Below are 72,089 nucleotides of genomic sequence, written 5' to 3'. Positions count from 1 at the left end.
TATCTATCTTACAAGCTTCCTCTGTTCCTGACGCAAGAAGTAGGTCGTCTATGTACTGGACCAGAACCGAGTTCTGTGGCAGTACTAGACTTTCAAGGTTTTTCTTCAATAGCTGGTTGAAAATTGATGGGCTTTCTGTATACCCCTGTGGGATACGACACCATGTTAAGACACGATTTTCCAGCTTAAAAGCGAAAAGATACTGGCTCTCCTCATCTAATGGAATTGAAAAGAAAGCCTGACAAAGATCTATCACTGTGAACCACTCAGCTTGGAATGGTATCTGAAACAATATCACTGATGGATTCGGTACCACTGGACAACATGAAACAACTATGTTATTAATCTTTCGAAGATCTTGCACTATTCTAAATTTCCCACTAGGTTTCTGCAAACCCATAATCGGGGAGTTGCATGGACTACCCACGATTTCCTTCAGTATTCCCTGTTGAATCATAGAGTCGATTACGGGTTTTATTCCTGCAATCGTCTCCGGGGTCAATTTGTATTGAGGCGTCCTTGGATATTCAACATTTGGCTTTACCATGATCTTCACTGGTTCTACTCCTTTGATCAATCCTATCTCTTCTCCAGTAAAATCCCATACCTCTGATGACACTGTATCTCGTAAGTCCCAAGGAAGCTCCTCCACAGTCAGGGTAGGATACAGTTCTACGCATATTCTCGAATTTGCAATTTTAAAGGTAGCATCATCGTCTGTAGTCTGTATCTCCACTCCCTGAGGTGTGCAGTATATTGTGCAGTTCAGTTTGCACAATAAGTCTCTTCCTAACAGACACACAGGACTAGAATCACATACCACAAACTGATGTTCATCGGTGTAGTTTCCTATTTTCACTAGCACTGGTTCCGTCAAAGGGTTTGTCATTCTCCTATTTGCAACTCCTACCACTTGAATTGTTTCCCCCGACATTGGTAGATCTGGAACCACTGCCGATCTCAAAGTTGATCGAGTAGCTCCGGTATCTACTAAGAATGTTGTAGGACACCCTGCCACTTCAGCCTCAACAAACGGTCCTCTTTGATCCACCTCTAGAACTGCCCCGAGGGTACAGTCCTCCTCTCTACTTACACGTCGTCCCGTCAATGGATCAACGTAGTAACACTCTTCTTCGTCTATAAAAAGAGGCATTTGTCTATAGATCTTTCCCCCTGTCGCAATCTTTGGTGGCTGCGGGAACTGAGCTTGTGGAGCCGAAGTCCCCCCTTTGGCCACCTTACTCTTTGGCACTGTCACCCTTTGAATTGGCACTGTCACCCTTTGAACTGGAACTTCTTGAACTTCCTCCTCCTCTACTTCTAGTTCTCCGTTTTCAGGGTTATAGGGACACTCGCGTTTCCAATGTCCCACCTGGTGACACTGGTGACACTTTGTCGTTTTTTTCAATGTAGCAATGTCTATTCTAGGTCTCGAGTTTTCCTCGCTGTCCTTATTCTGACTATTTCATTTCCGTCCCATTGTCCCTGTTCCCTGTTGCTGCTGTCCACCCCTTCCAGCCGACTGCATCTGCACCATCATCAGTTTCTCTTTTAGTTTCTTTGCTTTAGAGTCTATTTCATCACTGCAATACCTTGCGTATCTCAAAATTTTATCCAATGGTTTGTTTTGCCAACAAATTAAATGTTGCTGAATCATCAAACAAATATCAGGTCTCAACCCCAAAACGAACTTTGATACAAACTGTCCTATCTCCTTGGGATCCATTACATCTAATCCACTGTATTGTTTGAACGTTTTCAGCAATCGCTCATAAAACTCATGAACTGTCTCCTTGGGTTCCTGTCTTGTTCGGTCTATTTTTACCCAATCTATATCTTGTGGTGGCACCTTATCCTTCAGCCATGTCATCACCCTTTCATATTTTAACATTACCCTTTCTGACGGTCCATTAGTACGAGCATCCCTTTCTGGTTCTGCAGTTGGCCATTCGACACTAACCTTGCATGCTATCCACAAGTCTCCTGGGACCACAATGTCGAATAAGGTGTTCAAATCAATCCACAATACTTTTGAAATCTTGACAAACCTCTCTACCTGCTTGTACCACTCTACGGGATTTTCCCTTAACTTCGGAAATGAGTTGGTAAATGCAGCCAAATCTCCCCTACTCCAGGGCACGTGCACATAACTCCCATTCGCTATTTCTCGCAAAGGGAATGCCTCCATCTGCAGTAGCCTTCCCTCCGGAGACATCACATTCTCGCTCCGCCTAACAGTTCCCTTTTTGGACCACCTCTCTTCCCATTTGTCCAGATCTCTCCATGCTCTTATTCCTGTGATCAGTTCCCTTATGTGTGTTTTTAATCCAGTTGTCCTCCTCTCATCCAAGTCCTGATCTGAATAATGCAACCTATGGTTACCCTGCACTGCCTTTGTTCTGGACAAATCTACCATATACTTGTCTGCCAGTGCAGACAGTTTCTCATGAGTCGCTCTTGCCTTCCGAGTAACATCCTTTGCTATAAACAGCAGCTCATCTTGTTCGTACATGTCAATCTTTCCTAAAAGCAAACCCACCATCTATTATATCGTCCAGGTCAGATTTTAAGCTGGTTACATCAAGTCTTTTGGCTTTTATCACAGCTTTCAGTATGCTATCTCTAGAGAGTCCATTTACATCTCTCCCATCACAGCTCTGAGTCCTACGTCTGGGCTCAGGCGTGTTATGGGGAGTCCTCCCATGCTCCCATCTCTCCAGGTCCCATGCAGTTCCATCCTCTCTGGGTGTATAGTGAAACACTTCTCTATTTCCCATAGTCCCACATTTCCCATTCTGCCTGGTTTCGCTAGGTGCATGGTAAGACATTCCATTATTCCCCATGCCTTCGCAATTTGCCTGTGATCTCTGATCGCTCGACGCATGGCAAGATCCTTCGCGGTTCCCCATGTTCCCACGATTCCAGTGCTGTACGTTATCATCAGGTGCGTGGAGAGTGCACTTAAACCTATCCCTGTACTCTTGTGTCCTTTGGTCTCCCTCACTTTGAATGAGACAAGACGTCTCTCCACATTCCGTACTTCTACCTTTTCGCTCCTGCCCATTTCCACCGTCAATATGGCGTGCAACTCCTCTACTCTCCTGACTTTTACCGTCCCACTCCTGACTGTTTTCGCTAGCCCCGCAGTGAGATAATATCCCGTTGCCTCGACTTCCCCATTCAGCTTCTGCTCTTGACCTGTTGCTCGGTGCTTTTGTGGACCTATCCCATTCCTTCAAGTCAGCCCTCAACTCTTTATAGGATTTCGGCCGTGGTCCCCTCAGGTCCATCGGTCCTCTCTGACCCCCCTGTTCTGTTACGGGACCCACTGCTGAATCCAATGGGGTGCTCCACGTTATCGGTCCTGGCAATTGCCTTCAGGCATTTGTCGTGTTATTCCTTCTTTCCATCTCAACTCTTTCTCTTTCTAGCCGTACCTGTTCTTCCTCTCTCCCTTTCTCTGGGTGATAAACCGACACTATAGGACCTATGGTAACGGGTACTTGAAGAGCATCTGGCAATCCATAAGACTCAACCCTCTCTGTTGCTGGCATCTTCTGCACCACAACCCTTCCGACTACTCTCTGTACAGGACTATGTTGAGATGTCTCCTCACCTTTAGTAGGTACCCAATTCGTTATAGGGAGTGGCCTGTTCCCTTCTATGTCAACCCTATCTTCCCTTGGGAGCTCAGTACCTTCTATCTCCCTATTGTCCGGAGGCGGTCTATCTATCAACAACCTATTTATTAGGCCATTCTCCGACTCGCTCTCGTCATCCTCTTCTATGGGTCTCTTTTCTCCTGTAACCTCTCTCACTGGGTACAACTTATCCACTTCAATCGTCTGTACCCTCCATCTCTTGGCTTCCGCATCCCATTTGGCATCTTGCACTGCCCTTACTGATCGCCTTACCCTTTCCTGGCGTCTGTTCTGATTCCTGTCGTGCGCCGCCCTAATCCACGCATTAAGGGCCTCAAACTGTGTTGGTCTAGGCAAAGGTCTCAATGAGGACATAACTGCTTTCAGCTGATGCAACACTTCTAGTCTAAACGTTCCGTATTTTGGAAAAGTCAGTTCCTCATTCCCTTCTGTAATCTTACTCCAAGTATCAAGCCACAGTATAGTATGCAACCCAACATTCGTTGCCATATAGTGAGCTGGTGTACCCTCTGGCGGTGCCTCTTCCCCGTAATAAGATTCTCTTCTTTTTCTCTTAAAGATCGCTCTCAAACATTTAAAACACTTCATGTACAAAATCTACAAAATTTCTATTTTCTCCGCGTTCGTTTACTTCCTGATGACAATCCACCAATCCCAGCGCGGTTCTCGCTAACCGGCCTATCACAGCGCGGCTTCACACCAACCGGCCTATCACAGCGCGGCTCTCGCTGACGTCACACCAACCGGCCTATCACAGCGCGGCTTCACACCAACCGGCCTATCACAGCGCGGCTCTCCCTGACGTCACTCGTCTCCCCTTCGCAGCAGTTCCCCTCCTTTCTCAGCTCGTCTCCCGGTCATGCATGCGTCCCATTCATACTCTGAAAAATGATTACTTCCGACCAAGCGATCACTTTCCTTGACTGTACGCCCACAGTCTAACTGTAATTGTCACCTTAACTGACGAAATGTCTTTCCGTGTACGTCCAGACAATCGCCTTAACTGATAGGTTTCTTACACACGGTAACTTTCGACCTGCGTCCGTTACCCACACACTCACTCTTGCGTTCCCCCTATCTCGGTCCTGCGGGCGATCAATGGTACCTCATGACCCCCTTTACTCTGGTCGACAACTACTCTGGATGTTCGATACACCCGAACCACTTAAGCTCTTCCCCGAACTTAAGATTTTCCCAGTTTGCCAGGTTGCGCGCGCTCACAACCCTCTCTCAATCACACTACAGGCATTCAGCTCCGCATGACATTACAATACAGATACAACACAAAACACCGCAATCTGTCAACGCATGACCCTTGTTATACTCACTCTCGTCCGGCCCAGCTGCTTTTCTCTCGCACCGTCAGCACCTTCTTCGGCAGGCGATTCTTCCACTGCTCATCTCTCGATCTCTAGGGACCTTGGGGTAATCTTAACCTAGTCTAGATCACCTTCCTCTAGAAGGTAACCATCCGTCTCTGCTACCAACTGTTACGGCGGGATTTCTGAACTATTGCTATAGATCTAGATCCCAACTCAGGTCGACTGAACCGTTGATACCTGTCATAGAGTAAAAGGCAATCCACTACTAGGTCAATCAGTTAAGGACTTACACCACTCTAAAGAACCACTAACTACGAATAAGTTTAAAAGTTTATTACAAAGCCAAAGTTAACTGGAGATACAAACATCTCAAAATAAGGTTCAAAAGATATACGGGTATCAATACAAACATACATTTTCTAAATGCTCTTAGAATATCACCAAAACCAATTCAAAAATCATCAGAGTTGCAAGAATAGACACAAGCTGTAACTTGTGAGTCATTTACAGAAAGGAAGAAAATACAGATTAGACTGTCCCTACATTAGACTAAGTGACATCCCTACTTAGTAAAATCTTAACCTAAAAAGGTGTCAGCCGTGGTGACTTCCAAAGAAGATCACTCACTTCCCTTAGTCTTCGTTGTGAATCAGTGTCTCGCAGTTATCCTATCTGCCTACCCATCCGCTCTCTTAGGTTCCTCAGACCATCTGCTCCTAACTCCACCCAGGGGTGCTGTCCCTAATACAAAAATCACATTTACAATAGAAATGCCCTTTAGAGACGCCCCTCACGTGGTGTCTGTTCTGGCATTTTCCATGCTGATAATCCTCTAGGCCCATCGTTAGCGTTGACCTTGCTTCTCAGGCTCTTCTCCGGCAGGACGGTACCCCCCAGGAAATTCCTGAAGCCTCCTCCAGGCCTGTGCCTGGCTCCCTGAACAAAACTCTATTCATCACTCTCTTGATTGGAACCTCCTCGCACCTGCAAACAGACACTTGTACAGTGGGCCCCAAATTCCGGCCTCCACCGTATCTTCTAAGTCGTAAACCATCGAACAGTCTCTGTAAGTTATGCTTAACATGACCTTCCTCTAACTAACACATGCAGATCAAAAGAAATGAACTTCTTTATTCAGGCCTATTAGAATTACATGAAACGGGCCTGTGCACTCTGTAAACCTCTAATTTCTTAGTCTAAACAGTATTCTAACTTATTACACACAATGGTTATATGAAACACTTCTATAAAATATATTTCAGTTCTATGATCAATAATACTTTGAATTACAACAACATTAAAATCCATATCATGTGAGAGTGTAACAGCACCTTTTCATTCTCTGTGAACTGCAATGTGGCCTACACATTTCTACGTTTATCAGTATTACATTCTCCTCTACAACAGCCACATAACATGGGATTTCAACATCATTCTAACATCTCTACACACTTCTACATTAGCTTTTCACACTGATATATGCATTCTATTTTAATTAAACACTCTTATATATTTTCACTCTATAAATTCGACACTCTTATGTAATCTTTACTAAGCTGATGCAACGTGCTTGTAAATATGGTGCACTACTATTTTTTCTTGATTTGCGCTCTCTCAATCCTGAATTCGTTAAGTCTGTCCCAGTGTTTAGCTTCCAACATGAGGTAGTCAATGATGGAAGAATTGTCAGTCCGATTAAACGTGGATAGCCCTGGACAATCGGGATCCAGCCTCCCATTGCACGCCCGCAGAGATGTTGCAAGGGAGAAAGATTTTATTTGGAGTACCAACTGAGTCCAGGCCCTAACCGGGATGATCTTAGGGGCGGGGATGCGCCAGAGCAAATCGACTTCATCCTCTTCGCACATCTCAGGGCTACCCAGGGGCTCGAACTGGCAATTAAAATCACCACCAACGATTAGTACAATAGTGGGATCAAGTGTCTGGATGAAGAGATCAAGTGCTTTAATTGTGCACGATTCCTGGCCATTCTTAGTTGGCCTAGAGTAGATGTTTATGATGGCTACTCGGGTTTTTTTTTTTAGGTGTTAATAGTACACATTGGACATCCAGGGAATTTGTTTGCATTTGGGTAGCCTGGATACCCAAATGTGTACCTATCCATATTGATAGCCCGCCCGAAGGGCGGCCTCGGCCCCTGAATACTGCCGAGATGTCAAAAGTTGCAAAGCCCGGACTAGCGCTCTCCTCCAGAGCCCAGGTTTCCTGCATCAAGCAGATGTCATGAGCAGACATGAAGGAGGACCACTCCGGCGTGAGCAACTTGTTTTTTATCCCGGCTATATTCCAGGAAAGGATTTTTAAGCATCCTTCCACTATCTTGTCACGGCCTAGTGAATCCCCCACTCCATTTACTAGACAACGATCCAGGCTCCCCTCTTCTCTATTCCCCTCCCTCATCAAGGTATTAAAAATTAGGTTGTCTCAAGTGGTAGCTGGTAAATCATTTTTATTCGCTACTAGACCTCCCATAGGCTTTCCATTACTGATATGTGGTGAGGTATTTTCGTTTGGTGTGAGTCAATCTACCTCCTCCAACACAGTAAACCTGTTCCAGTGAGCTTGCAGTGGGTATGTTGGAGTGTATGGTAATAATCCCTCCCCGGGTGTCTGCCAGTGTTGCATTCTGTTAGAAGGGGAGTAGAGACCCCTGTTGTGGTACACCCTCTTGGGGTGGGTCGATCTTAAGTTGGGGATAGGGTAAAAATAAGACAAGTGTAGCGGGTATATTTGAGAACTGGTCTGCAGGAGGGAGCGTTGCAAATATGGACCACAGCAGAGGTGTCCCTAAAATTTATTGTCACAACATCTCCTGACACTGTTTTTGGGCCCCTCCCAATCCACTCAATTCTTCTAACCGCAAGTATCTCCCCTGCAACATTTAAGGGTAGAGGTCTGTTTGTGTTCAGCCACTGAATACACTTATTTTTTAATTCGGTCCCAGTTTCTCTTTTCCCCTCACCTAGAGCCGTAACTCCTGTGAGGGCGACCACATATGGTAAAGCTTCTGGGGGCAAGTTAATAGTTGGCAACTGACGGGGAGCGGTTTTGAATGGAGCGCTCCTCGTTGTTGGTGAACTGGTTTTACCCGGAATTACCCCCTCTTTGTGCATTAGTCTAGGTTTATCTATGTTGGGAGTAGGATTCCCCACTGGTTGGTGAATTTGAAAATGGGTACTAATAGTTTGGTGGGGGGGGAGCGCAACATGTACTTGCTTAGTAGCAGTTGTTAGAGTTCCTGGACTTTTATTCTGTGATGCAGAGTTTTTTGCTGGAGGTGCACTAGCACTAGGGAGGTTTTTAGGTATACCATCACAAGCAGAAGGTGGTTGATTTCCCAGGGGATTTACAGGCTTTGTAATCCCTACCCCCCTATTATTAAGGATAGAAGCTAATCTGTCCAGTTTTGACACCAGGGGTTTAATGTGGGTGACAATGGTTTGCGCCAAGCATGCCTGTAGGTCAGCGGCCATATTGGTAACCCAGCACGGTATCCCCGAAGTCGGATGTGATGAGTTAACAATTGGGGTCACTAAACTATGGTTGGCCAGCTTCTTTTTGCCCGATTTTTTAGGAAGGCTTGCTTTTTTTTCTGGGGCATGTTTTGCCTACTTTTAGAGTTACAGAGGGAGAGGTACGGGTCAAAACAGTGGGTGAATCTTCAACGTCTATGGGGTTCCCAATAGGGGCCTGCACTTTCTCAACGTCTATAGGGGTTTCTGCAGATGCCTGTGCACAGGGCAACTCGGCATAAGAAGAAGTAAGGTAAGAGTTTAGGAACATAGCATCAGATACAGTAACTGAGCAATCCCCTCCTTGCTCTTGGAAACATACTGTAGGTGTAATAGATAGTCTTCGCTCTGTATTCTGAATTGCAGTAGCCACAACCCCAATAGTTTGTTGTAACATTTTATCGATTGCAGTCAGACTCGGTAGAGGCTGGGGTGTTGCCGGGTGCAATCTCGTGTTTGGGCGTAGTGCAGGAGTTTTTGATTTTTTCCCCAAATTGCTCATTATTTGAGAATAGGTAATGGACAGTAGAATTAATAACAAACAATGAAAGCAATATAAGATTTGATAGGATTCTTACAAAAGGTACCGGTCACGTAAATATGGACACCCTCATAAGTTCAGAGTACACTGTTGTCTGGTGTATAAGTGGCCAGGGGGTTTAGAGTCTCAATAACAGTACCTTTCTCAAAGGATGTCTTAGTCCTCGGTAAATGTAAAGGGGGTGGCCCGTCCCGTCCTCCTCCGTTCCACGACGGTCACAGATGGCCCCGCCCTTGTCCCGGGCTTCTCCCGGCGACTCCCGCGCGTGGTCCCGCGATGCGGAAGGAGCAGCGTCCTCTTGTGCGCCTCCGGGTGCGAAAAGCAGCTGGTGGGCGGCGTCCCGGTCCAGCAAGGGCTGCTGGATGTTAGAGTCCAGCTCTCCCCGCTCAGCAGCCGCGATGACCAAAGCGGCGGCGGGGGAGAGCAGCGGAGTTTGAGGGACCCAGGTGGGTTGCTGTGCAGCGTTGGATCTTGCCCCCGGTATTCACAAAGAGCCCCCGCTCCACCACAGGAGCAGCGTCCTCTTGTGCGCCTCCGGGCGCGAAAAGCAGCTGGTGGGCGGCGTCCCGGTCCAGCAGGGGCTGCTGGATGTTAGAGTCCAGCTCTCCCCGCTCGGCAGCCGCGATGACCAAAGTGGCGGCGGGGGAGAGCAGCGGAGTTTGAGGGACCCAGGTGGGTTGCTGTGCAGCGTTGGATCTTGCCCCCAGTATTCACAAAGAGCCCAAATATCATAAAATCTTTTCATTATTCAATTCAAAAGTGTATTTGTTTAACATGAAGAAGTTTTGTAACCTAGTACATCAGATTATATCACTTAATTAAGAGGTAATTATTAAAAGTGATAATTAATAAACATAAACTTGGAAACATTTATGTCCCCCCTTTCATGACGACAATGCCACTAGTGAACTAAGAGGCAAGTCAGTTGTCATCTGTACCCTACATATTGCCTAGATTCCTATCATACACGGAGCAACATTCTATTTTACTAAATCAAACACAAGCTGTTTTGTACATTGCACACCATAAACTTATGTTTTTGAATGTGCTAACGTATGTTATAATGAAAAAAAGTGAGATCAGTAAAATATAATATTTGTCTGAGATCACACAATTTAATCAAACGGAGAGCTAGGATTAACTTGAGGTTTTCTGGTTTTAGATTATAAAATTTTTAGTCACTAAATGGATATCTTTTTATCTCATTTTCTAACATCAAAGAGTTATGCTTTATGTTTAATTCTTAGCCTGTGAGTTTAGAATGTGTTGGTAGGTACAAGCCACATGAAAGCTAAGCTCATTTTGGACCTGAGGGTCCAAAAGGTCTAGAGCTGAGCCAGACCCAAGTTTTAGATTAGACACATTCTTGGGCTTAAACAAGGTGTCTATATGACCTCTTTCGATCTCAAAGTCTCTGGGGCCAAAGCCATAATTAATTCAACTGGAGAGGGGGACCTCATTTTCTACAACCTCAGGGAGGCCAAAGACCCTAAGGTTGCTTCTTCTATTTTAGTGAGCTTTCTCCTCAGTGAAGACAGCTATTTTTCACTTTTGTGGAGCCTTTTTGAATGGAGGTTGGTATGATGTTCCAGGGAACTGATCCTATTCTCAGTTTTGGTGATTCTCACGATAAGCTCTTTCAGGTCCTTCCTTATCGCCGCCACCTCATTCTGTAGCACTTCCATGATTGTTTTTGTGCTTTGGACGATGTCATGAAGCAAGTTTAGTCTCTTTAGTATAGTGTCCAATATTTTAAAGAAAATGTAATGTTCATTTTTTTAATGATGTGCAAATTAATGTTGTTAAATGTATTTTGCAATAATAACACCTTTTATAAATGTTCATTTATAATTAATCAAAAACAATATTAATTATAATTATAATAAAAGTAATTGTTAGTTTATTGTAGATAATAATATTAATATTTAAATAATAAAATAACATTTTAAAATATATTACACATTTATAAAGATAATATTTATTTAATTTTGTTAATAGATATATACATTTTTAATTTATTTAAAACAATTTTTTACATATCTTTTAATTTTCTGTTGTTGAATATTATAAGGGTATGTTATTTGTTTTTTATATATATAATCAAAAGTTGATTTTTTATGATTGTTAATTTTGATTATGACTTTATTTTATATTTCATGTTTCTAAGGAGCCGATTATGATGGCGTTCAGTTGGACCGCCACCCGCTATTGCAGTGGTCAGGAGACCGCCCAACAGGCAGGCAGCGGTCTGACGGCCACATTCCGATGCAACTGCTGTGCTAGTGGTCAGAAAGTGCCCTTTAGCACAGCAGCTTGTGCTGCGACCAAGGAAAAGATTCAGAAAAGGGGGTGGTGATGAACAGAGTGCCTGAATTAAGCAGACCACTCTTACCCAGTCCAAAGATCAGGGCTTGATCCATCACCGTTTTTTTGCTCACTGCACCATCCTAGCTCAGAACGTGGCTATATGCAAATTAGTCTGTTCCTGTCCCAGTGCATGATGGGAACAGGGCAAACCAAACTACCAAGCCAATTCTTATACTGGGAAGGAAACACGCTTCCGGGGACCGGTTTCTGCCATTTCAGGCGTCGTCGGCCCGGCTTGCTTGAATCCTGATGGTGCAATGAGCAAGGGACTCACATCTGAGTATACCCTTCCACGCTTATGGTGGACAAAATGATTCAGAAAAGGGGGTGGTGATGAACAGAGTGCCTGAATTAAGCAGACCACTCTTACCCAGTCCAAAGATCAGGGCTTGATCCATCACCGTTTTTTAGCTCACTGCACCATCCCAGCTCAGAACTTGGCTATATGCAAATTGGTCTGTCACCACCCCCTTTTCTGAATCGTTTTTGGCCACTATAGGTGTGGCAGGGTATACTCAGACATGAGTCCCTTGCTCACTGCTCCATCAGGATTCTAGCAAGCCGGGCCGACGAGGCTGAAATGCCAGAAACCGGTCCCCGGTAGCTTGTCTCCTTTCTGGTGAAGAATTGGCTTGGTAGTTTGGTCTGCCCTGTTCCCATGATGCACTGGGCCAGGGACAGACTAATTTGCATATAGCCAGGTTCTGAGCTGGGATGGGGCAGTGAGCTAAATAACGGTGATGGATCAAGCCCTGATCTTTGGACTGGGTAAGAGTGGTCTGCTTAATTCAGACACTCTGTTCATCACCACCCCCTTTTCTGAATCGTTTTTGGCCACTATAGGTGTGGCAGGGTATACTCAGACATGAGTCCCTTGCTCACTGCTCCATCAGGATTCAAGCAAGCCGGGCCGACGAGGCTGAAATGCCAGAAACCGGTCCCCGGTAGCTTGTCTCCTTTCTGGTGAAGAATTGGCTTGGTAGTTTGGTGTGCCCTGTTCCCATGATGCACTGGGCCAGGGACAGACTAATTTGCATATAGCCAGGTTCTGAGCTGGGATGGGGCAGTGAGCTAAATAACGGTGATGGATCAAGCCCTGATCTTTGGACTGGGTAAGAGTGGTCTGCTTAATTCAGACACTCTGTTCATCACCACCCCCTTTTCTGAATCGTTTTTGGCCACTATAGGTGTGGCAGGGTATACTCAGACATGAGTCCCTTGCTCACTGCTCCATCAGGATTCAAGCAAGCCGGGCCGACGAGGCTGAAATGCCAGAAACCGGTCCCCGGTAGCTTGTCTCCTTTCTGGTGAAGAATTGGCTTGGTAGTTTGGTCTGCCCTGTTCCCATGATGCACTGGGCCAGGGACAGACTAATTTGCATATAGCCAGGTTCTGAGCTGGGATGGGGCAGTGAGCTAAATAACGGTGATGGATCAAGCCCTGATCTTTGGACTGGGTAAGAGTGGTCTGCTTAATTCAGACACTCTGTTCATCACCACCCCCTTTTCTGAAGCGACCAAGGAAAAGGGCAGCAGCTGAGGTAACGGGTTTTTAGGAACCCGTTGGTGCCAGGGGATAACACCCGAAGACCTCTGAGTTCTCCCTTGTTCCGGACCACAGAAACACGGAGTCTTCTAGTCGCAGTCAAAGATCAAGTTTTATTGGTAGCTACCAAGTAACACGTGTCCCAGAAGTACACCACACGGATAGTAGGTTCTCGGGAGACTGTTCGTTTTTACAGAGCCAGCCTTCTCCTTATATACAAACATAATAGCTTTGAGCAAGAATTCTTGAGTTTATGATATGGCTATACACATATTTCTACAATAATACAAAGAGCAAAGTCATGTAAGCAAGCCCACATTTTAGATGTCCAGTTCGTTGATAGATTACCCAGTTAGGCCCGGAACTCCCATCAGATATCGATGAAACCTCAATAAAGAAGGGCACCTCCTAGTCATAAAACTGGCCATAAACAAGGAACGTGGACAGGTGCATGTTTGCAGAAAGCATGGTCTGTATGTAGTGAATGGTTTGTGGAATGTTATGCATTGATGCTATCATATTCGGCCACTGGGCGAGGAACTGCCCAAACAGGTCTGGCTGAAGGCAGTGGCGTCAGTTGGGACAGGTCAGGGGGAAGTCAGGGAAGGTGGACGTGTCCTTTTGGATCAAGCTCGACCTTTAATTGACTTATCATGAGGGCAAGGCACAAGATGGATGCTGCTTACAAAATGGAGCTTAAAGGGTCGGAACGGAAACTTATGATTTAGGGGTGTTGGCAACCTCCGATCATGACGCAAATGCATAGGGATGATGTCCTAGTCATTATCGGTCCGTCGATACTAAATTCGTCATGGTATGTTGATGTTTTGTGACACGGGTATTGGACCTCGATATCGGGATAACAACGGGGTCCAGATTTTCAGAACCACAGACCCTCCTTTTGCCCTTATGTAAGGCAATAACTCACGTTAATCTGAGTCAAAATCGGTATGGAGAAATTCGTGGAGATGCTGCTGTAGCATCATTCTGTTACTCCGTTCATCCCTTGACACAGGCTTCAGTACACACGAAGTAGCACAGAGGCCACATAGTGCAGGAGCGCACTGTACACATAGGCAGAACATAAACAGAAGTGCTAAGATCATCTAAATGAAGATCAGTGTTTTCCATCCCCAGCCGGTGATCAGTTCCCAGAACCACCCCAGCAAGGACCAATCCCCTTTCTCAACGTGAAGGGAACCAGATATTTCATGTAGTTTAGAGATGGCCTGGTATACTGTCGGCGCATTATCAGGGGTGAATATACAACAACTGGATTGGATGACTCTACACACACCACCACGATCGGCGAGTATGATATCTAGGGCAATTCGGTTCTGAAGGGTCATAAGTCGATCCGACTGAAGCTCGGTTGTCAAATTGCCAAGGGCTCCGGCCGTTGTGATCACGGCGGATTCAACTATCCTCGATAACTGACGAATATTCCTGCTGTTCACCATAGGACCCCAAAATGGCAGAAAACCCTTTGCAAAGTCAGCGAATTCCTGACCCGCGGTGTCGTCTTTACTCACGACACCCCTAGCTGTCCTTGTCCGATGGTAATCTGCTCTGGCCGTGTAGGTGGGAGGCAGCAGAAATGAGATGAAACATGTACCTGAGAAGTCAGGGGGCAACCACGTGTAGGCTTGGTCGTGGCAGACGAAATACGTGCCTTTGGCTGCTAAGAGTATAGGGGAAGTTCGGGAAGCGAACACATATGTTTCTGTGCAAATGCTCTTTCCTAACTGTGCCGTGGGATCCCTACCAATACCCTGTAAACATAAATGACCTCGGTGGGGCACTACCCAAACTGGGCGGGATTTCTTTGCTGCCTGGCTCTTGATCAGATAAACCCCATGTTTGGTCACGTTCCAACGGGTGTAGGGACTGAGTTCATCTTTGGGGATTGTCAGATATGTGTCGATATCCCTACTCATATTTCTTATCCCTGCAATTAGTGCCTTGTTACTGGAATCGCTCTCAGTGGAACGGGTCGGGTATGGTTCTAGGGCGAATAGGAACATGGTCTGGAAAGTCCACAGAGAACCATAATAACTGAATGGCAGAATGAAGTATGGGATCCCCTTATCGGTTGTGTGTGGCATGAGTCCGCATATCCAACAGTTCGAGGTGTTCATTATGGACTGGTGTTGGTGTAGAAGTTGAATGAAAGAGTTATTTACAAATTCGAGTCTTCGGGCAGACTCGTGTTCAGGTAGAGGGTGAAAGTAGTGTGGAGAAATAGTAGGAGGAGGTGGTGGCTGGGTGTCATTCAAAAAGGTAACTTTAAATACGAATAGAGTATAACCAGTCAAAAACACAACTATGCTACATAACATTAAAACACATATTATCAGGAATCTTCTTTTGGACAGTATCGTGCATAACTGTTTTTCAAAGTTCGTGAGTCTGATAGGTCTCTCTACCCTGGGAAACTCCATCCTCTAGTTGCTGCCCGCGGTGGTAGATTGATTCTGCCAGGGAGCGCGCTCTGTTCAGTCCGGGGTAACTCCCGTGGACCAACCAGAACCGTGGACCTAAAACTTCCCCAGTTGCACTCCCCAGACTTCAACCGCGACCCTAGCAGCAGAACCGGATGGCGGTTCGAAAATCAAAAATGAGCAAGTTCCCTGGTTCTTAGGGGAAAAGAAATTTACATTAGTTTGCATTTTTATTAGTCTCTTTGTCTAGACCTTAGGTTGTACCGTCGTTTCCCAGGTACGGTGTGGTCTTCAAACAATGTCTCGGGTTCGGTAGTGTCCAATTGCATAGACGGTGACACAAGTCCTTGTAAAATATGATCACTCTCCTTTTCGGTACTAGTTTCTTTCAAACGTGCATCGCTGAAAGGGATGAAGCGAGGTACGGATTCTGTCTCTGAGTCGGCAAGTCCTTCGTTGACCCACCGGTCGTAGGGAAGGGGCAGAGGGACCCGTTTACAATGGGTCCCATGTACCCAGTTCTTTTTGCCTTCCACCCGAACAGCAGATCTCGTGGAAAGAAGTACCAGGTGCGGTCCGGTCCACCTCGGTTGTTCGTTGTTGGTGCGCTGGAAGTTCCGCATCAGGACCCACGTGCCGGGTTCGATGAGGTGGCCTGGATCGTCAGAGGCTGGCGGAGAGGAACTGCGAACCTGTTGGTGTAAAACACGCAATTTAGTTGTCAATTCGCACAAGTAGTCAAGCAGTACGGGGTGTTCTATTTCACTGAGTTTCTTTGGTCTTGGCACGCCCCAGACGTTGGCTGGGTGGCCAAACACTATCTCGTGGGGGCTAAGTCCTAATCTGGAATGGACAGTCATTCTGGTCGACAGGAGTGCTAGAGGCAGGGCGTCAGGCCATTTAAGACCTGTACTGGCTTGGATCTTGGCTAATTTCAGCTTTAATGTGCCATTGTAGCACTCTACTAATCCAGCTGATTGGGGGTGATTTGCAGCGTGGAATTTTTGGTGTATGCCTAGACACTCACACACTCTCTTCATCACGCATCCTACGAATTCACTTCCATTATCACTCCAGACAATTCTAGGCATACCGAATCTCGGGAAGAACTCTTTGACAAGGGCTTTGGCAGTTGATAAGGCGGTATTGTCCTTAAGGGGGTAAGCTTCCACCCACCTGGAGAAAGCGCAAACAACGACGAGCACATACTTCAGATTGTTGCACCTCTCCATGTGGATGAAATCGAGCTGCAGAACCTCGAACGGGTACGTTGGAGGCGCAAAATGACCAGCTGGAGTTGGGGTTCCCCTACCGGGATTGTACTTTAAACATACCATACAGTTTCTGACCACATTCTCTGCATATTTTGGGATGTTACTATTCTGCCATACTGGGGCCAATAGTTTACATATTCCTCTCGAACTGATGTGTGCAATTCCATGAGCCATCGTTACTACTGCAAGTACGTATGCATTAGGTAATAGCCATCGCTGGTGTTCTGATAGTTCGACCCAACAACCATTCGCATCTAATCTACCTGTACTTTCTCTCCATTCATTCACCTCGTTCTCAGTGGCCTCGGCTTGTATCGATTTCACGCTGTCAATGGTGTCCTCACACATTCCCACATCAGCAATCCATCTAGCGGGACCCACAACATACATTCGACTCATTGTGTTCCTTGCAGTTTCTTTCGCAACCTCGTCTGCAAATGCATTCCCGCGGCCAACATCATCCTGAATCTTTTTGTGTGCACTGCATTTTATGATGGCAACTTGTAGTGGCAAGGTCAGTGACTCAAGGAGCTCATTAACTAGCTGACCATGTTGTATCTTTGCACCATGTGACGTTAAGAACCCGCGTTCACGCCACAATCTCCCAAAACTGTGAGCCACACCAAAGGCGTATTGGCTGTCAGTGTACACATTCACTCACTTTCCTTTCGCCAACACACATGCTCTGGTAAGCGCAATAAGTTCTGCGGCTTGTGCAGAATTGTGGGAAATACGCGCGGTCTCTATAATGGTGTGTAATGTCGTTACGGCATATGCTGTAGTCGTATCACCATTCGGCAACTTGAAGCATGAACCATCAACCCATAAAGTATCATTGCATTCGGGAAGGGGAGTGTCCTGTAAGTCTACTCTCCCTTTTGTCTCTTCTTCTGTCCTAAAGCAGCAGTCATGGTTATGAATTTTGTCTGTGTCTGTTTCTGTCGGGATGGGAAGTAGCGTAGCGGGGTTGAGTGTATCACACCTCTTTATGTGGATGTGACTTGCTAGCAGTGTAAGTTCGTAACTGGATAGTCGAGCGCTACTGAGGTGTTGTGTCTTTGTCCTATTTAGCAAAATGTCTACTGCATGCGGAACCATAACGATCAGAGTATTATTCATGACTAATCCAGCAGACTGTCGAATGCAGACAGCTGCTGCGGCGGTTGCTCTCAGACAACTTGGAAGGGCTTTAGCCACAGGATCTAGAGTTGCCGAAAAATACGCGCATGGGTGCTGTTTGTCCCCAAAGTATTGCGTTAAGACTGATAATGCACAACCTTCCTTTTCGTGGACATATAATGTAAAAGGCTTACTGTAGTTGGGGTTTCCCAACACAGGAGCCGAACATAATGCATCACGCAACTCGTGGAAACTCGTCTGACAATCTTCAGACCAGGGCATAGGATTGGGCGTGTCCTTACAGAGTAGTGTCAGCAAGGGTTTAGCTAGTAATGAGAAATTCGGTATCCATTGTCTACAGTACGATGTAATGCCCAAGAAGGCTCGAACCTCTCTCTGTGTCCTTGGGGCACTTAGTTCTGCGATTGCCTGTATTCTTTCTGGTGTCAGTCTCCTTCCCTCCTTCGACAAGATGTGACCTAAGTAGGTTACTTCTTGTCGGCAAAATTGTAGTTTGGAAAGAGAGATTTTGTGCTTCATGTCACATAAGTGATGCAATAATGACAACGTGGCTTGCTTGCAAATTTCTTCAGTGTCTGCAGCGATCAGCAGATCGTCTACGTACTGAATCAAAGTTGACCCATCTGGCAGCACAATTGTGTCTAGTTGTGTTTTCAGAGCCTGACTGAATATTGATGGGCTTTCGCAGTAGCCTTGAGGAGCGCACTTGAAGCGGAAGCTTCGTCCTCCTAAATTGAAGCCGAAAAGGTTTCTACTCTCCTCAGCAATCGGGATGCTGAAGAAAGCGTTCTTCAGGTCAATCACCGAGAACCAAGCTGCTGAAGCTGGAACCATTGTCAATCTAGCAGTAATGTCGGGGACAACTGGAAACTGTGGGATAACTACCTTATTTACTTCTCTGAGGTCAATCACAAACCTATACACAGGGGGCTGTGAAGGATCAGTACGTTTTAAGACTGGCAAAACTGGACTGTTACAAACGTTACCTGTTGTTTCTTCGATAAAATCTTTATCGATCAGATCATAAACGATCGTTAACAACGCCTTTTCGCATTCGCTAGATATTTTGTATTGGGGAATACGTGGCAACCTAACGTTGGCTTTCAAAGTTATGACATACGGTGCTATCTCCAAACGACCGACATCATTAGAACCATTAGCCCAAAGTATATCAGGAAGTGATAACAATTCAGTTGGAATATTTTCCTTTGACAAATACATTGGAGAAATGACTTTCTTACCTAAAGTAAGTTGTACTCCCAAGGGGGAACAGTATAGAGTCGCATACAACCTCTTTAGTAAATCCAAACCTAACAAATTTTCACCGCAACCTGTTGTCAAAATGAGGGGTGCTTCTAATTTGCATGGGCCAACAGAAAGTGATATAGGACTAGAGATCGGGTTTCTAACAGGGGCGCCAGAGAAACCTACTGAGACATTCATTTCGCCAGACAAAGGTGCGCCAGGAAGTTTCGAGTGCATAATAGAACTTTTTGTAGCACCAGTATCCAGCAGAAATGGCTCTGACACTCCTGATGTAATTACCTCGACATAAGGTCCATTCTGATCTACTGGAACTGAAACAACTCCCTCTCTTTGTCCATGGCTGTCCTAGCAATCGTTACCCTCATTTTCGTGTTCGGTGTAATAGTCGTCAGCATAGTACTGAGCTGACTTAGACGATGCATTATTCTGTTGGTCAAAGCTATTCATGGAATTCTGAGACGGAAAAGAAGCTGTGTTCTGGGAGAAATTTCCACGGCCCCTACCTCTAGGGGCATGTTGAACACCTCTTCCCCTTACACCTGAAACACCGTTCAAGCGTCGCGCAAGAGCCGGACAATTACTTTTGAAGTGACCCTCTTCCTTGCAATACGCACATTGATTCGGGCCATACGGAACACGCTGATGGGGAAACTCGTTTCCTTGCGCGTTTCTCGAATACTGCTGTTGTTGCTGATAATTGGGCTGAGTAGCCATACGAGGCGGATAGGCCTGCTGGAGAAGAACTTTAGTTTTTAAATCTTTCGTCTTTTTGTCTGCCTTATCTAGCTCGTCTTTGCGCCTATTTTCATAGTACTGGGCTGTTGCTAAAATCTGCGCTGACGTGGAGACAGCCCAAGCACTTTCTGAATCTTTTAGTTTAGTACACAGTTCAGGAAGCAAATTATGTACAAATTTGTCTACGAATAATCTTTGGCCACCCTCGGTAGCCATATCCTGACCACTATGGTCGGTGAAAGTTTCCTCAAATCTCGTGAAAAAGTCAGACACATTCTCATCTTTCTTTTGCTTGCACGCAGAGAGTTTGTCCCAGTTTACGCGTACTTCAGGCATTATTGTCTTCATGTACGCTATAATTCTACCGGGAAGTTCAGCTATTAACGGCTCAGGTTTAAAACCACCGACTTGTCTAGCATCTGTAGTTGTAATGTTCGCCCACGAGTCACCTATTTCTTGGTCATGATCCGTATGGCGGATTTTAGTCCATAAAGGATGGGGAACAACGTTCCCAAACAACATGTCTATATCCGCTAAATTCATTATACATGAGCTTGCAGTTTGCGACAACTCCTTATAATACCCAGTCGGGTTTTTACGGGGATCGGGTAGTGTCTGCTTGAGTGCTAAAACTTCGGATCTTTTCCAGGGGACATGTACCCATACACGCTGGAAATGAGGCGGAATTGGCGGTACTGCATTTGCATCGCCTTCCCTCCAAACCGGAGGAACCTCTCTCATGGGGTACTGTCTCGCTCTTTTCCTACTAGATGTACCACATTCAGATGATGACCCAGAATTCCCACCCGTACTTCGATATGATAATAATATCTCAACTGCTTTTTCGACATCGGGACCTATGATCATACCCTCCCCAAATTTAAATCGTACACTACACAATTCTCGAGTGTTGCTTTCTTGACCATTATCTTCCAAATCCTCACACAGAAAAACACACATCTGTTCAAAGACGTATCTTTGCGTTGGTTCATCCCATTGACGGAAGACGTTCATGACAGACTCTACATCATATTTCGCTGTATCCATAGCCCAATTCCGTGCTAACTTATTCAATGATTCCCTCTCCTGATAATCAGGCATTTGGCTTCGTAATTGTCTTTGTCCCGTATTAGGGGTCGTTTCGTTGGGCGCCAACTGAGGTAACGGGTTTTTAGGAACCCGTTGGTGCCAGGGGATAACACCCGAAGACCTCTGAGTTCTCCCTTGTTCCGGACCACAGAAACACGGAGTCTTCTAGTCGCAGTCAAAGATCAAGTTTTATTGGTAGCTGCCAAGTAACACGTGTCCCAGAAGTACACCACACGGATAGTAGGTTCTCGGGAGACTGTTCGTTTTTACAGAGCCAGCCTTCTCCTTATATACAAACATAATAGCTTCGAGCAAGAATTCTTGAGTTTATGATATGGCTATACACATATTTCTACAATAATACAAAGAGCAAAGTTATGTTAGCAAGCCCACATTTTAGATGTCCAGTTCGTTGATAGATTACCCAGTTAGGCCCGGAACTCCCATCAGATATCGATGAAACCTCAATAAAGAAGGGCACCTCCTAGTCATAAAACTGGCCATAAACAAGGAACGTGGACAGGTGCATGTTTGCAGAAAGCATGGTCTGTATGTAGTGAATGGTTTGTGGAATGTTATGCATTGATGCTATCGTATTCGGCCACTGGGCGAGGAGCTTCCCAAACAGGTCTGGCTGAAGGCAGTGGCGTCAGTTGGGACAGGTCAGGGGGAAGTCAGGGAAGGTGGACGTGTCCTTTTGGATCAAGCTCGACCTTTAATTGACTTATCATGAGGGCAAGGCACAAGATGGATGCTGCTTACAAAATGGAGCTTAAAGGGTCGGAACGGAAACTTATGATTTAGGGGTGTTGGCAACCTCCGATCATGACGCAAATGCATAGGGATGATGTCCTAGTCATTATCGGTCCGTCGATACTAAATTCGTCATGGTATGTTGATGTTTTGTGACACGGGTATTGGACCTCGATATCGGGATAACAACGGGGTCCAGATTTTCAGAACCACACAGCTGCTGTGATTAGGAGCACCTCCTGCACATCCGTGGACCGTGTGTCATGCACCCTTTACAGTGGCCAACGATGGATGGGGCCCTGTGAGGGTCCCCAAATTCTATATCCGACAGTCTTTGTTATGATGGTCTTCTAAACAAGAAAAGGCTGTTGGAAAGGGTATCGTAATCCCGACAACAGTGCCTACCTCGGCATTCAGGACTACAATTCCGAACACCACCCCTTTGGGATTGCTGATCCTGGCAGAGGTGGCAGTCTTCGACTTGACTGCTGTGTCTCTGACCGCTGGGATTTTAATCCGGCTGTCGGACTGAAGGGTTGTTTGCGGTTGGACCGCCACCAACGGCCTGTCGGTGGCGGTCCAACTGCCACCGTAATAAGGCAATATGTGGAGCAATGATAGTAAATACATTTACTTATAATTTAATGTTTAATAAGAATATATAGGTTTGTAAACTAAGTTTGTGCTTTTTATGACTGAATTGTAGTTTATTTTATATATTTAAAATGGGGTGTTATTATGGAAAAATTATTGTGTATATAAAACTATTATTATGGAACATCCTACATAAAATGTTTTAGATTGTCGTGGAAATAGTAAATTGCACTTCTTAAGTGTGAACATCTTTCACAAATTGGTATAGGTTGGGAATAACACCTTCCTCAAATTGTTACACATTAGAGTGGGAATAGTAAATGTTACCCCTTTAGTATCCAACACCTTCCTCAAATTGGTATAGATTGAAGTGGGATTAGTAAAAGTTACCCCTTTAGTTTCCAACATCTTCCTCAAATTGGTAAAGATTGGAGTGGGAATAGTAAATGTCACCTCTTGAGTTAGGGGTGGGTGGAACCTGTAGAGTTTCACTCTGTGGAATTCCACTGGAGATTCAATGTAGTTCCACAAGTGGGCAGAATTCGCAATGTGATTGTTCTTACCGTACATTAATTTGTAGGCACTACTTTATGCTATGAGAAAGTCATGTAAAAAGTTAACACCCCATCAATGATTCTGCTCCTTCTCTCAGAATGTTCGCTCCCTCACGTTCAACTCTTTTCGGTCACCTGTGCTGTAACAGTAGTCTCAGAGGCGGAGCTGAAGGCAAAACACAAGAACTTGCAGCACGCACACACCTTCAGCCTGCGAGTAGAGTGCTGTCAGCAAGAGCCAGTAGTGATAAAACTAAGGTTAGAAGGGACGCCTCCAAGGTCTGGGTCAGCCGCTGTGGGCTGCAAGGCTTAAGATACAGACAGTTCAGTTTTCACACACCAGATGCAAGGCTACTCCTATTCAGCAGGGCACAGGTACACAGCCACTGCAAGGGAACAAGACAAAACCAGACACATATGATGGTGTATGGGCCTGCATAACACACAGCCGTTTTCTCTCAAAGCCCTGGCATGGCTTAGTGCATCATATCAGTCTCTGGTGCGGTTTAATAGCACCTCCGCAGTCTCGACAGGATGTGAGTCTGCAGAAAATTTCTACCAAGAAAATTACATATTTGCAAATAGGTATGTGACCCAGGTTTCAGGTAGAGATGTGTGCACACAGAGCATACCAATAGTAGGTACTATGTGCCTGTCTTAGTGTTTTGAATTTCTCCTGAGACAACTTAAGTGCCCATAAAGCATACCATAACCGCATGTAAGGCAGGTAAGGCAGGTGTGTGTGCAAACAGCATTTTCTTTGGTAATATGGAGTGAAGTTTTGTGCACAATAGACATATCCTGGATGTTTATTAGACATACATGTGTATACAGGGTACCCTGGTACCATGAAGAGAATGTGTGTGTTCACTGGACATACTATTATCACACAATGGCTTGTACTAGAAGCATGCCCTGAAAATACCTTGTAGAAAAAGCAGAATATACTATGTGCAGTGTGGAGAAGAAGTGTACACACAGGCCTCTGAGGTAGCATGCAGAGGCTGTGTGTTTCCGATCAGAGCATATCATGGGGTATCATGTATTGTTAATAGGCACTTGAATATGCAAATGTGTGCGCGTACACAGAGGACATCATGGTGGCATCTAGAAAAGATGTGTGTGTGTGCACAGAGAATACTTAGGGGCCGATTCCGATCTCAGTTGGAAAGCACTCCGACCGGTCCGGATCCGGGGTGTTTTCCGACCGATCCAGACTGCTGCAGTCCGACGAGCGAGTACAATGCGGCTGTATGTCAGACTCCCATAGAAGTCAATGGTAGCCAATCGTACGATGCATGGGCTCCCATTGACTGAATGGGTATGTTGCGGACAAGTGCGCCCCCTACAGTGGGTACGCGTTGGTGCCATCCGCACAGTACCTGCCTGTGTTGGGGAGGCCCATGGCTCTTCCCCTGTGTCCGATTCGTAAGGCTGCGGCCCCCCAAAGCCCATCTCCGTGAGCTATTGCGAGCCGGAAGCTCCGACTCGATCCCGCTGTCCGAATCGAGCATCGTACTGGCTCAGTCAGAATACGCCTCCATTGCGCGCCACGGTTAGCTTACGACCGAGACGTATGGAGCGGTTCAGACCCGGAAATGATTAGGATGGAGATTTCATGCTTGTTCGCATCGTACTTCAACGTCCAGACCTGTGTACGAACCGGACGGAAATTCAGCCTCCGAATCCGATCCACTAATGCTGAACCCGATTCAGTGCCCTTCCGACCAAGATCGGAATCGACCCCTATGCAGAGAACATGTGTGTGCCCAGGCATCTTACCCAAATACCATGGATTGAGGAGTTAGATGTACAATGAACACATGCTGGCACTAGGATTGCAAAAGCGAAGCGTATTTGTCTGCACATTTACAGCCTTTCCACTGGTACCATGAAAACAGGATGTCCTCATCTCCGTAGCATACCCTGGTACCATGTAGACTGCAGTATTCACAAGAAGCATACTCCAGTTTAGAGATAATTGAGAGTGTCCGTGAGTAGCTGTGAATATTATAGAATCTAATACTTTGTGAACACAAAGGCGACTGGATGTACCTCTCTTATTGTCAGCAAGGCTGATTTGAGAAGCCCACCTGAGCATGACGTGACAATGAACTCTGCAGTGCCAAAGCTGCTGCGCCTGCCACGACTGCACTCAGACCTTCTGTTCCCCCAAGTCGAGAGCAGCAGTTCTTGATGTGCCTCATGTTCTTCTCCTAGTACACGCTACAGCCAATAGGGGGGATGGTGTTCACTCGCTCATCTTGACTCTTCCCCATGTTAGAGATATCTGCCTACAGAGGCTGTTTCCAGATGGGGAGAGCCTTGATTCTATTACTGGAAATGCTGTTCTGGCATTATTGATGATAAGTCTCAGTGTGTCTGCAACATGTTTCCTGTATATAACATTTCACACAAACTCTACAACATGTTGCAGGTTTTGGAAATGTCCTACTCAAACATAGATATGGGGGCACCGGTAAACTGCTAGGCAGCAGTTAGCATAGTTTTTGCCAAACTCCGCAATGTGGGCACAAAGTGGGAAACTCTGAGAACTCCACCTGTGGAGCACAGTTTACCACCCACACCTACCTTTACTGTCCATTACCATGCTCAATTTGGTATAGATTGGAACGGTAACAGTAAAATGTCACCCATTTAGTGTCCAATACATTTTTAAAAAACATTTTATGTTGGAATGTGAAATACTTTTTTTCAATTATTTCTGTATGTAGTAGAAATAGTTTATGTTATTTAATTAGTATTGTCAGTGTTTAGAAATATAAAATAATTGTTAGTTGTTATTAATTACATGTATTTATATAATAAAGACAAGTAAGACTTTTTCAAAAGTTATTTATGTTTTCAAAGTTTATTTTAATGATATCATTACATTTTCAAACGTATATTTTAAATTAAAAATAAACATATATAGATTAATAGGTAAACATTCTGAATACACTTTTATTATTACATACAAAATATAAATCATATTTAAATTGCATTGCATAATCTACATTTTCAGTTTTTGTACCAGTGTGTGACTTTTTATAAACATTTAATATATTATTTTATATATATATTCAACATCATTTTAACTTACAATTTTTAGTTTAAATTAAAGCATTGTATATACTTTATACTATTTTTTAATTTGTACTTTCTACGTTTTTTCTTACATTTTTATGACAATATTTGACATTTTTGCAGTATTTTTTTGTTATTACCCATTTATTTTTACGGGAAGATAATCTTTTTTTCAGTTTCATTTAGTGTCCATTTCTTATTTTACCGCTAGCTTCTATTTTGTTTTCTATTTTTAGCCTACTTTCCGGTATAACGGTTGCTGTAAAATGGTGCTGTTCATCAGGACAAATAAATCCTATTTGAAATTTTTTTTTTAAAGGATTTCGAGAAGGTATCAGGGAGGCTTAAAGGTTACTTGTAATGTTGTTTGCGTTTTTTTTGCACAGTTAGGGGCTTGTTAAGATATTGGTAGGAGTTAGCTCCGACCGTCACCGTTTAAGACTCTGGACCGACCGATTGCCGATCGGTTGTTCTGACCGCCTGATTACGATGAAACCGAACACTGTTCGGTCGGATACTCCCATTCCTCTATGAGAGCTAATATTATGGCTGTAAGCCGTACGTAATACAGGCTCTAATGAAGAAATGGGTGTATGTGTAAAACACTGCACCATGTGGCAGACACCACATGGTGCCTGCCACACATTGCATGAATTTACATGGTCCTCTGGACCATCAACCGTAATCCCCAGAGTCAAGTGGGTCCTGCTAGGGCCCCCCATAGTCGCTTTCCAACAGCCTTCTGTGTCGGACAGTCCAGCATGAAAAGGCTGTGGGAAACCAACATCGTAATACAGAAATGCCATACATAGGGGACTACGGTGCAGTTCCGACTGGCAAGAAGACTCTGAGAGATGGTCGGAACTGAGTTGAAATGAACAGCCAGATTAAGTTTTTAACCGCCAACATTGTAATCAGGCGGTCAGACCATAAACTGACTGCGTCCGTCGGAAAGCCTCTGATCACGGTCGGAAACCTTCTGACTAACGGTCGGAGGCTTTCTGACCAACATTGTAATCGGCCCTTTAGTTGTATTTCTGGTAATGTTTTTTACTAGTGTGTAATTTGGGGTTTTTGTACACTGTTTTACAAATGTTTCATTTTGTAATGTTATATGATGGTATGTTCTGTTTTTTTATGATGATTCAATGCAATGTATACATATGTTTGGGGATGTTACGTGTCTGGCAGAAGAGCTATGGTCAACAAGTATGTCCTATGGCCATAAGAAGTTACTGTTTTGTTTTTAAGGAAATCTCTTTTGGTTTATATTAAAGTAATATTTTTAGTTTTGATTTCCTTTTTTTCAGGTTTCCATGAGCGATTCTTTTAAAACATTTTTAAGATTTTGGGGATTTTTTAATGGTTCCTGCATACTTTGGATTGCTTTGTGGGATATCCAATGGATTTGTTTAATTTTTGCATGTTTTTTGGAAAATATTTTTCCCATTGTCAGTGAATTATAACTTTTTATCTATGTGGATACAGAAGAAGATCTGCAGCTACTGAACAGTAAAGTGCACTTATTTTATTATTTTTGGGGAGGGAAATGTTATATTTTATCGTTTGTGTAAATATTATGCGATTATTATTTGAAAATGTATCGTTAATGTGTTGTATGTATTTTACATGATAGATTTAGTTTGTTCTTTGAGCTTATTGGTTGGTTAGGTTTATATATTTCATGTAAATAATGTATATATTATTTTATTATCTCAGTCTTTTTAATATTGAAGCTTTTTTAATATTTTGACTGATGTAATAAAATATTATATTTATTATTTATATTAGGAATTATTTGTTATCTTTGGTTTAGATTTAATGGAAGATTTTTGGGACTTTTGAGGTTGCTATTTATTTGATAATATGCTTTTGGCTATTATTTCTAAGTAATGCTTCTTTGTTATTTGAGAAGAGTTTGACTTTCAACTGTAGAATTTCTTGCATTCTTTTAGTTTGTTGGCTAAGTTTAGGTGTGTAGGTGGGTTCTGCCTAGTGTGGATTAAAAGGCTTTGTACCATCCTTCAACTGTATTGTTTGTTTTGGCATCCTTTGCTAAGGTGCTGTCATAGACATTCCCCCATGGTATTTGGAATGTAGGTTGATGTCTGTGTCTGGAACTATGCAGTCTGTCAGCCCAAGTGCCTTCGAAATAATCCACTAGTGGGCTTTGTTTTGCAGGTAGAAAGGGCTTTCTATTAATACATTGTAGTGGTTACCTACCACTTTTACAGGGACATAGGCTAGCACTATATTTTTTTCATTTTAGGGGTAAACTGGCTGTTTGTACCATATTCTACACCGTGGGTCTGATTATGAGTATGGCAGGCCTGGTACCGCCGTACCTGCATTAGCAGTCCGACCACCACTACTGCGGCGGTCCCACTTCCCGATCACAAGGTTTATGGTGGGACCCCTGCAATACCGCCTCCAGACCGTCGCCTCCGCCAAGAGCTAAGCTCCTGCTGTGGTATGTATAATGGCGGGCAATGGAGGCAGTGCTGGCATCAGCACTGCCATGCCCATTTTGACCTGCCTTTCCGCCAAACTTTTTGTGGTGGGGACACTGCCATGAAGAGATCGTCAAAAAGGCAGGTTTTGGGGTGCAAACATGTCTCCAGGGCAAATTTGCCCTGGAGACATGTTGCTGCTGCATGCTATCTGTGCCCCCATGCCTTGTGCATGGTGTCACACACTGTTTCTCCTGCAGACTGTTGTGCAGGAAATAGTATACCCAACCACTAGGAGGCTACGCAGCATGGCCAGCATGGGCTATGGCTCTTTCCTAGAGCTGCAGTATGCTGCCACCATGACTGGGCCGCTGCCAGCCCCGCCACCCACTGGTAATGCAGTGGTCGGGATGCAACTGGCTTGGCGGCGCTCTCCTGACCCCTGCCGCTGTGAGCTGGCAGTGTCTCCACCGAAGTCATAATGAGGTCCTTAGTGCAGATTGTGGGAGGTGTCAGCATATGCTTTGATTGAAATGATAGTAACAGCCTTTTATGGGTGTGTGGGGGTAAATTATTTACATTGTCTGACTCATTGATTGTTCAAAGTCTATGATTACTTTTTGTGTGTAGTTGTTATTCATCACATTCTTAATGTGGTTTAAGAGTTTGTAGTTAGTGCTGCTTTTTTTATTTGATAGTAGGGCATACATTAAAGTGACATTTTTGTTTTGATATCCACCATGTATGGTGTTTATCTGAGTGAATGCTTTGGGACACATTTTGAAAGTCCCATCAATTATCCATGGTTGACAATGGCTCAGTTTTAGTAGGTTATTTGCACTAGAGAATATTAGGATTCATTTCTCATTGTTTAAATTGCCGTATAAAAGGAAAGGTTCCTCATTATGTGTTATTGTTAAAAATTCAGGTATTTCTATGACTTGGTATCTTCTAGGAGCAGGAGGAGTGTCACTGGTAGCTTTTTTCGGTTCTTGCAATTTAATGTTATTTAATGTTATAAAGTGGGTATAGGTGTTAGTTGTGCTGTGATGTGCTTGGGGACTTTAGGCAATATATTGATTTCTGTCACATTTGCGATGTGGTTGCTTTCTCTTACATGAATAATAACATCATCTTTTGTAGTGGCCCTCCCATAGCATGCATTAGAATAATATTTAGTACATTCCCAATTAAAAAAAATTCTCAATGCATTTTCTTGATTGTAGGTGTAATTTTGATTTGGTAATTGCTTTCCCTTCTGGGACATTCTGTAATGTGCTTGTTGAATTATTGTATTTGAAGGTAGTTTAACAATATAAATAAATATAATTTGTTAAGTTTATACTTTTGTTATTACATATTAAATTATGCAATTACTTCTATTTTTATTCTTACGTGTATGTTCTTTTTAGAAGATTATTTGCAGCTTCTCAGTTGGGAATGTAATGTGGAGCAGATGTTTTCTTTTCTGTCATTAGGAAAAGAAAAATGTTAGTTTCATTTTAAATGTTTATTTGTTGGTAGTTTATAGAGGTTGAGGTCATTAGGTTTATTTTTACTCGCTATTGGGACGAGTTTCTAATTTTTTAATACATTTTGTCAGCTTATTTTGTTATATCTTTTTGCTGGTTTGTGATAGGTTTTTTTTTCTGCCATATTATCACTTTTTGGAGTCGTACAGTTTTCTTTTATGAATAGCATGTAAAGAGGGAGACATTTCACAAGGTTTTCTTAATTAGTTGCTATTTTACATTTATACATTTATTTATTAGTTAGTTTAAGTTTAAATATAAGTTTTACTTACCTGGTTAGGTAGTTGTCGAGTTGTATATATTTTTTCTTCAAGGGTCTGATGAAAGAATAAATGAGAGTTTCCTTGTCTAGCAGTGTTTGTCGTTTTAGAAGTATTTAGTGGGTACAATTAGTGTGCCTCTTGCATTGATGATTTAATTGTTTGTCTGATTTAATGGTTAATGTTGCTTTTAGTTCGATTATTTTGGTTAGTTTAGTTTTAGCTTGAACTATTTATTATTGGGTATATACTATAGATAACACTAATTTAGGTTTTATTTATATATGTTGCTATAAAGTTTGGTAGTTTTTAATCTAATTTAATTTGTATATAAATGTTTGTTGTTAATGGCAATTTTGTTTGGGGCATATTGTTATGAACCTAGTTATTTATTTTTGGGGGAAGAAAGATTTGGTGATGTTTTATACTTATTTTTATTTTTAACATCTTTATAAAATATGTTTTATTCATTTTAAATATTCATCTCATGTAAAAAGTGTTTAAGTATTTATTAAAGATATTGTAATAATTTTGGCAATATGTTTGCATTTAACAGTGGGCATATTTTTGTTTCTGATATTTGTGCTTTTCATATAAGTAAAAATTGATATTTTTAACAATATATGAGTACTCGATATTTGTGGTTTTATTAGTTAAATAGAGGAAGTCCATTTTTTTTGTTTACGATATTTATTTTTCAATATTTTTGTGTTTGGATACTGCATGCATCGATATTAAATCAGTGAGCCGAAGGAATTTCTCCTGCACAGTAGGAAGCCTTCTACTTACTCCCTGGGGCGGGCCAATCAGTTGCACAGACCACTCCCCACACCTTAATGGCTGTTGTGTTGACGTGAATTCAGTCTCTGCAGCCGTGTAGCTGAGAAGTCATGCCAGAAGGGACAAAAAGTGATTATCCAGCATCGGGCCGATGGGCAACTGCTTTCTGATTGTTAAACTTCACCCAGAGAGGAATTGTCAATGAGGTCAGATGGATCTATGCAAGTGGTGCTGCCATGATGGAAGAAGTGGTTACCGCGAAAGTGACGGTCACTGGAAAGAAGGACCATTGAAGGACAGTCAAGGACTGCTCAGCCCTCATCTATATTGAGAACACGATACCCAACCATAAAGGATGGCAGGGACCGATTTGGAGAAGCTCCTAGGAGAGGATTAATTACGAACTCACTGGAGCTCAGAAAAGAGCCACCATTCTGCTCGGGCTCCAAGCCACCATACCCGTAAAGTAGGATGTTTTTAATGTGATTAATCATGACAGGAGGCAGGTATTTCCTAATAATTATTCTACTTCTTTCATAGAAAAAGGTAATAGATTTTTTTAAGAGAGAGTGAATAGGCTGTAAAGTTCAGCACACATGCAATGAATAACAAGCTAGGAGAAATAAAGGCATGTCTCCTTGTTAAGGTTTATAATTATATTTTCTGATCTAAAGCCATGTCTACCACTGTAAGTTAATAGGGCGTTAGTAAACAAAATGGCTGTTAGTGTGGAAACACCCGTCTATCACCCATTGGATGCCCTCTTGACGCGATATCTATTGAAAGATGGCGTCGGTGTGACCGGTGCAGTAAGCGGAGCTCCGCTAGCCTGGCCCCAGTACGCACTAAGAAAATGCAGTTTTGAGAGCTGAGTGCCTCTGATTTCCTGCTGATATCGCTGCTGTATTGCACTATGTGACCAAAGAAAACCAAGAAACTAATGCGGTGATCTGATCTCTGATCTCCGAGATTACCATTACCGAGAGGCTCCACGAGACCGAGACCGAGACTGAGACCAAGGATAGAGCTTTCGCAAAAAGTTTCCCTGTGAATACTGGCGAAAATGATGGCGAATGTAGGCAAGGATGCCCATGCTCACCAATCTTATTCGCCCTATACATAAATCCCCTTCTCTTAAAACTCCTGGAAAATCAAATAATTACACCTGTTATAACTGGTCAATATGAAACCAAGGTTTTGGCATATGCCGACGACATTGCCATAGTCACACTTGATCCCATAGAATCAATGACAGAAATAGAAAACTTAACAACTACATATGGACATTACTCGGGATATTCCTTAAATAAAGGGAAGACAATCTTGCTCTGTACAGATAATACGGTGTGTTCAGACTATAGGAGAGCTAATATAGCTACATACCTGGGCGTTAGCATGTGTCCCGATGTTAAACTTATTCCAAAAATTAACTACGAGCCATTATTGAACCATATCAAGAAAGATCTGGATCGTGTAAACAACTTACAACTTTCAATCATTGGCAGGAGTAATTTCTTAAAAATGAATGTCCTCCCAAGAGCACTATACATCTTTCTAGCTATTCCACTGATTCTTGAAGAGAATATTTAAAAAACTCTTGAATCTCTCATGTCAAAGTTCATGTGGCAGCAGGGCAAAATTAGGAGGTCCCTTAAATTTCTTTCACTCCCTCAAAATAGGGGAGGATTAGCGATCCCAAATATGCTATTCTAATTTTGGGCCTCATTTCTTCAACAAATGAGTCCGTTCCTATACTCTATCCCCCCTTCAGATGACAGCGAAGCCATACTGATTCCGTCAATCTACGAGCTAGCACTAGGGCAGAGAGCTAAGGGTCTTTTTTTGAGGCAAGTGGAAACAAACTACTAGAAAAAGACTAAATTTAAAACTAGCTCCAATGCCTGGCGAATATGGACTAAAATGAAAAAATATATGCAGATACCAATAATAAATAGATATACCCCTCTTTGGCACTCTAATCTATTTTTGGGTCTTGGGTTTGATGTCATATCAAAAAAATGGGAATCGATAGGAATTAATACTATTGGGGACTTTTTGGTGAAAAACTACGAAACTACCTTTATAGATCTACAGACAAAATATCAATTGTCTAACGCCAACTACATTAAATTTGTCCAAGTATATACCATACTTAAATCTAAAGCACCCTGTCTCTGCACGGGAACAATTAATATCGTCGAGGTTATAGCCAGAAAAACAACCAGAATCGGCTCAATCTATGACTGTCCTATGGCAAAACTCCAAGACGATTTAGAAAAAACGGAAGTTACCTGGGCAGACAAACTCGCAAATCCTGATATTGATATCGATAGAACCCTAGAACTAAATGATTGTCTTCTCTTGTCATCTAGCCTTAAAGCTCAGATGTATAAAACTATCTTCAATCTCTATTACACTCCAGCAAAGCTATTTGCCTGGGGTCAGAGAGAGAACGATCACTGTCCTAGATGCTCACTCGGCCCAGCAACACTAATCCACACGTTTAGCGAATGTAGAGAACTAACTCTTGTTAAAAGAATGATATCTGATTTCTGGGATGAGGTGTTTGGTTACAAAGTTCCCGATTCTCCTACATTATATGTGCTCGGATACGATAATTCACTTAATTTAAAACCAAACGAGGAAGCACTCTTATTTATCGGTACCGCGGTCTTTAGAATTATATTGGCTTCAAGGTGGAAAGACAATGAGCCTCCAACCTTTCAAATGTGGCTCGCACGTCTACTTGCGATCTTTAATCTCGAGAATGCTATTTATGCCACTAGAGGACCCAAAAGCCGCTAAGCGTGGAGAGGCGATATGACTACCCCTAATAAGGTGGAAGAATGGGGTTTAAGCATAAATATATTCAAATTGCTTACTGTTATGGTGTTTCTTTCAATGTATACTTTGTGTATTTATTTTGTTTTCTTTTTTTATCTTCTCTTTTTTCTTTTTTCTTTTATCATTGATTATCTGACAATCTGAATATGTGCTCTGTATTAAGACTGCATTTCTGTTCTTTTTTCTTTTTTTCTGGCTCTGAAAATAAAAATATATAAAAAAAAAAAGGATGCCCTCTTGACGCAAAGTAATGCAAACCGCACAAAGTTCTTTGTACATTACTTTAGGGCTACTTTCCAATCAAAAAAAAGTTTTGTGCTAGAAAGTAAATATTTTGGCAACACTCTATACTTAATTGTGTCATCTTTTGTGTCTTTGGACCAACTCAAAGTGTTGCTAAATCTGGATCTATATGTTGTTAGGTACATACAGTGCTATCATGTTGAGTTATATTAAAATACTAAGCAAAATGCGGCACTGAATGCCTGCCAATACCAAATATCTTTTTTTTTATTTAAATAATTTAAATATATTTTTATTGGGATTGTGGTACAATAGAAGGACATAAAAGAAATTCATACAATATTACAAAGAATGATCACAGCTCACATCATAAAGTTAATATAATTAAACATGATCTGCAGTAAAACCTGAGCAGGGGGGGAATACCAAATATCTCTGATTTTTTTTTTCTTTAGCCTGTACAATCAACATGTAATATTTGCAAGAACATTCAATATGGGTAGGATCAATGCTTACTTTGAAACACCCACACAGGAAGTAGTGTCACATCTTCCCTGATTTTCCTTGTTGAGGTTTTTAGTTTTGTATTTTAGGAGGTTCCTCCACCAACCATTTTGACTCTGATCTGCACAAGTCTGTCTTTTCTTTTAATGATTCAATATTCCACCCTGATAGTTTAATTTCCTTTATAGTGCTGGAGGCAAGCGAGAATACCCTCCAACACAAGATCTGCTGGGACCCAGTTCTGTTTGACTTTTCCCCCCCTTGTTGGTGCTTGGAATCATAAGTGCCTTAGTGCTCTAGCCTCCTTTGCTTCCTGGCCAATCCCCATGCCAGGATGGAGGCCTTCGTAAAGGATGCTGCTGCATGTCACTTGCCATTTCCAATTTGAATGCCCACACAGGGACTGATGTTGTTGCTTGCCTGATTTTCTCATTGAAGATTTGGTTCCTTGTATGCCAGGAGGTGCCTGGCACCCACCAGGCACTTTGACTCTGACCTGCATAAGTCTTTCTTTTCTTTATATGATTTAATATTTCATCTTGTTATTTAAATGATTGTAATTTCGTTGTAGTGCTGGAGGGAAGGGAGCTTACCCTTCAACACAGGATCTGCTGGGGTCCAGTTCTGTTTTAATTTGTCCCCTACTTCTTAGTGTTTGCCATCCTGGCCACACCCACAGCTAGAATGGAGGTTTTCATAAAGGACGCTGCTGTGCATATGCGCAACAGACACATGCAGTGGCACACCAAAGGCATGCCAAAAGCTAGCCTGTCTATTCCCGTCCATGCCTGGACCGTGCCCAGCGCCAAACACCCAGGCCAGCTGGCTTCAGATTATCATGCTTTTCATAACAATATCTCCTCTCATTGCACCCTTTGGGTAAGTGCTTGCCGTTGGCAGACTTACTTTTCAGTGAACAGTCTTTCTGCCGATCCTGGTTACAAGTACTTATTTGCTATCATTTAGTTGCTAATGGTTTCTTAGGCATTCCTAAGTAGAAAGCCTCTAAGAAGGATATACCTTTCACTTTTTATCTTCTACAATGGCAGGTCCCTTCCTAAACACAAGATCTATGATCTCATTGTTGAGTTAAATCCGGACTGGCTCTTTCGTACTGGGACCTGGCTCAAGAGCTCTTCTAGCCCTGACATTGCAGAAGCGGTTCCTAATTACTTTTCAATTATTTATTTAATTTGTCAGGAGAGAAATGGAGATGGTTTGGCCATTATTTTTTTTAAAGATTTATTCTTCCTATATTCTTCCTATTTTTGATATATCTAATACTGAGTCTTTGTAACCTTAGCTTGTTAATGCCGCAATTTTCACGATTCTTGGTGACATCAATTACTGTGTCAATCATACATCTGATGGCTCTGCTAATCAATTTGTGGATAAACTGTCTACACTTAACCGAAGATGTCACGTGCCACAGGCACATCACAGGCCATATTTTAGACATTATTTTCTCCAATGAAGGCAATCTTAGTGATCCATGCTAACACCTTGAGCTAGGACTGATCACATGGCAGTCCCTTTTAATATAATAATAATAATATTTAATAAGAAACTTATAGGCTACACATTACGTCTGCTGTCATCAACTTGATGCAACAGAATTAACTTTAATATTTGAGACCAATTTACCACAGCTAACCAAAACAGTTGAGATCGCTGCAACATTATATCAGGATTGGCTGGCATCGGTGCTCATTTCGAAAATAAGAATGGTCCTTCCAAATCTAAATACACCCCCTTGCTTATTACCAGCCTGCCATCCCTGAAAACAAAATGCTGTCTAGTTGAAAGAAAATGGCATTCTACCTTTAGCGAGGCAGATAAAAATTACTATCGGACTGCAATCATAGCTTATCACAAAGAAAGGAGGCAAGCAAAATGGAACCTTAACACTACTAAAACTGAATCAACAAAATACTAATTTTATGAGATCTTCTCTATGGTCAAATCAATGACTTATCCTTTGAGCCGTGAGATCAAACATTCTCATGATATATGTTACCCTCTGGCCGCTTAAAAAAAATAAGATTCTCGCAATACAGGATCTCTTTTCTCCTACTCAGAAAGTTAGCCCAAATTCAAACACTAGGAGATTTAATGACACCCCGGGCCTCACTAAATGTTTGCCTTTCTCAGAACTAGAAATGCATAATCTTATGAACGGTGCACAGACATAATATCGACTCCAAAATATCGTTTGGACATAATATCGACTCCAAAATATCGTTTGGAGAAAATATCGACAGGACAGAATATAGACAGCCATAATATCGTTTTTAAGGTAAGTGAAGTAATATCGTTTTTAAGGTAAGTGAAGTAATATCGTTTTTATTTTTAGGGTTCAGGGTCAGTTTTGGGTTTTTGGGTAAAGGGGTATTTTTAGGGTTCAGGGTCAGTTTTCAGTTTTTGGGCAAAGGGGTATTTTTAGGGTTCAGGGTCAGTTTTCAGTTTTTGGGAAAAGGGGTATTTTTAGGGTTCAGGGTCAGTTTTCAGTTTTTGGGTATTATTTTATTATATTTTATTACTATATATATATATGTTTAATAAATATGAAATAAAAAAATATTTATTTAACTTTCATTAATTATTTAATTATTATAAGTTAATTTAAGTAATGTTAAGTATATTTTAGTAATTAATTATTAATATTAATTTAATTTAACACTGTTTTTAGTAAATACGATATTTTTTACAACTATATTTTTGTAAACGATATTTTTAACTCGATATTTTTGTACTTACCTGTTTGTAGATAGAAACTCGATATTTTGACTGTCGATATTTTCTCAACGATATTTTTGATGGTCGATATTCTGTCCGTCGATATTCTTTCAGTGATCCCTTATGAACAATTGTAAGTAAGGCTCAACTTAAGATCCATGCCCTCCCTCCCTCTATCCATAATCTAGGGAGTAGCATGATTGCCCCTATTTTGTGTCAGATGCTCTCAGCCTCCTTATCAGACAACTGGAAATTAGCTGTTGTTGCACCAATCCTTAAGAAGTGTAAGGCTGATCTGAATATGCCAGAGAACTACCAACCTCTTTTGCTGCTATGAGCATCAGTTATGATGCTGAAAACACCCATCACTCATAAACTCTCTCAATATCTCAAAGCCAATAATCCCATGGATTCAACTCAATTTGGTTTCCGTGCTGTTCATAGCACTGAATCCATCCTACTTTTAGTTTCTAAACGTCTTAAGCATATAATGGATGATGGTGCCATGACTGCTCTCATCCTACTAGACCTGTCAGCAGCATTTGATACTACATCTCATACAATCTTAATAGAGAGGTGTTAGACCTGGCATCATTGGCATGAGTCTCTCCTCCATTTTTTCTGTTTGCCTCCTCTGGTTACAATGTTTTTGCTGGAATATTGCTTTGGGCACTGTGCCACTGCTGATCAGTGACACAGTGCAAGTGCTCCCTATGTGAAATTGATGTATTGATTGGATTCCATGTTTGGCTTATTTGGTTTACTGTCAGTCCCTAGTAGAGTGCACCAGGAGTGCCAGGGCTTGTAAATACAAATGCTGCTAGTGAGCTCAGACGTGAGTCCCATGCTCTCCACACCACTGGCGTCAAGCTATCCAGGCTGATGAAGGCTGATAGCCAGAAACCGGTCCTTGGATGCTTGATTCCGGTCCAGGAAAGATATGGCTTGGCAGTTCGGGCAGGACTGTTCCCATGAGGCACAGGGTCAAGGCTGATTTGCATATGGCCATGTCTGACCTGGGGTGGTGTGGAGTGCAAAAAAACGATGGATTTAGGCCCAGATCTCTGTACTGGGGTGAATGTATGACATTGTTCTGCATTCTGTCCATCAATTGTTGTTTTTGCATCTGTCACCCCGAGTGGGATGGGTATGCTCAGACGTGAGTCCCATGCTCTCCACACCACTGGAGTCAAGCTATCCGGGCTGATGAAGGCTGATAGCCAGAAACCGGTCCTTGGATGCTTGATTCCGGTCCAGGAAAGACATGGCTTGGCAGTTCGGGCTGGACTGTTCCCATGAGGCACAGGGTCAAGGCTGATTTGCATATGGCCATGTCTGACCTGGGGTGGTGTGGAGTGCAAAAAAACGATGGATTTAGGCCCAGATCTCTGTACTGGGGTGAATGTATGACATTGTTCTGCATTATGTCCATCAATTGTTGTTTTTGCGCTGGTGGGCTTGCAGCACGTGTTGTCCCACCCACAGAAGCAGCCTAGTAAAATGTGTCTAAAGGTCTGCCATTGCTAGACCTACGTGCAGTCTGGTACTGTCTGTGGAAAAGTAAATTTTGCCATGTTCTGTGTCCCTACGTGTCCTCCATCTTATGTTATGTGTGCATGATTAAATATGCATATGTATCCCCCATGTTTGATTAAAGACGCAATTACAGTTGTGTCCATCCCTAGTATGCCAGTTTCCAGTTCTCGTGATTACTACGAATAATCAGGCCTATGTAAAGCTACGTTGCCACGTTTCTCAGTGTGCACGTTATTTCATTGTAAAGTCCCCATTTCTAGGCCTCAAAAGGGCCTGGACACCCGATTCAGCTTCTGTCTCCTGAGCCCTCGCTGAGGAGCGATACAGCCCCCACCTGTGTTCCTGACCCTTCACTTACTTCCTGCCTTGCAGTGCCCGGTTCAGCCTGGCTCTGCCTCTGAGTCTGCCAAGAGTATGTTATGATTCCAGTTATCAGTTCAGTCCTCCTTCTCTGCATTCCTAAGCCAAGTCAAGTCAAGTCAAAAAGCTTTATTTCGATAAAATGTCATTATCATAAAAGCAGTTTAAAAGTAATGATAAAATTAATGATACATATCCAGTTGATAACAAGAAATACAGCATTTACTAGAATAAATATTATTTAAGAAAAAATTAAACAGAGTATTTAAGCTTCCTGGCTCGAATAGCCCAAGCCCAAAATAGAAATTTTGCTAGGGCACAAGCATAGGGTACATAACTGTCCGAAACAAGTATCCTGGTTGCCTCAGCATGGCTCCTAGTTCCAAGTTGCCGACACAAATTCTTCAGCCACACCCTTCTTGGATTGGCATATTCCTTGCAGACAAATAAAAAATGAGCCAATGTCTCTGGGTGGGCTGAACAAGATGGACACAGGTCAGTTTTGTCTGTACAGGATTTCCATGTTTTGGTAAAAGTGTTCAGTGGAAGAGTACCCGTTCTGAATTTAAAATACAAAGACCGGGCAAAGGGCTTCCCGATTGTGTCTAAATAGGGTTCTCGCCTGGGACAGTCTTTAAACATCAAAAAATCCTCTGTGAGTCTGCCAATGGATGGACTAGAGTGCCTTTGGGAGCAAGCCCAATCCCGAAAAAGGTTTTTAAGAACTTGTTTTGGAGGAGAGGTTCTGCTGGACCAAGAGTCTGATAGGCCCAAACTTGACAATAGATTTTTCATATCAGTTAACCATTTGACTCTGGCCCAGTGTGGTGACTCCATTATTTCCTCCAAACTTCTCGCATAGGCACTAAGTTCCTCTACCCGCCAAATGCGGGCCCATAATAGGAGAGGGCGAAATTTCGCAATTTCGCCGATCTGAGTACAGCCGAGGTCCATAAATAAGGGCAAAAGGGGGGTACTTTGAGGTAGCGACATAATTTGCCTACAGAATTTATTCTCAGATTTTTGCAGTGCTTGAGAAGATGCGAAGCCCCAAAGTTCAGCTCCATAAAGCGCAGAGCTGACACCTTTGGCGGCATAGATCTCTAGGACTGTTCCTATTGGTTTGAACGAACTGGAACGTTGCTCCCTTAATAGGGCACCTGTGATCCTTTTATGATTCAGCAGCATCTTATCTAGATGGGGAGTCCAATCCATTTTGTCAGAAATGCGTATCCCTAAATAATCAAATTCTTTCACCCTTTCCAGGGATTCGGTGTTTAAAATAGGGGGGCGCACTTTCTGTTTAGGGGGATTAAGGACGAGGTATTTTGTTTTATTGGTATTTATAACCAAGCCTCGGTCGGTACAAAAGGATTGGAAGTTATCCAAGAGTTTCTGTAGTCCCATAGGGGTTTTGGAGATTAGGAGCGTGTCGTCCGCGAAGAGGAGGGTCGGTATACGTACCCCCCCCAGGGATGGTTCGTCAGATGGAAATTTGAGTAAGTGCTCCACCACCCCATTAATATACAGGGAGAAAAGGGTGGGAGCCAGAACACATCCCTGGCGGACCCCTCTCTCGACCGGGATACAACCTGTTTTCTCCCCTCCAGAACCCCACCTGATTTGGGCAAAGCTGTCTTGATGGAGCCTAACTAACAGGGACAATAAGTACTGTGGGAGCCCCATGTTGGCCAGAACCCTCCATAACGAGTCCCTGGGAACGAGGTCAAAGGCAGTCTTTAAATCGATGAATGCGAGATAAAGACTGCCCTTGCCTATCACTACCACCTTCCAGTGGATCATCATAAGCCTAAAGGCCTGCTCTATCGTTCCAGTGCCTACTCTAAAGCCGGCCTGAAAATCGGTAAGTATTTTGTTTTCATCCACCCAGTTGAGTATCCTGAGTAGAATGACTTTACCGACAACTTTTTGGCTTACATCCAGTAAGCTAATCGGCCTATAATTGGACGGATCATCCCTAGGGCCTTTCTTGTGGATGGGAACCACCTCTGCCCCCTTCCAAGAGACAGGAATGGGGGCACCCCTACAGATGGCAAGGAGAAGGGAGTGGATTAATTTGCCCCAATTAGCACCATCAGCTTTTAGCAGATCCCCAGGGATGCCATCTGGTCCTGCAGCTTTTTGTGGGATGATGGAGTTAATAGCATACTCTACTTCCTTCAGTGTAAAATCGGGATCGCCAGGGAAAAGGGAGTAGTCATCATGAAGAGAGGAATGGACAGACCCTCTTCCATTCATATCGTCATGACAGGAATACAGTTTGGAAAAATGAACCTCCCATACATGACCCGGAATATTGCAGGTTACGAGATCAATATCCGGTCTGTTTCGCGCCCGTATGGTGTCCCAGAAGGATTTAGAGTCTTTTTTCGTGCTGGCTTCCTTAAGGGTTAGCCAATAGTTATCCTCCCACTCCCTTTTTGCTACCAGTAAAGCCTTTTTATGGTCTCTTCTGGCAATTTGGATTAGAGGGAGAGACTTCCCTTTAACTGCCTCTATTAGGCGTGATTTGGCCTTCCTGCAATTTGCCGAGTACCAATCATGTGAGCCTTTTGGTTTGGGTTTCTGTTTCCCTACTGGCAATTGTACCCAAAAGAGGTCCCCAATAGTTTTTATAGCAGCTTCAAAAACAGCGGTGACCTTGTCTGCTGCTATGGTCAGATTAATAGAGCCAATTTCAGCTTGCATGCCCTTAACCACTTCGTCTATTGTGGATAGTTTATCGGTATTGCACATAAACTTACTCCACTTTAGACGCCTGCCACAAGTAGCGACAGTAATCCCCTGTGGGCGGCCAAGAGAGACTGGCAGTGCTTCAATGTTCCGAAGATTTTTTAGGGATAAGGAGAGTGGGTTATGGTCGCTCTCTACGGTATTGGTAATAACCATATCGTTAACAAAACTCCAGAGGGCCCTATCCAGCAGGATATAGTCAATCCGAGTGCATTGGCCAACCCTGTTGAAAGTGGGCGCACCCTGGAGATCAGATCGAGTGCGACCATTAACAGCTCTTAATCCAAACTCCAAAGTAAATGCATTGAGATGGATTGCACTGCGAGTCCAGCGCTTAATGGGTGGGATAGAGAGAATAGGGATACCCCATCTGCTGTCCTCTTCTCCTAAATCTGGAATTCCTTCTAAGGGGAGTGGTTCATATGTACAGTTAAAATCCCCTGCTATTAGGATATGTCCACAACCACTCTGCTCTCCCAGCTGAACCTCGAGCTCCTTCATTGTGGGTGAGATACACCCATTTTTTGTTCCCCTAATATAAACATTGTAGAGGTCAACGGCTATACTTCCCCGTAGGCCCAATAGGGAGACACCGAGAATATCCGGAGATCCTGCCTTCTTAGTGGTTATTCTGCAATTAAGCAGGATACTTATCCAGATAATAAGCCCCCCCGATGGCCGTCCCTTCCCCGCCCTGGTTTTTACTGCTGGTTCAAAGAAAGTGACAAACCCCACCCTATGCAGTGGCTCGGTAGCCCATGTCTCTTGAAAAATGCAGATATTGTGGGCATCAACCAGGGCATTCCACTCCGGGAGGCCCAGCTTCCTTGAAATCCCAGCAAGGTTCCAGCTAAGGATTTTTAACTCGCCATGCGCTGGGTTCCCGGCAGGAACCGCAATACTTTGAGGGTTAGATAAATCTACACTGTCCCTAACTGATATAGGTGATGACACCTCTAAGTTTATAGGGAGAAATGTACCCAACGATGCATCCTTTTTTCCCTCATTTACATCATTTACATGAGGGAGGTTAGTGACTAAACCTCCCTCAGAAGGGAGTCAATCAACCTCATCCAATACACAGTACCTATTGGGATGGGCAAACTGTGTATAGGAGGGGTTAAAGGACGGGGATGGAGACTACTGATGGCTACTGAACTGCATCAATAGTTTCCGTCATTGTCTAGCCTTTACGTCTCCATGTAAGAGAAATACTGTATTAATGGTCATTTAATATTCCTCATCACGTACTACATGTAGAATAATGCATGCTCCAGTCTTAGAGTCTGTTAGCCTTTACCCCGATAACTTTTGGATTCTATCAACATGTTCTCTAAACATCAGATACTAGATACTGTTTAGGTACATGTCGCCCTGACTCTCCAGACTTCAGTCTCTACTCCTAGCACAGAGTTCATAGCCCCCAGCTTCTCCTAGTAACACGTCATTGTCAGTTTACGCGCACCATTTAGGTTAGAGGTCCCGGCTCCTTAGGTAGCCCCCTCCATGTTTCCGCCCCATTTATGACATATTCTGTTATGTTTGCATCACATGTCTATGTATACGCCCCTGTTACACCCATTTTCACCCTTATCTTTCGCGACTGCTATTGACCACACCCACTGCCCGCCTACTGTAATTCATTGTAATGTAACTGTTTTAGTATATATATTTGTGCACTGTTATTAAAGGTTATGCCGATTCTGATCCTGCCCCCGGCAGCGCTGCCATCCTATTCCTGTGCAGGTTGTCCTGTTCCTGTCCTTTATGCTGTAATAAACCTGCAAACTCCTACTACCTCGAATCTTGACTCTTATTTATTGAGCTATCTGTTATTGCTATGCCTAGACAAAAATAGATCCGGTATTATTTATTTATATACCACATAATGGCGCCCGAACAGGGACTTGCCCTTTCCCCACGCGCCGGTGAAGCCACGCGTGCCCCCTGACCCTCTGCAGCCGTGACGGAACCATACCGTGCACGTGCAGATATTTCTGCTTCAAGTATCCCTCAGGCCCACGGAGGAGACGGAGGTGGCGGTCCAGCATCCAGACGAGGCGGTGGAGGAACGCGGCGAGTCCCGACCAGAGCCCAAGCCGAGAGTCCAAGGTCCGAGGTATCCGGAGGTCCACCCGTAACAGAAGTCCGAAGTCCGTCCGTCCGGCGTCGAAGCAGTCCAGTCCAGTCCGAGGCCTTCCGTTCTTGCTGCCCGGTGAGTACCGTTGCTGGGGTAGTATCTAGACAGGGTCAATCTAATTGACTCTGGTCCGTGGGGTTTGGTGGTACACATATCCCAAACGAAGTATCCACTTCGGTGGATACGGGTCCTGACGTGTCTCTGTATGAGACCGGTAAGTTTCGTACTGTTTTAGCAGTGCATCTAGTTCCTGTTCTAGTCAGTTCTGTTCTCGAGAAAATTCATGTATTCTGTTTTCCGTATTCCAGGTGGTATTCTATTCGAACTGTTATTCATAATGTTCTTCATGTATTTTAATGTCGTGGTATGAGTGCGAAGTGATTCTCGTGTTTATTGTGTATTGTATTGTGTCCAGATTACAGTTCAGTCATGCCCTTATTCTCGAAATTACGTCAGTTAAAAACTAGAAAAGGTCTGCTAGAAGCAGCAGTTCCTGTCCCGCCTAGGGACAGTCCAGGTCATTTTATGTATCAGAAGCATGGCATAAGTGCCATATTATATCTAGATTTATGGGTAGAGTATACCAAAGAGTTAGAGGAAAAGTATAGATGGCCCGTATCAGGTACGTGGGATGCCGAGTGCATCATGAGAGTAGAAGAAGCATTATGGAAAAAGAAAGCCAGACAGTCACAGAAAGATGCCATCGAGTTATGGCGCAAAGAATCTCATAAAAGAACCGAAAAAGAAATCAGAAAGTCAGAACTAAGTAGAGAATCCTTAGAACGAGCCCAAGAAAGGGAACTAATCGAGATAGGTGAACGAGTTAAAACAGAACAGTCAGACAGACAGAGGAATGCCCTTATTAAGGGTATGTACCCTCTTCTTGCCGAGGGCTTGCCAAAAGCGACCCCGGAGGCATCCAGTAATTTTCCGCCACCACTAGTTCCGACCAAGCTACGTCACAAACCGACAGCAGCTGATATTTTCATCTCGTCCTATTTGGACGACACAGTCCCGAGTTATGCGAATCCTGTTCCGCCAGTCCCTGTAAATAATGTAAATCTAGCTCCTCCAGACACCGGGGCACCTCTTGCAGTACCTGCTACGGTACCCCCGGTCCAGCCTACATTACAATTTCCCGCCGCGCTAGTACGAAGAGTATCAGTCGACGATTCCAGTTTAGGGGCCGCAGGAGGAGGTCCTCCTGGTACCCCGCCGCCACACCAACGTAGAACGTTGGCCGAGTTACATGAATGTGCGTTACAGCGTACGCCCAAATTTAAGTCCGTTGCAGAAATCCGACGAGCTCTTACTGAATGCCGCTATGATCCAGTTGCAGGTGATGATAGTACAGTAATATATTCCATCCGTGTAAGACGGGTGACCGGGTATTTAGACACCCTACCAGATATGAAAGGAGATCTAGACAGAATATATCGTTTCATCCGTACAGGGGATGATCCAGAAAGTATTGGCGAAGCCATGTCTCAAAGGAAAGCTGAGATCCAGCTCATGATATTAAAGTTTCTGATTAATTGTCTAATAAGAGAACAAGATTACCCGACTAAAGATCCGGCCGAAATGAAAATCCTGACAAGGTGGAGTGATAATATAGCCGAGGGTAAACATAAGACTATCAGTAGTATAGAGAGTATGTACAAGAAAATTCGTAAGGAAATACTAAAGTTACACGAACAACGTAAAGCAGCACAAGTAAGCGAGAAAGAAAATGACTCTACTGAAGAGGTAGAGGACGAGAATCCCACTAGAATAGCGTATGTAGGAAAATCTAGATTTCCAGATCGCCATTTACGCCTAGAACACAAGTTAGTTTCTCATCATCCAGCACCAGAACAAGGTTCTCTGGAACAAGTATTTCAAGCTACCGATCACATTCTGAAATCACGAATCGGTTATAGCGAGTTAAGTACTATGCATGAACAAGAACTAGTCCGATCAGCAGTCCGATGGATTACTGATTCTACCACTTTTCCAGACGAAATAGTGGCACAAATGTTTCTGAAAATGCCCCCAGCCGAGCAACGACTGGCGGGTATGTATATGATCCAGCACCTCATCACATTGTATGAGGATCAACATTCTGATCCAGGTCCGTTACACGATGTCTTGAACGAGTTACTACAGTATAAATGGAAAGGTTTAGGTACCGATTTAATTAGTGTCATTCTAGAACAGCGGCACAAATATAGAACGTTCTTGAACCCGCATTTTGTTCATGTCTCACCCCCAGAAGGTAAACCCTTTCACATAGATAGACAGAATCCGTTACGAGAAGTACATCCAGTTAAGGCAGAGGGTGGTGAAATGCAACGAGTATTTGTTTACACCCCGATCTCAAAGATGGAACTCTTAGAGATGAAAAAGTTAATTCCCTGTCATGATAAAGATCCAGCAGGGTTCCACCGGGAATTAAAAGACATGCTCCGTATGGGAGAATATACGTATCCAGATATCATTAAAATGTTAAAAGTCTTGTTGCCCGCAGGGGTATATGAGAAACTCAAGGAAAAAGAATGGGAGGTGGGAGAGAAAAAGATCGATTGGGCAGTTCTCGAAGCTGAAGATAAGATACGAGTACCAGGTACCGGTCTAGGAGAGAAATGTAAAGAATTACCAGAACTGTTAATACAAGTTTTGCCAAGATTATTAGCCACTAAAAAGGAAGACTGGGATGCAATCTCAGCCTGTAAACAGAAACAAGACGAAGACACTAGTGATTTTTATTCTAGATTCGAGAAATGTTTTAGTATAAACAGTGGCCTCAAGACAAGTAGCGAGTCATACCCTCATCTTTTTGTTACTAAATTAGTCGAGAATTCAAGTCCACAAGTTAAGAATCGAGTTTTGAAAGTCGAAAGTACCTGGCAAGCTAATACCCCGTCCCAGATGTTACAGATGCTCCAATACCACCAGAATAGAATCAGAGAAGAGCAAGAACACGAGAGAAAACGTATGAAAGACACGAAAATGAAAGTGCTAGTTGCACAATCTGTTCCACAAGACAGTCAGAAGAGGGGTCCGAATCAAGCCAGTCATCCTGCAGCTCCCGTTAAAGGGAACTGCAATTATTGTAAACAGCCAGGTCATTTTATAAACGAGTGTGCAGTTCTGAAACACAACATAGCTACTGGTAAGACTAAAGAAAGACCACGTCCGCCTAGACAAGAACAAATTGCACAGACTTCTCAGCCACAGAATGCACAACAGACAGCTACAGCACCGCAGCCTATTGCTGCGACACAACATGTTACACAGCAGATGTACCAGTATGCACAGTCTGATTATCCAGAATATCAACCGTATTCATGAAACAGCCTAGAGAGGGAGGTAGGCTTGCCTCTCATCGAGATACCTGTAGATCAAGAGGGTCCCTATGTTCATAGTCAAGTATTAGGGAAAGACAGAAAGTTTTTGATTGATACAGGGGCAAGTAGGACCACCATTAGTCACGCCGAAGTTCCAGGGGCTCCGCTCTCAGGCTCTAGAAATGTTTCCCTTGGATTTTCAGGAAAGCCTATTGTAAACGAGATATCTAAGCCAGTTACTCTAGAAGTAGGTCCATTGTCCCGCACTACTGATCTGTTACTTACGAAGTCATGTCCAGAAAATTTGTTAGGCATTAAGACACTGAAAGAATTAGGTGCAGTCATATGCTGTTCCCCCGAGGGAATACGATTGTTCCTACGTGACTTCAAGGGTCACTATGTATTACGAGATTTTGATCCGAGATTGTCTAATGTTCCGCAGCATCTATGGGCGCAAGGTCCAACTGATGTTGGCTTTATGCAAATCACACCCCATCGTGTGACTCTCAAGCCAGGTGTAGTGTTACCACGAATCAGACAGTACAGACTGCCACCTGAGGCTGTAGCAGCCTTATCCAAAATTATTGACGAGCTCATGGCTCAAGGAGTAGTTGTAGAAACTGACTCCAATGTATGCAATTCTCCGATCATTCCCGTCATGAAACGTACTGATCCGAATGCACCTCCAGTATATCGATTAGTGATTGACCTTCGAGAGCTTAATAAATGTATTATTCCCCAGTACCCGGTTGTCCCAGATATTTCTTCCCTATTGACAGCCATTGATTCCGAAGCTTCATTCTTTACTGTCATAGACCTCAAGAATGCGTTTTTCAGTGTCCCCATTCATCCAGACAGCCAGTTTCTTTTCGGATTTTGTTTAAATGGAAGGAGCTATATGTTCACACGCGCTCCTCAAGGTTTCACAGAGAGTCCTAGTATTTACAGTCAAGCACTCAAGAGACAACTAGACAACATTCACATGCCAACTGACACTGCCCTGCTCCAGTATGTCGATGATCTACTGATCACAGCCCGTTCTGAATGTGCTTGCGAGCGAGCATCCCTTACAGTCTTGTATTTCCTTGCCGAGATGGGGCACAAGGTGTCCCCTTCGAAGCTTCAATTCTGTGTCCAGCAAGTGATCTATTTAGGCCACTTACTGTCCAAGAGGGGTAGGCAGTTGACACCAGACCGTATCCAGTTAATAGCGAGTCTTCCTCAGCCCAAGACCCAGAAGGAGGTACGTGCTTTTATCGGCCTTACTTCTTATTGCAGACAATGGATTCCTCAGTATGCATTTCTAGCTAAACCACTGATACAGTTAACGACACAGGAGGCAGCCGTATCGACTGTCCTCCCTTGGACATCTGAACATACACTTAGTTTCAATGAGTTAAAGAAAGCTTTATGCCAAGCTCCAGTTCTAGCAACACCGAACTACAGTAAGCCTTTTACACTTTTTGTCACTGAACGCGAAGGTACAGCATTATCTGTTCTTACACAAGATCAAGCGGGACAATACAAGCCCTGTGCTTATTTTTCGAGCACATTAGATCCTGTAGCCCAGGCTCTGCCTGCGTGCCTCAAGTCAGTTGCAGCCACAGCACTAGCTATCAGACAAAGTGATTCCATAGTATTAGGACACTCCCTGACAGTACAAGTTCCACACTCCGTGGAAGTTCTTTTAAACCGAACGCAAACTCAGCACTTGACAATTGCACGTTTAACAGGTTATGAATTGACACTGTTCCAGCCACACATAGAGATCAGACGCTGCAATGTTCTAAATCCCGCCACACTGTTACCGTCAGTTACTTCGAATTCTGCCACACACGACTGTGTGGAAGTAGTCAACATTATGACTAAGCCAAGACAAGATCTGACAGATATTCCATTACCAGATCCCGACCTGACACTTTATGTGGATGGTTCATGCATGAGAACTAGTACAGGAGAACTAGTCGCCGCGTATGCAGTGACTACTGACACCGAAGTTATAGAAACACACCGCATTGACACTCTGTCCGCTCAAGCAGCAGAGCTAGTTGCTCTGACACAAGCCTGCATACACGCTAAGAACCTGAAGGTTAATGTTTACACAGATTCACGTTACGCATTTGGAGTCGTACACGACTTTGGAGTGCTCTGGCAGGAGAGAGGTTTCATGACTTCTCATGGAACCAAGATTCAGCATGGTCTCCTCATTCAGGCTCTGTTAGATGCTATACATTTACCGACATCCATTGCTATCATGAAATGTACAGCACATACGAAAGTTACTGACATTATTTCTCAAGGTAATGATCTAGCAGATCGCACAGCCAAGCTTACAGCACAGACTCCAGACATTCCAGTTAATCCGACACAGACACATACTCCAGATCCGACTACATGTATGACAGTTAAAGACCCTACTCAAGATGTCATAGATATCCAGTTACATGCTACTCCCGATGAAGTCAAGAAATGGTCCGAACAAGGAGGGGTCCAGACAGATCAGGGATGGGTAACGAAGGGTAAAGCCACATGGTTTCTCCCCGATTCTATGGTTCAAGTCATTATCAATACCGCACATAGTCCAGCACATTTAGGAGAAAAAGCTATGTTAGATAGTATCCAGAACATTTGGTTCAACAGGCATTTACGAGCTGCAGCCAAGCAGAAGGTCCGTACTTGTATGATATGTTGCCAGTTTAATCCAGGTAAAAGTGTTCCGGTGGAACAAGGTGGATTCCAGCCCCCTGACCACCCTTTTGAAGTCCTCCAGATGGATTATATTCAGATGGAGCGATGTCGAGGTTTCAAGTATGTCCTTGTAGTTGTATGCGCTTTGTCCAGGTGGACAGAAGCATATCCAGTCCCAGATTACACAGCCACGACTACTGCCAAGCAGTTGGTTCGTGAGTTCTTCCCCCGCTACGGACTCCCTAGAGTCGTATATTCTGATAACGGCCAGCCATTCTCATCTGAGCTCATGAAACATATTTCCCTTTTGTTAGGGTACCAGTGGAAGTTCCATTGTGTACGCCATCCAGAAGCAGCCGGTCTCGTAGAGAGACATAATCAGACCCTGAAAATCCAAATTGCAAAAGTATGTAAAGAGAAGGGTGTGGACTGGCTAGTAGCTCTGCCAGTTGCCTTATTTTATATGCGCATGGTCGCACATTCCAGATCAGGTCTGTCCCCTTATGAGGTCGTATTCGGCCGCCCCCCTAACATGTGGGGTACACCTAGACCTCGAAGTATTACCGATGTTTCAAGTAATATGCTGACAGATTACCTAGCTTCCTTGATGTCTGCCCTCAACTCTTGTCGTTCACAGGTTGCCGCCGCATTTCCAGACAATACCGAGGTGGCACCGCATGAAATCGTTCCCGGATCCATGGTCCTAGTGCGAAATTTCGATCGTTCAAGTCCGCTGGAGCCCCGCTGGAAGGAGCCCCGACAGGTCCTCCTGGCCACCCGTACTGCCGTCAAGCTGGAAGGCAGGAAGGGCTGGGTCCATTTGTCACATGTGAAAAGATTTTTTGGATTGAAACCTGTTTCAAAGAACATTTCCGAGGATCTTAAAGACTGCCAAAGTACTATTCTTAAGGACTGTCCCGCAAAAGACATTGCTACGAACCCTTCCCTGTTAGAGAAAACTCCGCAACAGGAGTATAAGCTTAAACTAAGGTCTAGTAAAATAAGTCAGCCAGTTTGATTGTCTAAGTCCTCCCCTAGGTGAAACGGTTAGACCGGTTTCTGACATGTATAAAATAGACCCCCATAGTGAGAGAGTTAGTCAAAACTCAATCCGATGTATCGTTTTCCTAAGTTTCATATTGTTTCTCAGCATTATGATTTCCTGCACCAGTTATGCATTTTACCTGTATTTTCCAGTTTCTCATGTAAATAAGTCCACTAATGCTACAGTAGAGCACACGTTTAGTGATCTGCCTCCTCATGAACTCTCTTACCGCCTCGCTATGCGTAACAATTCTTTTATCCGCATGTTACATTATTCACACCAGACCAGCAATGCCACTAATTGTTGGGTGTGTGGTCGACTCCCCCCTTTCCAGACACCGAAGGGAGTTCTGCCACTTTTTCCTTATCCATTTTCACATAATGGTTCGTGTGGAGCATGGTCCATGTTAACGTCATCCTCAACAGATTTGTCCTTTCTGAACAGCACATGTTTCCCAGACAAGCAAGGTCTTCCCCACAGAACAGGGTTAGATCTAGAAAATGAAGTTTATAATCTAGGTAATTATTCTTCGAATTTCATGGTCCTGAATGTTCAGTCTGATTCTACTCCAGACTTACCTGCTATGTCAGTACTACCAGTCAAAGGTGAATTATGTGTCCGAAATAATGGTTCCGTACATGTAGGCCATAGTGATTGTACTACTATTGTCAAGTATAGTGACAGTGGGAAATCTATTTTCAAAGCTTCACGTCATTCTTATTTTGTTTGTGGTCAGACCGCATATGTTCGTCTGCCCCTTGATTGGGATGGTACATGTTACATTGCCTTCCTACTGCCACCAGTTTTCCTAGCCCCACCTGACTATCATAGGAATTCCCACCTAGTACATACTAGACACAAGAGAAATCTCCCGATTGTCGATTATACCGAAACTGCTCTAGAACAATACATAGATATCAATAAAGGTGTCTTCCCCTACTTAGGTACTGTTGTGAATAGTAAACTGATACGTAGATTAACCAGAACACTTGAAGCAGTAGTGATTGAGACTACTTCTGCTCTAGGTAACTTAACCGAAGAACAATCCTTTATGAGAATTGTTGTGCTCCAGAATCGTCTCGTCCTTGACGTCATACTGGCCGATAGGGGCGGGGCTTGTAGAGTCATCGGATCTAGTTGCTGCATTTTCATTCCAAATAACGCGCCGTCTGTTTATTCAGCTATAACCAGACTCCATAAAATTGCCCATATGTTACACCAAGATCCAGGCACCTGGACATGGTCCGGTTGGTTCTGGAATATAATTTCCGCCTGGGGATGGAAAGTATTGTCATTTCTGGGTATTGCAGTAGCGATCATATTCAGTTGCTGCCTCTGTTTACAATGTGGCCCTGCGATTTGCGACATTTGTGCTACATCATGTGTTCCTAGTCCCAAGTCCCGTCCTAAATCCAGTTCCAAGAAAATTCGAGACGAGCAAATGATACTGTATGAAATGATAGATGGTATCATGAATATTGATGTTTCCTGATGGAAACGTAGTGACAAGGAGGGAATGTGGAAAAGTAAATTTTGCCATGTTCTGTGTCCCTACGTGTCCTCCATCTTATGTTATGTGTGCATGATTAAATATGCATATGTATCCCCCATGTTTGATTAAAGACGCAATTACAGTTGTGTCCATCCCTAGTATGCCAGTTTCCAGTTCTCGTGATTACTACGAATAATCAGGCCTATGTAAAGCTACGTTGCCACGTTTCTCAGTGTGCACGTTATTTCATTGTAAAGTCCCCATTTCTAGGCCTCAAAAGGGCCTGGACACCCGATTCAGCTTCTGTCTCCTGAGCCCTCGCTGAGGAGCGATACAGCCCCCACCTGTGTTCCTGACCCTTCACTTACTTCCTGCCTTGCAGTGCCCGGTTCAGCCTGGCTCTGCCTCTGAGTCTGCCAAGAGTATGTTATGATTCCAGTTATCAGTTCAGTCCTCCTTCTCTGCATTCCTAAGCTACTGAACTGCATCAATAGTTTCCGTCATTGTCTAGCCTTTACGTCTCCATGTAAGAGAAATACTGTATTAATGGTCATTTAATATTCCTCATCACGTACTACATGTAGAATAATGCATGCTCCAGTCTTAGAGTCTGTTAGCCTTTACCCCGATAACTTTTGGATTCTATCAACTTGTTCTCTAAACATCAGATACTAGATACTGTTTAGGTACATGTCGCCCTGACTCTCCAGACTTCAGTCTCTACTCCTAGCACAGAGTTCATAGCCCCCAGCTTCTCCTAGTAACACGTCATTGTCAGTTTACGCGCACCATTTAGGTTAGAGGTCCCGGCTCCTTAGGTAGCCCCCTCCATGTTTCCGCCCCATTTATGACATATTCTGTTATGTTTGCATCACATGTCTATGTATACGCCCCTGTTACACCCATTTTCACCCTTATCTTTCGCGACTGCTATTGACCACACCCACTGCCCGCCTACTGTAATTCATTGTAATGTAACTGTTTTAGTATATATATTTGTGCACTGTTATTAAAGGTTATGCCGATTCTGATCCTGCCCCCGGCAGCGCTGCCATCCTATTCCTGTGCAGGTTGTCCTGTTCCTGTCCTTTATGCTGTAATAAACCTGCAAACTCCTACTACCTCGAATCTTGACTCTTATTTATTGAGCTATCTGTTATTGCTATGCCTAGACAAAAATAGATCCGGTATTATTTATTTATATACCACATGTCACACGGGCTGCGCAAGTACACCTACTTGCCGGTCCCTAAACCTTCCCTTAACTTCATGTTAGTCACCCCTATGGTAGGCCCAAGGGCAGGGTGCATCGTAAGCATACGGTAGGACAAGCCTGATGAGGTTGGCATGTCCTAATAGTGAATTACAGCCATATTCGTTTTTCACTATTGTAATGTAACCTGCGCTCCATAAGTTAGAATGGGCGGCCAGGATTATTAAACGCTATAATCCTAGCGGGCTCGAGGAGCATGGTGCAATGTCGACTGTCTACTGGTCTCTGCTGGTTGGTGTGCGTGTGACAGGAGCTGGGTGGCTCCAGAGGTCTGAATGAGTCAGTGTGGGGTGAGTGGGGCATTTGCATTGAGAGTAGGGGAAGAGTAGCTCCTGATAGCCTGCCCTGCCTGACACAATGCTGGCTCCACCTCCTGCCAGGCGACTGATGGCTCTGTGCCTGCCAGGGACGATCCTGGCCCCACCTCCTACCGGGCGACTGATGGCCCTGCCCCTGCCAGTGACAATGCTGGCTCCACTTCCTGCTGGGCGGCTGAAGACTCTGCCCTGCACAGTGAATAGGCCAGGTGCCTCGGCCTGGCAACACCCACAACAAACCCAGGATGGGGGGAAATTCCCCTGCATGGACAAAGGGATCAAAGCAGAAAAGGGGTATAAGAGAAGGACCCCTGAACTGAGAATTTAAATCACTTCTGACAAGGAAACCTGAACCAAGGACAAGATGCCTGCTGATCCAAGGACTTGCCTACCCCTTCTGCCAGTGTGCTGTTTGTTGGGGAATCCTGCAGTTACTTCTTTATTTTTGCCAAGGAACCAGGAGAGAGGAACTGAGTGTGTACTCTCAAGCTTTGCCAAGGAAATCTCCAAGGGTTGGAAGAGTGCCAGCCTCCTGTTGAAGTCACAGGGTTAAAGGACTTCATCATTTGCTAAAAGTGCTTGTTGCTGGAACCTGGAAGTCCAGCACCTCTGAAGAATCCAGTAATCTCGACGCCGACGGACGCCGCCGAATCCAGCTCAACATCGTGAGTGCAGCTCCCGGGTCCCGCACCTTCGACGCCGGCCGCCGGGCCCGATCGACGCTAGTAGCGACGTCGCTACCGACGCCTCGACACCGAGCCCTCTCGACGCCGTGAGCGCTGCTCACTCTTGCAACATCATCATCGACATCGACGACGACACCGTATCCTGCTTCGCCTCGTGAGCGTTGCTCCTGCCTGACATCTGTTGATGCCACTGCAGATCGCCCCGACTCCGAGGCCCGATCGACGCCGAAGACGCGACGCCGGACATCTCGACGCCGCTGATCATCGGGTGCTTCACTTTTCCAAGGTACTGTGTTGTGGGGGTCTGTTTCGACTCCGGGCTCGAAGTAGCGCTCCTCGCGGTCGACGCCAAACCTTTGGATTAACTTTGCCTCGATGTCGTGTGACTCCTGTGGGGGTTACATTGTTGCCAAGAACTGTGATTCAAAGAAGAAGAGTTGCTTTTGTTACTAAAGACTTTGTGCTAAGAAGAAACTACACTTGAACTATAATTTTTCCTTCCAAGTGTATTTATTAAGATTGTGGTATATTTTTGTCGTTATTTGGTCTTGTGCTAAGCCTTATATAAACTTCCTTATTTTTATAATACTACTGTGTCGTGTCCATTTGTAGTGTATTCACTTTATTACTGTATGTGGTCATAAATGCTTAACGCACAGCCTCTGAGATAAGCCTGTCTGCTCTGCCAAGCTACCAAGGGGGTGAGCAGGGGTTATCTAAGTATGTGACCCCTTGCCCTGACTAGAAAAGGTGTGTCCCTGTTTGTCAGAAGTGTATACCTCTGCCAACTAGAGACAGGCGCTTCTAACATTGGACGCATCGGTGAGGATTTGAACCTTGCATTTATAACCCATATGCAGTGATTAGTGTGCGCTACATAGTGAATGCAGACCATACCGCAGCCACAATCTTTTTTGGTTGGATATTCTGTTTTTGTTCTCCGCTTTCGTGGAGCTTGATTTTTGAAACTGCCAGTTTTGACCATGAGTGATGCCGGAGTCACTACCAATGTTGTTGTGGAGGAATTTGATAGAAGCAAGATCAAAGATTACAAGAGGAAGCAATTAGACAATTTTTGCAAGCAACTGAAAGTTCCTACCACAGGCTGCAAAAACAAAGAGGAAGTTCTCAAAGCATTGGAGGCCTGGTTAGAGGCCAGAGATCCCTCTGTTCCGGTGGTGGTACCGCCAGGCGAAGGGGAAGAGGAGGTGCCCGTGAATGGGCCTGGGTCCTCGCACAGCAGCAGTGTTTCCTCCAAGGGTCTTTCTCCTGAAGAATTGGAAGACAGGGCAAAGGAACGAGAGCACCAGCTAATATAATATCCACATTTGTAAAGCGCACAATCACCCGTTAGGGTCTCTAGGCGCTGGGGGCCGTCGGGAAGATTAAGCAAGCTATTGCCCAGAGTCACATGGTGCTGGGCTAATCTGCCGCCGGTGCCGGGGATCGCACCGTGATCCCCAGATTCCGGAGTCAGTCGCCCTGGCCGCGGCGCCACACCTCTTCCCTAGAAGCTAGAAATGGCAAAACTTAAGTTAGGAGGGCAGTTGTAGTTAGAGAATGCAAGAAGGATTGGGGAGCGGGGTTGTGGGGTCGCTTTGTGAATGAGGGGAGAGATACCCCGTTAGAGATGCCTGTTGAGGATAGGATGTCTTATGCTCATATGAAAGATGCTTTAATGTTAAGGTATGGCCTAACCCCAGAAAAGTACAGACAAGCCTTTAGAGAATGTAAGAAATTGCCTGGTACTCCGTGGGTTGAATATTTGTCATTTTTTTGCAGAGCCATGGATGGTTGGGTAAAGGGCAGCAAAATTGGTAATTGCCTGGGGTCGCGATGGGAAACGCTGTCCCCAGCGAGACTGACCGCTGGAGGAGGCGCCGCTGAAATCCGGCTATACGTGGCAGGGGAGGCCGCGGCTTCACTGAGGACCCTGGGCCGCATTAGGCGCGAAACGCCAAAATAACTGCTCGGTGCGTGCCGAGAACCCGCGTCCCCTTGCTGTTTGATAGGGGAACACCGGCAAGAGATCCCGCACCAGCTACCACCCCTCTCCTTGAGGTACGGGCTTGTGCTACGGAGCAGCGGGGTGGATCGGAGCGGCGCTAACTGTTAGATGAGCTGTGTTGCCCTCGGAGAAGGCCTGCTAACACCATATCCGACGTGGAGGACATCTGTGGTTTTTTCTTTTCCTTCAGTGGCGGTGAGTGGCTCCCTGCTCCCGGGCGTCCCCTCGGAGCATGGTGTGATCTAGCCCTGGCTTCCCCAGCGCGCCATAGATGCAGTGGGATGATGTGCGTGGCAGGCGACTGCAAGTGACAACGGCTGAGTTCCTGGACTTGTGCTAAGGCCCAGGCCCCAACCTGTATTTACCAGTGCAGCGGGATTGCGCATAGTGCAGGGCAGAGCGTATCAGTGCCCTGGAAGTGTGGAATAACGGAGTGCATTGAGCAGATAGCGGAGGACACCCCCTGGACTCTCAGGCCTTCTATCGTCTATAATAACGGCTGTGGACGGGGAAGACTGTGCGAGAGTGGACTGTCTGCCGCCGCAGCATATACTCGGAGGGCTGTGTGTACGGTTGACTGACCTACTCTCTGCTGCATTCTAGCTCCTTAATTTTTGAGAGTCGTGAGGAACATTGCTGGAGTGTTTTTGGCGACATCGCCTTGAAGTGGTACTTGCCAGAACTGCATGGCGGCTAGAATGGGGAAACCAGACGCGAAGCAGCCAAAGCTCACGTTTGAAACTGCCAGGAAATCGAATCGTGCTGGGCCGGATCAACAGCAGCAGGCGGGCACTAGTGGAGACAATGAAAGCCAACGTGATGGCTCCTCGGACCTCAAAGAAGTTCTCCGGGAAATGCGACAGGGGTTCGCCACGATAGCTGACAAAGTGGACAGGATGTCGTCATGCATGGATGCGGTAGTCCACAAATTGGAGGTACATGAGGGGCGACTGAAAGAGGCGGAGCAGCGGAGCAGCGGATCTGGGACACGGAGGATACTGCGACAGGCCATTCGTCTCAACTATCCAGGATGGACAATCTGCTGCGTGTTATTGCGTCCATGAATGAGGATTTGGAAGCGAGGAGAAGACGCAATAACATACGCATAGTGGAAATTCCGGAGACAACAAATGTGGGCAGGATGGAGGAATACGTAGAAAAGATGTTATTGGCAGCAATTGGTAAGGAGGTCTTCTCTCCGCAATTCATAGTGGAAAGAGCGCACCGAACATTGGCCCCTAAGCCGAAGCCGGGTGCTCCCCCTAGACCGATCGTCGCCCGACTGTTGAACTATAGGGATAGGGATGCAGCTCTACGTGCGGCCCGCAATACCAAGACGCTCTCGTATGATGGTAATTCCTTCACCGTTTATCCCGATTTCACGCAGATGGTACAGAAGGAACGCAGAAAGTTTCTATCTGTGAAGGCCAAACTGCGTGACATGCAACTAGACTATGCCCTGCTCTACCCGGCTAAGCTGCGCATCACGTACCAAGGGCGGCAGAAATTCTTTACTACTCCTCAGCAAGTTGAGGATTTCATCAAGCAGTATAAGCGGGCTGGCAGGCATGCAGACAGAGAGGAGGGTGAACCGGAGCCGATGCACAACGAGGAGGAGGACGCTGAATAGTGAGTGGGTGAACGACACATGAATGATGTAACAGAGGCCCTGGAGGACTGGGGGGGATTAATGCCTGTGTGTGATAGTATTTCCTATCCATCTGGGGAACGGTGCTAAAGACTGTATTTTCCCTTATTTTTTATTTTTTTGTCTCATGTCCCCCATTGCTAGAGGTATTAGCAGACATGTCTTCCTATGGGGTCCTGATAAAATGTGGTTTCTTACGGTTTTGATGTTGTTGGCCTGCTGCTGCCGTGATTTGAAGGTGTGGCACCAAAATTGCCTAAGGTTATACCGCCGGGCACCCCCTCTGGGCCATCAGTCACGCTATGAGTCACATCGTGGTTATGACGGACATGAGGGGGAGTCGTGTGGCCACCTAGTTATGAACCCTAACGGGAAATACCCAAGAAGTTTGTTGATGTTGTGGGTATGTACTGGCCCTAGTGTTCGGGGCAATTGTGGGTGGGACGGGGAGGACACAAGGCTGGCAGATTGGGGTTTGCTTCAGTGGGAGGAGGGACGGCTGGAAAAACAGAGGGAAGGGGATGGGAATGCGTGTTACTTGAAGGGGGGAGGGATCGGGACAGTTGAGACGTTTATGTTTATTGACCGGAATGATGGGGAGAATCCTTCGGGGTACAGATATGCAAGTTGTTGGACATGAGATGATATGGGTGCTATGGCTATTTGTGTTTAGACTACATGACCTTGTGATGCAATACGTGCTCTGCAGTGGCGGGTTGCTCGGGGAGGGTAATAAAGTTGGGACATGGCAGGTGAAGGTCGATTAGATAAATTACAGGTCCTTTCCTGGAATGTGCGGGGATTGAATGATGCACGCAAAGGCTGGAGGGTGGTCGCATACCTGGAACAGCATCATATCCACATTGCGTTGTTGCAAGAAACTCACTTGAGCCCACGCGCCACTTATTCCTTTGCTAGTAAATGGGCTAAAGTTCGTAGTTTCTCCTCATATTCAGCATATGCTATGGGCACTGCGATATTGGTTAAGAAGAATGTACCATTTGTACACATTGGTGAACGCACGGATAAGGAAGGGAGGTTCAATGTGATGTGGGGTAGACTTGGTACTGATGCGATCACCATAGTGAACTGTTACGGACCTAACGTAGATGCCTGAGTTTTTTCCACACTTATGGGGTATCATACTAAATACTGGCTCTAAGCATATAATCTGGGGAGGAGACTTTAATGTTACGCTGACACCCGGGTTGGATAGGTCAGATGGAAGCCCCCAATATAATAGACGAGCGAGAGATGCCTTAGTCGGGAATATTGAAGAAGGGGGACTTATTGATAGTTGGCGGTTTAAGCATGCTGGAGTCAAGGAAGGCACACACTTCACCACACATGCCAGCACGTGGGCGAGATTGGACTACTGCCTTATGTCTCGGGGGCTTATGGTTAATTTGGGTAGAGTGGCTCACTTACCGAGGACTTACTCAGACCATTGCCCGGTACTGGTACAAATAGCATTACCGGGATTGGCTGGGACAGCACCGGCATGGCGAATGCAGCCCACTGCACTTCTGGATGAGCTGTTTAAAAAGGAGCTGGGAGAGGAAATTGCGGAGTTTTTTCCCCGTAATCAGGGGTCAGTTGATAGTGTTGAAAGTATCTGGGAGGCGTTTAAGGTGACAATCAGGGGGTGCTACATGGCTAAGAGCTTTGGAGTGCTTAGAGATATTAGAAGGACACTTGGTACACTGGAAACAGAATTGAGGTTGTTGGAGGTACGATTGCCTGGGGAACCAATGGGCCCCCTACATAAATTATTCAGGGATAAGCTCACGCAATATGAAGAAGAAGCGGACAGGGAGGCGAAATTTAGGGGCAAATATTGGCAGGCGCGACGATATTGTGAGGGAGAAAGGCCAGGCCGTGCTTTGGCAGAAGTCACCAGAAAGCCACGGGGTAGTGCGCATATACTGGAACTGCACACACCAGAGGGTGATGTGTGCCGAGACTCGAAGGACATTCTAGGCCTCTTTTCGGCCAATTATGGGAGATTATACACTACATGCCAAGAAGGGGACTTACCCTATGAGAGCTTTCTAGAATATATATCTTTGTGTTGGCTGAGTGACACACATAGACAGTTCCTCGGGGCACCTCTTGAGCTTGATGAAATCCGGGATGCGATTATGTCCCTTAGTAATGGCAAGGCACCCGGCTCGGATGGTCTCCCAGCGGAGTATTATAAATGTTATATTAACATAATGGCCCCGGTCCTGAAAGAGGTCTTCGAGGACGCTTTGGAAGTAGGAAAATTGCCGAGGTCCATGAGGGAAGCGACGATCGCATCTCTCTTAAAGCCAAATAAAGACCCTACTGATTGCGACTCGTACAGGCCGCTGTCTTTAATCAATTGTGACGCCAAAATATTGGCGAAAGTGCTGGCAACTCGACTCTCCCTGCTTATGACCAAGATTGTTCTGCCAGATCAGGCTGGATTTGTCCCGGGGCGATCCACATCTAGTAATTTACGTACTCTCTTCTCTCTGATCCAGACGATAGCACCGGCCATTCCTGTGGCTGCGATATTTCTCGATGCGACTAAAGTATTCGATTCCGTTGAATGGGGCTACTTGTTTGCCATTCTTAACAGGATGGGATTCCCCCCTATATTTATAGCATGGATCAAATTGCTTTATACAGAACCTGTAGCAAATGTGCTCATCAATGGGGAGCTCTCTGAATCGTTCTCCCTCACCAGAGGAACTAGGCAGGGATGCCCATTATCCCCACTATTGTTCGCGATTGCAATTGAGCCCCTGGCCTGCCGTATACAACAACTCCATAAACAAAGTGCATTCAAATGTTTGCAATGCCAAATAGATGTGTCACTCTATGCTGACGATTTAACGCTCTATGTGGTAGACCCACAAGCTAACGTCAATTCACTGCTCAGGGGGTTTGTGGTCTTCGGTCGCTTCTCCGGTATACAGATTAATTGGAAAAAGTCACAATTTTTCCCCCTGACTCCGGCTGTGGCCAGGTTTGCACTGGATTATCCACTGGAGTGGTGTGACTCGGATCTCCGATATTTAGGGATACAGATATCAACTGTGAAAGATGAGACGCTTCGGCTCAATAACGGTTCAGCAATCACCAAGCTGACGGAGGATGTTACGCGTTGGATATCTTTGCCACTCACCATGGCTGGCAGGGCATCCCTCATCAAGATGGTGATATTACCTCGTTTTTTATATTTGTTTCAGAACATTCCATATTATCCGGGTGCTTTTTTTTTTAAAACACTGCGGTCGGAATTACTGAGACTGTTTTGGGCAGGTAAGCAACCTAGATTGGCATGGTCAGTCATAACACAACCTTATCTCAGAGGTGGATTTGACGTCCCTGATTTTATGGTGTACTACCTAAGCGCTCAGGCCCAATTTGCCTATAATTGGTTTACACCCACGCCATTCATGCCGCAGCTGGCTGTGGAGGAATGGATTGCCCGTCCACTCCCGCTAAAAGGCATTATTCATGGTCCTGTGACTGTGGGGGAGACACCGACTACCACGATGACTTGTACGATTGATGCATGGAGACGGGTAGTGCGTCACTTACCTGTCACTTTTCTTTACGCTCCAGCGATGCCACTGGTGTATCATCCAAAATTTATCCCTGTTGCAGGAGCGGGGTTTCCAAACGATGTGTACCAAATTGAAAATCGTCACTTGGGGTGATCTATTTGAGCAAGGGCAATTTAAAACGCGCGACCAGGTCTTTCAGGGCTACCAACCCACACCGTTAGACATTTTTTATTATATTAGGCTGCGGCAGGGGCTACGGACTGTACTGCCACAATTCCCAGAGGAGCCGGACACAGTTCTCTCCCTGCAGTTACTACTTACATCAACGGATGGTAAGCATTTGGTGTCTTACTTGTACCGCAGCATCAGAGGGCAAAGTGAACAGAGGGAGTGTCAGGCCCTTCGACATTGGAGCACGGACATAGTCATAGACATTGATGAGGCCCAATGGTCATATTGCTGTGAACTTACGTCGAGAGTCTCAGCCAGTTGCAGACTGCGAATCATTCATTATAAATTTTTACAGAGAATGTATTATACTCCGGAAAAAAAGATGAGATTTAACCTAATAGACAATGACCGATGTGAGAGATGCAGGGAAGAGGGTGCAGGTTTTCTGTACCTGGCATGGGCTTGTCCAAGGGTGTTTGATTACTGGACACAGGTTCATGCAGCATTGCAGAAGATGGTGGCCTCTCGGTTTGATAAAGACCCTCTCATAATGCTTTTGGGGTATACACTACACATACCCAAGACACACAGGAAATTTGTAGACATTGCATTGCTGCTGGCGAAACGTAGGATGGCATGTAGATGGGGACGTGGCCGTGCCCCGAAAATTAAGGAATGGCTCACAGATCTATTATATTGTCAGGAGCAGAATATGATATATGCTGATACACAACCACTACACAGTAGAGCCAGGGACATATGGGGCCCGCTACGGGACTATTTATTGGCCACTGTCGATTCCTCCGATGATGGGTTGCGGGATGCTGGGGATATGACATTGGAAATGATTGTAGGAGGAGTATGAGTCACTATACTGCTGGGTACCTCCTGCAGCGTGCCTATATCATTGATTGGAAGACCAGGGGTGGGACTTTTATGATGAGTGCTGGTGTAATACTGATTACAGGATGTTCTACCGATGCTGCACTTAGCATGGTCTGCTCTGATCTGCTTGTATTGTGTAGGGATTGTCTACGAAGCTACAGCTGACTATAGACCCATTGGAGGGGTCCCGATGTGTCCTGTGGATGCTGGCACAGACCGTCTACATTTGAGACCAATACTGCCTCTGTGTTTCTCCACTCTCCCCGAGCCCTGCGGCCCTATCAATATTTCTTTCCCATAGTAGGATGGAGTTTACTGCAACCCAATACTCCTTATAACCGTATTTCTTTACAGAGGACCAAAATGCAAGAGACGAAACAAGGCACATACACCCAGAACTCAAGTTCATTGTTTCCATAGTTTACATAGATGAGTGACACATGGACCTTGCACTATGAAAGACTGTACTGCAGTGATGAGATATGCTATCTAAAGAGCTCTGCCGCCGAGCCTCCGGGATGTCGGCATTTTGGCTCTGTATTTATCAGTGAATGGTTGATGTGCTTTAATGTCTGCGGCCGGCCTGTTGGGTTGTAGGCGGATTGCTGTGTACGGTTGTAATAATGCAATAAAGGTCTTTAAAAAAAAAAGTATGGCCCAGGACCCAGCTGTGAAGAGAAGAGGCAGGAGGCGCGGGAAACCGGCCCCCATAGTTCCCGTGATTCCAGGAGGAGGCAGACCTTGAGGGGGATGCCCTGGAACCCACAGGGGAACAAGTTGCTTAACTGGGAGACCTGCCCGAGCTGACCCACTGGCAGCAGGATGGTGGTCCCTCCAGGGAAGAATTTTGTGCAGAACAGAAAGCATGCCCTTCTCTTGTGGGTATGAGGCAGCAGGCATCAGCCCAGACAACAGGTGATCCGTCAGGGTCACATTTGGTCTACTGGGAGAACGACCTCCTGTATAGCGAGCCTAAGGCTGCTGAGCCTGGGTCAGCCCGTGTGCTGGTGGTACCCCAGCGCTTCAGAGCCTTCCTACTGGGGTTGGCTCATGATGTTCCGTTAGCTGGACATCTGGGGCAGGACAAGACCTATGACAGGCTTGTCACCCATTTTTATTGGCCTCAGATGAGAAGGGATACAGATATCCATTGCAAAACCTGTCAAACTTGCCAGGCAAGTGGGAAAAGCGGGCGGAAGCAGAAGGCTCCCCTCCAACCTTTTCCCGTAGTCAGTACCCCCTTTGACCGGGTGGGGATTGACATTGTTGGGCCCCTGGACCCCAAGACAGCCATGGGCAACAGGTTTATCCTGGTCTTGGTGGACCATGCCACACGGTACCCGGAAGCCATCCCTCTCAGAACAGTGACGCCCCCGTGGTGAGACGGGCACTGATGGGTGTTTTCCCCCGAATGGGGTTCCCCAGAGAGGTGGTGTCAGACCGGGGAACCAACTTCATTTCCAATTATATGAAGTCTCTGTGGAAAGAGTGTGGGGTAACCTACAAGTTCACCACTCCTTACCACCCTCAAGGTAATGGGTTGGTTGAGAGATTCAACCGTACCCTTAAAGGCATGATTATGGGTCTTGAAGAACCAATGAGGTGTAAATGGGACGTCCTCTTGCCATGCCTGCTGTTTGCTTACAGTGGGGTGCCAGGGTTCAGCCCCTTTGAGCTTTTGTATGGACACCCAGTAAGAGGACCTTTGAGTCTGGTCAAAGAAGGCTGGGAGCAATCTCCCAGGAAACCTCCCCAGGATGTATACAGTTACATGCTGGCCTTTAGGAACCAGACTAGGCGCTTCAGAGATCTTGCTCAGGCAAATCTGGAGGCCAGCCAGGAAGAGATGAAGCGGTGGTACGACCGGAATGCCCCTCTGGTGGAGTTTCAGCCTCGTCAGAAAGTTTGGGTCATGTCCCCTGTGGAACCTTGTGTGCTCAAGGACAGGTGGACTGGACCGTTTGAGGTTGTGGAGAAAAAGAGCGATGTCACCTATATGGTGGACTTGAAGTCTCCCAGGAACCCCTTGCGGGTCCTGCATGTCAACCGTTTAAAGCCCCACTTAGAAAGGTCCGAAGTGGGCATGCTCCTAGCTACAGATGCTGGAATGGAGGAGGAGAGTGAGCCTCTTCCTGACCTTCTGTATGCAAAAGAGCAAGATGGGTCAGTGGATGGTGTTGTCCTCTCTGACACACTGACTCCCGAGCAGCAGCAAGATTGTCGCCAACTGACGGGACAATTCCCTGATCTGTTCTCCTTCATTCCTGGTGTCACTCAGTGGTGTGTCCATGATGTGGACACCGGGGACAGCACTCCTGTGAAGCACAAGGCCTACAGAGTGACTGACAAGGTCAGAGCATACATCAAGGAGGAGGTCTCCAAAATGTTTGCCTTAGGGGTGGTTGAGTCCTCTAGCAGTCCTTGGCCCAGCCCAGTGGTCTTGGTCCCGAAGGCTGCAGCGCCTGGTGCTTCACCAGAACTTCGGTTCTGTGTGGATTACCGAGGACTCAATTCAGTCACCAAGACTGACGCGCACACCATCCCCAGAGCTGATGAGCTCATAGATCGGTTAGGGGATGCCCGGTACCTTAGTACGTTTGATCTAACGTCTGGGTACTGGCAGATCGCCTTATCTGATGGGGCAAAGGAGAGGTCAGCATTCTCCATACCAGATGGGCACTACCAGTTCCAGGTTATGCCCTTTGGGATGAAGAATGCCCCTGCCACCTTCCAGAGGTTGGTCAACCAGGTATTGGCTGGACTGGAGGATTTCAGTGCCGCCTACCTGGACGACATAGCAGTGTTCAGCGCCAGCTGGGAGGAACACTTGCGCCACCTCCAGGAAGTGTTGTTGGCCCTGCGCAGAGCAGGCCTCACAATCAAAGCCAGTAAGTGCCAGATTGGGCAGGGTTCAGTGGTGTACTTGGGGCACCAAGTAGGGAGCGGCAAGGTGGCCCCCCTGCAACCCAAGATTGATACCATCCTGGCTTGGGCACCACCCAAAACTCAGACTCAGGTGAGAGCCTTCTTGGGTCTCACGGGTTACTACAGGAGGTTTGTCAAGGATTATGGCAACATTGTGCACCCCTTGACTTCGCTGACTTCCAGGAAGCAGCCAAGACTTGTGATCTGGACTGACGCCTGTCAGACGGCCTTTGACACCCTGAAAACTGCAATGTGCACAGCACCCATACTCCAGGCACCCGACTTTTCTAAAGAATTTGTTGTCCAGACGGACGCTTCAGAGCATGGCGTGGGGGCTGTTCTAGCTCAGGTGAATGAAGAGGGCCGAGACTTACCTGTAGCCTTCATCAGTAGGAGGTTACTTCCCAGGGAACAGAGGTGGAGTGCGATAGAGCGAGAAGCATTTGCTGTGGTCTGGGTACTGAAGAAGCTAAGTCCCTACCTGTTTGGGACTCACTTCCGGGTTCAGACAGACCACAGGCCCCTCAGATGGTTGATGCAGATGAGGGGTGAGAATCCAAAGCTGTTGAGGTGGTCCATTTCCCTACAGGGGATGGACTTCACGGTGGAACACTGCCCTGGTACAGATCACGCCAATGCTGATGGTCTGTCCAGATTCTTCCGCCTTAGTGATGAGGACTCCCTAGGGTAAGGGTAGTTCTCCCCACATTTCAGCTGGAGGGGACACGTGTTAGACCTGGCATCATTGGCATGAGTCTCTCCTTCATTTTTTCTGTGTGCCTCCTCTGGTTACGATGTTTTTGCTGGAATATTGCTTTGGGCACTGTGCCACTGCTGATCAGTGCCACAGTGCAAGTGTTCCCTATGTGAAATTGATGTATTGATTGGATTCCATGTTTGGTTTATTTGGTTTACTGTCAGTCCCTAGTAGAGTGCACCAGGAGTGCCAGGGCTTGTAATTACAGAAGCAGCCTAGTAAAATGTGTCTAAAGTTCTGCCATTGCTAGACCTACGTGCAGTCTGGTACTGTCACACGGGCTGAGCAAGTACACCTACTTGCCGGTCCCTAAACCTTCCCTTAACTTCATGTTAGTCACCCCTATGGTAGGCCCAAGGGCAGGGTGCATTGTAAGCATAAGGTAGGACAAGCCTGATGAGGTTGGCATGTCCTAATATTGAATTACACCCATATTCGTTTTTCACTATTGTAAGGTAACCTGCTCTCCATAAGTTAGAATGGGCGGCCAGGATTATTAAACGCTATAATACTAGCGGGCTCGGGGAGCATGGTGCAATGTAGAGTTTGGTATCCCTGAACTCAGGGTTTAATAAGGCATCCGTTTGGGTGGATGGTTTTTGGACTCTGTGTTTGAAAGTAGCACTTTTAGAAAGTGGCTATTTTCTTGTCTGACTGTCTACTGGTCTCTGCTGGTTTGGTGTGCGTGTGACAGGAGCTGGGTGGCTCCAGAGGTCTGAATGAGTCAGAGTGGGGTGAGTGGGGCATTTGCATTGAGAGTAGGGGAAGAGTAGCTCCTGATAGCCTGCCCTGCCTGACACAATGCTGGCTCCACCTCCTGCCAGGCGACTGATGGCTCTGTGCCTGCCAGGGACGATCCTGGCCCCACCTCCTACTGGGCGACTGATGGCCCTGTCCCTGCCAGTGACAATGCTGGCTCCACTTCCTGCTGGGCGGCTGAAGACTCTGCCCTGCACAGTGAATAGGCCAGGTGCCTCGGCCTGGCAACACCCACAACAAACCCAGGATGGGGGGAAATTCCCCTGCATGGACAAAGGGATCAAAGCAGAAAAGGGGTATAAGAGAAGGACCCCTGAACTGAGAATTTAGATCACTTCTGACAAGGAAACCTGAACCAAGGACAAGAAGCCTGCTGATCCAAGGACTTGCCTACCCCTTCTGCCAGTGTGCTGTTTGTTGGGGGAATCCCACAGTTACTTCTTTATTTTTGCCAAGGAACCAGGAGAGAGGAACTGAGTGTGTACTCTCAAACTTTGCCAAGGAAATCTCCAAGGGTTGGAAGAGTGCCAGCCTCCTGTTGAAGTCACAGGGTTAAAGGACTTCATCATTTGCTAAAAGTGCTTGTTGCTGGAACCTGGAAGTCCAGCACCTCTGAAGAATCCAGCAATCTCGACGCCGACGGACGCCGTCGAATCCAGCTCGACATCGTGAGTGCAGCTCCGGTGTCCCGCACCTTCGAAGCCGGCCGCCGGGCCCGATCGACGCTAGTAGCGATGCCGCTACCGACGCCTCGACACCGAGCCCTCTCGACGCTGTGAGCGCTGCTCACTCTTGCAACATCATCATCGACATCGACGACGACGCCGTATCCTGCTTCGCCTTGTGAGCGCTGCTCCTGCCTGACATCTGTCGACGCCGCTGCAGATTGCCCCGACTCCGAGGCCCGATCGACGCCGAAGACGCAACGCCGGACATCTCGACGCCGCTAATCATCGTTTGCTTCACTTTTCCAAGGTACTGTGTTGTGGGAGTCTGTTTCGACTCCGGGCTCGACGTAGCGCTCCTCGCGGTCGACGCCAAACCTTTGGATTAACTTTGCCTCGACGTCGTGTGACTCCTGTGGGGGTTACTTTATTGCCAAGAACTGTGATTTAAAGAAGAAGAGTTGCTTTTGTTACTAAAGACTTTGTGCTAAGAAGAAACTACACTTGAACTATTATTTCTCCTTCCAAGAGTATTTATTAAGATTGTGGTATATTTTTGTCGTTATTTGGTCTTGTGCTAAGCCTTATATAAACATCCTTATTTTTATAATACTACTGTGTCGTGTCCATTTGTAGTGTATTCACTTTATTACTGTATGTGGTCATAAATGCCTAACGCACAGCCTCTGAGATAAGCCTGTCTGCTCTGCCAAGCTACCAAGGGGGTGAGCAGGGGTTATCTAAGTGTGTGATCCCCTTGCCCTGACTAGAAAAGGTGTGTCCCTGTTTGTCAGAAGTGTATACCTCTGCCAACTAGAGGCAGCCGCTTCTAACAAGAGGCTACATGACATAGGGTTTGGAGGGGTCGTCATTACTTGGATTTCCACTTTTTTCTTACCAACAGGCTTCAGTGAGTGCGGTTCCATCCATTTTCCTCTGACCCAACGGCATTGGACTGTGGAGTACAACAGAGGTCATCTCTGAGACCTACACTCATTAATATCTTTATGACCCCTTTGGCAGCCCTGGTCCGTAGCTTCAGGTTTGGGGCATTGTATTTTGTGGATGACACACACCTGATCCTTTCTTTCACAAACAACAAGCGTCATACTCACCTTTGGTTCAGCAATGTCTAATATCAGTATCTAAATGGATGAAGGCAAATAATCTGAAGCTAACCTCCGATAAAACTAATCTGCTGATATTCGGGGAAAAATGACTCCTGGACCAATTCCTGGTGGCCTTCAGAGCCTGGTCTCTCCCTGTCACCACCCAAAATAGTCACGGATGTGGAAGTCAAATTTGACATTATTCTCTCCTTCACAAATCAGGTTTAAAAGATTATTGCTACCTGTTTTGTTCGAATAAAAACTCTCAGTAAGGCATTAAGTTGTCTGCCTTTTATTGCAAGAAAGCCGGTGATCCACACCTTCATCACTTCTAAACTTGATTATTCTAATTATTATCTCTATCTTGGTTTACCTAAGAAACTCATGCACAAACTCCAAACAGTGCAGAATTCCACAGACTGATTATTAATCCAAACACTTCTATTTCAAATACACTAAAATCTCTTCACTGGCTTCCGGTACTAAAAACAATTCAATTTTAAACTCTTCTCCACATTCGCAGAGCAGTTTATCGTTCAGGTCCTCAAAACTTTCAATACCTTTTTAAGTTTCATACTCCAGCTAGATCATAGTGATCTGCAACTGCTTGTGTAATACTTCCTCCTAAATAGTGTACTATTCGATTCGGAAGACGCTCACTGGCAGTTTCAAGTGCAAAATTATGGAACTTTCTTGCGCTTTCTTTACGCGCAATGGCAGATCACTCTGTCTCTTTAACAACCAGCCCTGATTTTATTCCCTCTCCATTTTATTCAGCTGGTCACTATTATCGTGATCACTGTTTCATTTGGATATTTTTGTGCTTTGATCTGTGTTTTGAGCATTAGTTGTTCTCTATAAGTACAATTTTAATTTCAATATACAAACCATATATTATTTTAATTCTGTGCAACCTAAGGAATCTAGGAGCCACATGTACTAACATTAGTATTTGCGATGACCAATTAGGGAAATTTTGTGATTCGCTATTTGGTTATTCGCAAGCACTAATGTATTAAATTGTGTTTAAAACTATAAGCCTGGTTATTGTCTGACCGCCATCGTTTCGGGCAGGTGTCTGTCCAACAATGTGTTGGCAGTCCACCTGCCTGATTACGATAGGACCACCGCACAACACTACTCACACACCGGCGGAGTCGCCCCTAAGGACTCTGTTCAATGTAGTAAAGTGTTCGCGATGCATCATCTTTCGATCTTCTGCTATCTTCGCTGTTTTCGCCATCCCTGCACGCGTGTTTTGGGGTATGACTCCGCCGGTGTGTGAGTAGTGTGCGACCCCACCCCAATTTGTAACTTTAAAGCTCCCTTGAGCAGCGGGCTGACGAGCCTGGGATCCCGCACCTACGCGCCTGAGTGGTACTATACCTGGCAGATATTGGCAGCCATCGGCAACCCCAGTACACGGCCTATCCCTGCTGATGAGGGGTAATACCCCGAAACACGTGTCCAGGGATGGCGAAGACAGCGAAGATAGCAGAAGATCGAAAGATGATGCATCGCGAACACTTTACTACATTGAACAGAGTCCTTAGGGGCGACTCCGCCGGTGTGTGAGTAGTGTGCGACCCCACCCCAATTTGTAACTTTAAAGCTCCCTTAAGCAGCGGGCTGACGAGCCTGGGATCCCGCACCTACGCGCCTGAGTGGTACTATACCTGGCAGATATTGGCAGCCATCGGCAACCCCAGTACACAGCCTATCCCTGCTGATGAGGGGTAATACCCCGAAACACGTGTCCAGGGATGGCGAAGACAGCGAAGATAGCAGCAGATCGAAAGATGATGCATCGCAAACACTTTACTACACTGACCAGAGTCCTTAGGGGCGACACCGCCGTTGTGTGAGTAGTGTGCGACGCCACCCCCATTTGTAACTTTAAAGCTCCCTTGAGCAGCGGGCTGACGAGCCTGGGATCCCGCACCTACGCGCCTGAGTGGTACTATACCTGGCAGATATTGGCAGCCATCGGCAACCCCAGTACACAGCCTATCCCTGCTGATGAGGGGTAATACCCCGAAACACGTGTCCAGGGATGGCGAAGACAGCGAAGATAGCAGCAGATCGAAAGATGATGCATCGCAAACACTTTACTACACTGACCAGAGTCCTTAGGGGCGACACCGCCGTTGTGTGAGTAGTGTGCGACCCCACCCCCATTTGTAACTTTAAAGCTCCCTTGAGCAGCGGGCTGACGAGCCTGGGATCCCGCACCTACGCGCCTGAGTGGTACTATACCTGGCAGATATTGGCAGCCATCGGCAACCCCAGTACACAGCCTATCCCTGCTGATGAGGGGTAATACCCCGAAACACGTGTCCAGGGATGGCGAAGACAGCGAAGATAGCAGCAGATCGAAAGATGATGCATCGCAAACACTTTACTACACTGACCAGAGTCCTTAGGGGCGACACCGCCGTTGTGTGAGTAGTGTGCGACCCCACCCCCATTTATAATCAGGTCCTATGTGGAATTCTAGTGGGTCACAAATAGACCTAGTTCATGAATATTAATAGGTAAGGTCTTAGTTTGCCACCGATTGGGAATTGCAAAAATCAAAGGGATGGTAGTCTTCCATGGCTGTGATTGCTTATAAATAAAAGTCTTTAAAGGAAAATGGAATGCATTTCAAAAAATAAAGAAACGTTTTCTTTTCAATTTTTAGGAGTAATCAGTGGTCTGTGGGACCACTGCCTGCTCTTAAAAATAGTTGTACAGACATTGCGAAAGGAGAAG

This window comes from Lissotriton helveticus, chromosome 1_1 (assembly GCF_964261635.1).
Source record: "Lissotriton helveticus chromosome 1_1, aLisHel1.1, whole genome shotgun sequence".
In the NCBI taxonomy this organism is placed as follows: domain Eukaryota; kingdom Metazoa; phylum Chordata; class Amphibia; order Caudata; family Salamandridae; genus Lissotriton; species Lissotriton helveticus.
Note: the sequence above shows the minus strand (reverse complement) of the source record.